At 37.4% G+C, this 72,089-nt stretch overlaps 4 protein-coding genes across 10 annotated transcripts in view; 3 read left to right on the forward strand and 1 right to left on the reverse strand.

Annotated features, from left to right (window-relative positions):
* The first annotated feature begins 4,344 nt into the window (after positions 1 to 4,344).
* Positions 4,345 to 16,516, forward strand: LOC148094016 (echinoderm microtubule-associated protein-like 5). Its single transcript, XM_087828051.1, has 7 exons — positions 4,345 to 4,404; positions 6,638 to 6,839; positions 7,535 to 7,661; positions 13,806 to 13,884; positions 14,653 to 14,782; positions 16,078 to 16,172; positions 16,475 to 16,516. Exons 1-7 carry the CDS (start codon positions 4,345 to 4,347, stop codon positions 16,514 to 16,516), a joined length of 735 nt encoding a protein of 244 aa, XP_087684177.1.
* A 1,187-nt stretch (positions 16,517 to 17,703) lies between these two features.
* Positions 17,704 to 22,995, forward strand: LOC148094017 (echinoderm microtubule-associated protein-like 5). Its single transcript, XM_087818674.1, has 3 exons — positions 17,704 to 17,716; positions 21,527 to 21,700; positions 22,524 to 22,995. The coding sequence occupies exons 1-3, from the start codon at positions 17,710 to 17,712 to the stop codon at positions 22,757 to 22,759; spliced, it is 417 nt and encodes a 138-aa protein (XP_087674800.1). The 5' UTR covers positions 17,704 to 17,709; the 3' UTR covers positions 22,760 to 22,995.
* Positions 22,996 to 23,468: 473 nt separating this feature from the next.
* On the forward strand, positions 23,469 to 32,063 carry LOC148094018 (echinoderm microtubule-associated protein-like 5). Its single transcript, XM_087828255.1, has 9 exons — positions 23,469 to 23,477; positions 24,390 to 24,547; positions 27,201 to 27,315; positions 28,361 to 28,549; positions 28,682 to 28,854; positions 29,957 to 30,119; positions 30,376 to 30,479; positions 31,226 to 31,379; positions 31,866 to 32,063. The coding sequence occupies exons 1-9, from the start codon at positions 23,469 to 23,471 to the stop codon at positions 32,061 to 32,063; spliced, it is 1,263 nt and encodes a 420-aa protein (XP_087684381.1).
* A 3,057-nt stretch (positions 32,064 to 35,120) lies between these two features.
* Positions 35,121 to 72,089, reverse strand: part of ZC3H14 (zinc finger CCCH-type containing 14) — a 37,386-nt gene continuing 417 nt past the window's right edge. The window contains exons 2-17 of one of the 7 annotated variants that reach the window (XM_087818690.1): positions 71,840 to 71,882; positions 66,168 to 66,282; positions 63,717 to 63,757; positions 62,826 to 63,021; positions 62,050 to 62,479; positions 61,347 to 61,507; positions 60,655 to 60,755; positions 59,412 to 59,567; positions 49,089 to 49,163; positions 43,195 to 43,321; positions 42,236 to 42,468; positions 38,977 to 39,097; positions 37,961 to 38,097; positions 37,627 to 37,718; positions 36,712 to 36,818; positions 35,121 to 36,215 (exon numbers count right to left, since the gene is read on the reverse strand). In XM_087818690.1, the coding sequence (XP_087674816.1) occupies positions 36,209 to 36,215; positions 36,712 to 36,818; positions 37,627 to 37,718; positions 37,961 to 38,097; positions 38,977 to 39,097; positions 42,236 to 42,468; positions 43,195 to 43,321; positions 49,089 to 49,163; positions 59,412 to 59,567; positions 60,655 to 60,755; positions 61,347 to 61,507; positions 62,050 to 62,479; positions 62,826 to 63,021; positions 63,717 to 63,757; positions 66,168 to 66,282; positions 71,840 to 71,882 (2,142 nt within the window). In that variant the 3' untranslated portion in view covers positions 35,121 to 36,208. Of the gene's footprint in view, positions 36,216 to 36,711; positions 36,819 to 37,626; positions 37,719 to 37,960; positions 38,098 to 38,976; positions 39,098 to 42,235; positions 42,469 to 43,194; positions 43,355 to 49,088; positions 49,164 to 59,411; positions 59,568 to 60,654; positions 60,756 to 61,346; positions 61,508 to 62,049; positions 62,480 to 62,825; positions 63,022 to 63,716; positions 63,758 to 66,167; positions 66,283 to 71,839; positions 71,883 to 72,089 lie in introns of all 7 variants that reach the window. The other 6 variants (XM_087818687.1, XM_087818684.1, XM_087818682.1 and 3 more) reach the window with 6 other exon arrangements.

Here is a 72,089-nt window from a genome sequence, read left to right on the forward strand (position 1 = left end):
ATATATCCAAGTCCTGCCATTTCTCATCACCTCTATTGCTGCCACCCTGCTCCCGGTCATCATCTCTTGACTCTTAGATCTCAGAAACCATATTTTAGATGTCTTCATTGTATGCTTGATAATTAAATGTCTCCTTGTCCTTAATTCATTCTGTAACTTTTCATTCTGTAACAGCTGTACCCCATTCCTCACTTTCCAAATTTGATGCAAGATACCAAGTCTTAGGGTTTGGGAATGTGCCTGCTGCAGCCCTTGCTGTCAGAGAAAGCCCATTTTTTTTATGTTTGCCAATGCAGCATTAACCCTTATTTTTAAAAATAAATAATATTAACATTATTATTTCTTCTTGTGTGGTTTTGAAACATACAGATAGATCTTCCTAGCTTAAACTAATAATTGCCTATTTTTAGATTTTTTAAAATGTGAAAACATTTTTATAAAGATGACTTTATATCATAAATTTCTGATTGGTTGTATAGAAACTACAAAAGTCGCCACCCACCCACCCCCCAAAATTTTCACATATGTCATTGGCTTTTTATGTTAGTTAAAAACACTCACTCTTTTTCAACAACTTAATTTCTTTTAAGGTGAGTATCAGTACTTTTGTTACTTTCAGAAGAGGGAATAATGGTTTGTATTAATTATTGCTTAGAATTCCATACTACTGATTTCAATAGAAAACTTTATTATCTGGATCCCTCGACTCCTTTTTAATATTGATGTGAGGCTATAATAAATATAGAAATCCTCTTTGAAATTAAAGGTTCTTTAAACACATACTTTATTTTAATAAAAGAAGATCACCTGACATATGCTGTCTTTTTCTTTTAGGTGGACGGTGCTGCTGTTTTTCTCCTGATGGTAAAGCTTTAGCTGTAGGTCTCAGTGATGGAAGTTTCTTAATGGCAAATGCAGATACTCTCGAGGATCTTGTGTCTTTTCACCACAGGAAAGATATTATTTCAGATATTCGATTCTCACCAGGTTAGATTCCATTGAAGTCACATTTGATTATTAACTTGGGCCTGGAATGAGTAAATAAATCAATGTGTAATTTTTATTAACTGTTATTTTACCTAATTTTACTTTTTTTTTTTACTACAAGAGGCAGTATGGTGAGAGGTAAAAGCCCTATATTAGATCAGTGGCAAAATACCGTTAGTGCCAATTCTGTCACTAAATTTTCTGTGTCACTTGGCACTTGGGCCCAGTCTGAGCTTCAGTTTCTTCATTTGTAACGTAAAGAGATTGGATGGACTCTCCTCATTTTAACCTTACTACTTCTGAAATTACATTTTTGTTTCATCAATTTCTATGTATTCGTTACCTATAACAAAACCTACTGTAATGCAGGAATTACTAATGTTAAGGCAAAATTTAGTTTTACTTCTTTTTTCTAAATTTAGAGGGTTTGTATTTTTTTTGGTTAAATGCAAAGTGTACCAAAATTACATTGTATATAATTTTTGACATTTGCTTTCCACTGAACTATTTTACTACAGTACAACATTTATTTCATTGTTAGTTAGAATATATTTTAAAAATACGTTATCTTCTACCATTTGACACTCATATCTTGTTATAACTTACAAAACAACTGAGTTCCTCCCAAAAACTATTAACAAAATTAACTCTAGTTGTACAGTGTAAAAAAAAATTTCTGAATGTAGAAAATGTCAGGAAAATATGTTTCTGTTACAGGTTCTGGAAAATACCTTGCAGTAGCATCCCATGACAGCTTTGTAGATATATACAATGTAATGAGCAGTAAAAGAGTAGGAATATGCAAAGGCGCTACGAGTTATATAACCCATATTGACTGGGATAGTAGAGGTAAGAATTTAAATAACTTAGTATTTTATAAAAGTTTCCTTTGATTTCGTATTGCTAATTTAATGAAACAAAAAGCGACTCAACAGATGAGTTCAAAAGCTTTGTGAAAAGAAAACGTTATTCTCAAAATTATTTTCCAGTGCTTTATTTCACTTCTGAAGATGAGTGCCATGAGTTTAGGCTCATTGGTATTTCTCCTAGTGTAATTCAAATTATAGTACAGTAAGTGTAAATTCTTTAATTTGTAAAGTAATTTAAATGTTATCCATAATATTTTTAATTGTTTGTCCTGGTTTTTTGTCAGAAAAGCTTGACATAAATAGTAACTGAAAATTTGGAAAATAGGTATGTTAGTGGGAGTTTTAAAGTGATTTCCTCTGATAGAAATACATCCCCTAAAAAATACAGTCATAATTGTATGCCATACACAATTTAATTCATATCTTTGTGTTTTAGCAGAATGCATGGCATGTGACAGTGTTTAATAAGTTTGGATAAATGCTAAGTATTTTAAATGCTCCATTTTTAAGGATTTTTAAAAACTGATTTCAGAATTAGGAAGGGAGAGAAAGAGAAACATCAGTTTTGTTGTTCCACTTATTTATGCATTCATTGGTTGCTTCTTGTATGTACTCTGACTGGAGATTGAACCTGAAACCTTGGTGTATCTGGACCATTCTCTAACCAACTGAGCTACCTGGCCAGGGCCATTTTTAAGGATTTTTGTTTCACATATTTGTCTCTATAAATCAAGTATTATAAATTAAAGTTTTTCAAGTATAGTTGAACAAAATTTTAAAAGTTTCAAAAATAATTTCTAGTGATTTTTTTATATACATAACAGAAATAGTTCTTACATATATATACACACACAAAAATGAAACCACTTATGAATTTAATTACTTAATTATATGGAAATTAACAAAATGAAATGCTCTTAATATATGGTGACTGCAGTAGAAAATGGTTTTTATGTTTAAGCTTAATTTTTCCCACAAAAGTTAAACATAATGCTAAATGTATATGTATTTATATTTTACATATGTGTATATATATAATTTTTTCACATTTGAAAACTTTATTCAAATGTCAAACTTCCTTCTAGAAACATTGTATCAGGTTATGTGCACAACATCAGGGTTCACACCCATGGCAGCAACTGGAATTGTTAAGTCTGTTTTAAGTTTTGACATGGTTAGGTGAAAAATTATATTTTTTAAATTTGCATTTCTAAATTATTTGTTATAGACTTTTGTAATTTTTATTAACTAGTATTCTGTCTTTTAACATATAAAGTTGATATTTTTGTATAGTAAAAGTTAATTTTGTTTTTTCTTTACAATTTCAAGTTCTCATGTTATATTTGTAATGTTCTCTATTTTTTACGATTATAAAAATATAAAATTATAAATATCCGATTACATAAGTGTATACATTTTTTACCTTCTTTTTAAGGAAAGCTTTTACAGGTTAACACTGGTGCTAAAGAACAGTTATTCTTTGAAGCTCCCAGAGGGAAAAGACAAACCATCCCCAGTGTGGAGGTAGGAAGCTAGTAGTGCTTATAATGTTGATTGACTAAAAGTAGTTACAAAACTGATGCCCATTATCATTTAGTTACACATGAAACCTGTTTTCAGATTACTCAAATTATGGATATTCTTTTTCTGAGTTTATTTTATTGGGTCATACTACATAGATAGGTAAAGGAAGAGATGCTGCATTTAAAAAAGAAATAAATTGCTTGCATATCTAGCTATGCTTCAGTTACTTCCTCAAAGCACAAGAAGCGTGCAGTAGCAAATAGATGGCATGACATCTAAGGTTGGAGGACTGCATGTTGGCCAGATCTTTTGGAACCCATATGCTTAGTTGGCAAATCCATGCTTAAAGAAAAGGGGGAAAAAGTGTTCAGTTTTGTGCCTGACAACAGTAGCAAAAATTTTTGACATGACATAGCTAAGGAAGAGAGGTTAAACAAAAGTTAACATGAAAGGGACTGTAAATAAAGCTCTTAATTTCCAACGGTTATTAATTGGAAAACATGCTTTTAATGTATTAGTAAAAATTTAGATGTGAAGGGTGAGAAAAATTTCTTGATTATTCAAAGAGCAGAAATTGGCTTATTTCTTATCACTGTATGCCCCTCATCTAGAGCACACAGTGGATCTATAATAAGTACATCTTGAATAATGTTAAATTTTTTCCACAGGAACTAGAGGACTTGGGAAACTACAAAACCAAGACAACTAATAATATTTTAATTAAATTTTTATTTTACTTATGGCATATAATTATTATGACATGTAGTTATACAGAAAAATATTCAGATTTAGTTGTTAATTTTTAGGTTTAGATATTATAAACTTCGAGCATTTTTTTCCTTTTTAGGTAGAAAAAATTGGTTGGGCGTCATGGACAAGTGTGCTTGGTTTATGCTGTGAGGGAATCTGGCCAGTAATTGGAGAAGTCACAGATGTAATTGCCTCTTGCCTCACCAATGACAAAATGGTTCTAGCCACTGGGGATGATTTGGGATTCGTGAAGTTATTTAGATATCCTGCTAAAGTATGTGTTTTTCTTTATCTCTCCTAATGATTATAACTATGGTTAAGGGAATGTCCTTTCATAGCATTTCATAGTTGTAAAATGCTATTTCATTGTAACAGTGAAACAGGAATATTACATAGGTAATATAAGTTGTAATATGAAAGGTTCAGAACTATGTTCCCTATTCTTGGCATCACATTTATGGGTTTTGTCTGAAAATATAATTTATGCTTCCATACCGTAAGTTATATATTATATTGGACAGTGTTTCTCAACATTGAGTAATGTAAGTATCCCCTCTAAAGGAGGCATTCCTTTTATCCCTAATATTAAATAATTTTAGTATTCTTTTGATTAAATATATACCATTAGGAGTAAATTTAAAGTTTATATTTACAGCTTTAAAATTTAAAGTTTCAATCAATTATAATACTATAAATACAACACCTACAAAATTAAAATAAACAATGTTGATTTAATATGATGAATGATGTTATTTTGCTAAAACCAAATGGTACACATTCTTTGGAGTACTGTACTGTATGTCTATGCTACTGTGTGATGACTCAGTTTTCTTATTGCTTTCCTCTATTCAGACTACTTGGAAACATTATTTCAAAAGTAAAATTCATGCATCAAGTCCAGATGCATTTATTCTTGATTGTCACAAATTTAGATATATAATTTGGTACCGACATGAGCATAAACATATATTTGAAACAGGGCACTGAAATCATATATGATATTTGGTTCATGATGGTCTTAATTGCTCATATTCCTATTTTTAGATCATCATTGAAGTGAAAACACAAGTTTAAAAATTCTCATATAGAATTCAGGTGCCCAAGAAAATAGTGTATCTATTTTAAATACACTTAAGTGGTAGAACTTTATAGTTGATAAAAATGTGTTCCAGTAAAACATTTATTAGTCAGAAACTTCACTTCCAATATCTTAGATTGTATAAATGCCCTAAGAATAGGTTTCGGAATATTGGTCTACAGATTCTTTCTTCAGCCTACTCTAACAAAACCCACAAAATCTTAAGGAAACTACCTTCTTGCAGTGTTTTGTTGATAGAGCCTCCTTTTATTTCAGCTAACTTTTATTAAGAGTTTTTGTTCCTGAAGAATTCACTGAGTTAGCTAGTGTTATGTTTTGTATATTTAAAATATTTCTTATATTAACATCCTTGAAAAGATATCCATCTGAAGCCTGCTTATGATACATTATTCTGAAATTTTCTTCTGTAACTTGGTAATACTAGTGTTCTAGATTTAAAAGTCGCCAGTATCTAGAACTTTTATTTTTCTTTTTTAAAAATATTTTTTATTTTTTAATCCTCACTCGATATTTTTTCCATTGCTTTTTCAAAGAGAGTGGAAGGGAGAAAGGGAAGGAGAATGGGAGGGGAAGAGAGAGATCAATGTGAGAGACACATCGACTGGCTGCCTCCCACCCACGCCTACACTAGGGTGGAGCCTGCAACCAAGATACGTGCCCTTGGCTGGATTCGAACCCAGGGCTCTTCAGTCCAAGGGCTGACGCTCTAACCACTGAGCAGAGGTGACCAGAGCTAGAACTTGTATTTTTCTTGATGTACATTCCCATTGCAGTGCTTACAAACAAAAACACGAATGAATTAAGATAAAAGATATTTACATGGGTGTATACCAGAATGATTGATAATTACTTTTGTTAATATGGCCATCCATACATAGATATATTGACATTCTGATTTCTAAATCATCATTTCTGTTTTCAACAATGTGTCTGCATAGCCATTGTTTTCAATAGCCATTGTACTATTTCATAGATATATACTATAATTAGCCAGTACTACTATTAGGAACATTTAAAGTATTTAAAGTTTTTCACTGTTTTAAGTAAGTGCTGTGGTAAATAATTTTTCCACATATAGCATTTTTTAGCATGGCTCTCTAGAAGGGATTGGTAAGTGAAAGGTCAGAACATTTTTATGCTTTTAATGCAGAATACCAAGTTGATTTCTAAAAAAGTTATGTCCATGGTACTAGCAGTATGTGAAACTATTACTTGCATCCTTCCCTTACCAGCTTGGGAATTGTTATTTTTCATTGTAGTGAATTTCAGTATTTTCTAATTTTTTATAAGTTGTATTTTTAATGATTAATTCCTAATCATATATTAAGAAAGAAATTCAAAATTATAACTGAAAGTTTTCAAGTAATGAAATTTCTCAAAAGGATACTTGACTTTTTTTTATCTTTAGGGAAAATTTGGAAAGTTTAAGAAGTATGTGGCTCATAGTACACATGTCACAAATGTTCGCTGGACTTACGATGACAGCATGTTGGTAACCTTAGGAGGTGCAGATATGTCTTTGATGGTTTGGACAAATGAAATGGAGGGCTATCGAGAAAAAAGGCCTTGTGATAGTGAAGAATCAGATACAGGCTCTGAAGAAGATGGGGGTATGTTGTTTTTCAATGTCTTATTTTAACTAGAACATAGAAAAAAATTAGTACAACTGGTTTAAGCTGCAGAAGGTAAAACAAGGAATAATAATGTTTGAATAATTGTGGTTTTAGTCTGTTTGGTCTTTTTAACACCAAAATTGGTTTTGTGACTCAAGAAGAACAGGCTGTCACGTACTGATGGCTTAGATATTCTTTATCTGCAAATGTAAGATAATCATACTTAAATAAGTACTATTAAAGTTTATAGTATCTAACTTCATGTTTTAAAGTAATTCCTAATATACCAGTAATACCAGCTCATTATAGAAAAATTAGAAAATACATTTTACAGTAAATAATAAACACAGCAGCCATAATTTGACCACTCAGAGGCAACCTCTGTTAACATTTTGGGGTCTATTATTAAGGGTATGTGCATTTATATACATAATATGTTTTTAACAAAAATGGTATCATACTGAACTTATTTTTTGTAGCCTGCTATTACCACTTAGTAATACTTTGAAAACATTGTTACATATCATTAAATATTCTGCTAAATCATTTTTATTGGCTGTATATTATTTTATAATTTGGCTGTAATACAGTTTATTTAACTTCATATCATTGAACATTCTTGTATCCAAATTATAAGATCATACTTGCCTCTTCAGTTTTCACTTAATGAATAACTTGTATTTTAATGGTAGGTTATGACAGTGATGTGACAAGGGAGAAGGAAATCAGTTACACCATCAGAGCCTTATCAACAAACATCCGTCCAACGTTCGGAATCAAGCCTCATTTGCAACAAAAAGAACCCTCACTTGATGAGAGGTAATAGTTAAGTTTAAAACTAGATGGAGAAAAAGATATTGCTATTAAAAATTGAATTTATTTATTGTTTAACTGAATGAATTTTTGCAAAAACCAAGTAACAGTGATACTCTTTTATTATAGAGTCCCCAGCACCTCTTAGAAAACAAGCTTTTCCTTAAATACTTTTTGGTGGTGACACTTTTTTGAAAGTAGTTTGGGGAATGATGCTATATTTAAAATATATAATTAAAGGAATCTTATTTGCTAACTTTTATAAATGAATGCGATGGGGTTGGAGGAGATGATAAAAATTGAATCCAATATTAAGTACTTTCTAGGAAGCACATGAGCAGAGATACTAAATTTTGAAAAGGCTTTTTGAGCTATGTGCCTTTAATCAAGGATAGATTTATTTCAAATACTTTTCAAAAAGGCAAGTTAAAGTATAGCTTGTCTCTAATGGGAATTATTGGTCTTTGTCCAGAATCAGCAAATCAAAAATAAGGACACGTACACAGTAATTTTGTGAGGAGATAACTTTTTAACAAAGTCTCTGAGCTTGGTGACAGATTAAGAGAGAAATTGTGAACCTGGTGCTTTTAAATTCATTAGGGAAGATAGAAAACAATAAAGAGGGGTACAGATCAGGCAGTGGCATGGATTTCAAGAAGCAAAGAGGCTTTAAGAAATGACAAAGGAAAATTATCCAGATACAGCCGTGAGGAGCAAGGAGTGGGAGGTGAAAACAAGTGACCTCTTCTGCACAAAGCTGTGATGAAGAAAACTTTATTATGAGAAGTTAGTAAGAATATTTGAGGGGAAGGATAAAGAAAGGGAGTGCATTTGCAGTGAACAGAATTTGTGGAAAATTCAAATGAAAGTTTAATTGGTGAGGGTAGTGCTGAAGAGCATTGGAGCTCAGCTAGTAGAAATGATACCACAAGAAAGCATTGGCTGAGGAACTTGAGTTTACACCTGTGGTTTTAATTCTCAGGGGAAAGGATGAAGTTGGAAGGGTGAGATGTGTGATAGTGATGGAGGAGTGGGGAGGACTAGAGGTTCACTCCAAAGTTCCCAGGGGACTTTTAGGTGGGATGTTGAGGTGTGATGACTCCACAGCTGTTACAGGGGCCCCATTTGCTGATGGTATACCTCAAATAATAGCAGTGGGGAGTTACCTTATGTGTGATGATCAGCATTGTCATCATGTATAAAAGAGGTGGAGTATGAAGTTAGATGTTTCAAGAAAGTTGGCTGAGCCATAACCTGAATACTTGGCACAGGATTCAAGGTTGAAGTGACTTGGTAGGAGGAGCAGTATCATATAGTGCAAAGGGCATGGTTTTTGGATTCAGACAAATGGGTTAAAATATTCATTTTATCATTTACCAGTTGTGTGGTCTTGAAAAACTGTTCATTCTCTCTGAGCCTCAATTTCCTCAGAGGTAAAATGATCATGATAATCTCTAACTTATGGTTTAAATAAAATAATGTATATAAAGAATTTAGATAGTAGGTCTTCACCAATGACATCCCCCTTGTGGAATGAAATACAGAGTAACCTGAGGAGTACTCTGGTTAATACTGAAACATTTCTTGAAATATATTCACAAAGTAATGAACACTACCTATATATTTATTAAAGTAATATATTTAAATATGCAAATGTGGGTGTTCCTAATTAGAATATTTGCAACATAGTGCTTAATATTACTTAAAGAAAATTATATCACCCAGGTCATGAAAAATGAAAAGTGTTTCATAAGGGAGAAGGAACTTGACATTTCCATAAGTCTTTTTCATTGATTATGTTGATTTTTAAAGAAAAATATTATTTATCAGATAAATTTCATTTGTCAGAAAGTATGACCTAATTTAAATCTGTAGGCCATCTTTTATGGTAAAACACTTAAATTTTCTTCTTCGTTGCTGAAGTGACCGAAGTTCTGACAGATGGAAATATCTTACTGCTCACGGGAATGACTGACACTGCCATAATTGTAATCTTCGCTGTTTGCATTTTTACAGCTAACCTTTTAAAAATTATTTTTTAAATTATTTTGTACATTGTTCTCAAATTAGAATTCAGCTCTAAATTCTTCTGCAAATGTTGAGGCAGAAGAAGCCAGTGATGTGATTCATAGTTAGGAGTCTTCATTTTCATGAAATGAAAGAATCAAAGGAAATAAAAACGATGAGGTACTTCTTTTTACCAACTTTGAATATATTTGTGAGGAGAGAACATGGTCTGTATAAATAATTGTTTTCATATTTTAAATAAAATATATTATTGTGATCAAATGCGAAACAAAACACTATCAGCAGTTAAAACAAATGCTTGTCAAATATCCACTTAAAAGGAAAATGCTTCTGATGACAGGAACGTTTGATAACTAACTACTCTAGTTGGCTGATACTTTTGTGGAATATTTTTTTCTAAATGACTAATAATTCTGTTACTCTTTTTCTCTAAATATTTGTGAAACAAATCTTATGTATTTAGTTTATCGTCAATCAAACTTAATATTTTTGAAAAAAATATTCAAAACAGTGAGACATAAAGTTAGGCACTTTTTGCTTTAAAATTTTGTTGTCAGACTGTTGCCTTTCATCTGCTTACTAAACTGGTACATTTTATTCATTATCAGTTTTCTTATATGTTTCCCACTTTTTCCCTTTTGCTCCTTTTGAAGGCAGGGGATAGTAAGGTAAGTATTTTATTAAAGAAAATGCTTTACTCAAAAATTGACTCTTTTGTTTTGGTCTTTATAGTATTTTTAAGGTATATTTTTTCCTATGAAACATTCAACTACATTTGTCAAGAAAGAATCAGAAAATGAAATAGGACAAATCCTACGAAAGAGTTATATTTTATAAATAAAATGAGTGGGTGTTGTTACGAGGGTCTTTATTATGATCATTGGTTTTACAAATGACTTTTCAGAAACTCCTATACTCAGCATAGTTTCAGTTTTTCCTTAAGTTTCAGAGACACATAAAAACAATCTGTTAACACATTTTTTATCAGTGGAAGAACTTTCAGTTTATAGTGTCATTTAATGAATGTTTAATGTCTTCTGTAGTTTTAAAACATTAACACAGGGCGGTGATGTATTTGTATGCTTGATAAAGCATGTGCAAGAAAGGACCCTGGGGTACTTCTGTAGCTACTTTTAGTGAGACAAAAATGTCTTTAAATAGTCTCTGAAATAGAACAGTGTGGAAAAGCTAGTTTAGAAGCTTTTAAAAAGGTACCGTTAGGACAGTGCTGGAAGAACATGAAAAAGGAGGTTTGAAACAAGGGTGTATGGAAATTCAGAGATTAGGCACTCCTTAATTTGCAGACTGCAGGAATTGCCTGTTTTGGGCAGGAGGTGATGTGTGCAAAGATGAGTCTGGAGTGTGATATAACTTCTTAAAAGGCCCACGTAATCTTGCATTATTGTAACAGATAGAACACTCAGATGGAGCCTCAGATCTGGAGTAGCTTGCTCAGCACTGATCTCTACAGTGATCTAGAAGAAAAAGCACGATGAAGGAAAGTTGGGAGGCTACTTCACATGAAGAGTAATTAATTCACTGCTGTAGGAATCACTTGTTTAAAAAAAGAGAAACTAAGTGTAAATACTATTGCTGCCTTGGGCATGAACAGCTTTTATGTAAAAGTGACCTCCCTGTCCCAGGCAATGTTTCTATTGAGTTTAGACGACCACTTCTCATTGGTGCTATGAAGAGGCGTTCTCGACATGTAAAGAGGGATTCCTGGTTTCATTGGGAGGATAGATGAGATGACTTCTGGATCTCTTCCAGTTCTGTTTTAGTCATTATGTTATTAAGGGAACATCTTTTTTTAAGTTGTCTCCTTTGCTAGCAGAATCCTAAATCCAGCATGGGTGCTGAGGGACTCACTCTGCCTGCTCGGTTGGACTGAACTCTTTTGGGTCAGACTAAGGGGAGCTTAGACTCTGAACAATTTCCTCAATAGCAGCTTCAGTGCTGTCAGCCTTTTAAGTTAGCTGTTAACATTTTACTGCCCTTTCTTAAGAACAAAGGTAAGCTTTAATATTTTGTTTGAAATTCATATTGCCCTGTAGAAAAATAAGAATGGCAAGTTTTAATGTTTATAATACAAAACATGTTGAATTCTGATTTATTTTCCTTTTTCACTTTTCTATTTCCCTGCCATTAATGGAGTAACTTAAGTCTTTTCTTACATGCAGTAGTAGATAAAAACAGTAGGCCTTTAACATATACAATATAGCTTATCTGTTTTAAATTTGTAAAAAATATTTTATTACAGGAAGTATTTTACTAGTGTTTTAAATTCAAATCTGTGTTATAATCTTTTCCCTTTTTTATCTGCTGCTAAAAAGAGGTTCCAGGTAATCCTCTTTCTTTGCTGTTTTATGAGGCCTAATTTTTTATTTTTATCTTATTTTATGTTTCCCATTAATGAGCTATGTTACTTGGTGCTCTTTACCTCTCATCACAGTTTTTTACGTTTTTCTCCTTTGAAAAGAGTATTTCTGAAACTAACAGCATCTTAATTGGTTTCATACGACATAAGTAACTGCTTCTCTGAAACTTTATCCATTTAACTTGTATAATTTTGCAAGCTGTGTAATTTTAAGCAATAATATATCTTGTATGAATTCTCTTTACAGAAATTAAAATATACTTAACTGTTACACAGGATTGTATAGATAAAAATTACCTGTTTCTTAAAGCTGCTAAACGATACATTGAATCAAGTTTTCCAGAATGACTTGGAAGCAGAGCAGAGGCTGCTGTCCTTCTCTAAAATGATCCCAGCAGAATATTTTTTAGTTAAATATTATAAATTTCAGTTATATTTATTAATTATATACATTTTTAAAAGTATATGATAAAGGTTTGAGACGAAAAGTTCTATGATAATTTGGAAAGTTCTTTATATAGTTTTGTAAGTGCATTTAATTTCTGTGCCACTAGTCAGCAATGCTTGTGTGCTCCTACATACTGCTTCACATGAAAATGCACACTGCTTTTATGTTACATGTTCAAGATACAGCACTTCATTTACTTTTTTGGGTAGATAACTTGAAAATCATGTTGAAAATACAAATGTATTGTTATGCCTTTATTTTTATGGACTTATTCATAAATGTTGGAATTTTTCACAGGAAAGTTAATTTGTATCACTTCCTGATTTAGTTAAAAATTGAATATTAGCTTAAAATTTTGAGGAGGGAGTTGATATGTGATTGATTTAGATTCAGTGTTCAGGTTATTAAACATTTGAATAGTGGTTATCGCAGTTAAAACTAAATGATGTGGAGTTTTAAAAAAATTTTCGAAAGAGTTTTAGGGAAGAGCGTCCACATTTAAATCGTTCTAAATTGGACCTGTATACACCAAATGGGACATTATGAATAGTTCTGAACTAGCAGTGGAAACAGAAGAGGAAGCTAGATTTGGGAGAGCTACTGTGTAGGTAGAGTTGATAAGTGTTTAGTAAATGGTGAGGATGAGAGAAGGAGCTGGAGGCAGTGGTACTAGCAGTCACCTCTTACGGAGTACGGTACGGTTTGCGGTGCTGTGTGACTGTTACACGTATTGATGGACTGATGGTGATGGCCCTGCCATGCTAGGGGCTGCAGGAGGAAGGGAAGGCAGAGGGCACAGAAGGGAAGGTGGAGTACAGATTCAAACTCAGACATGATTTCTGTTGCCAACAGTGTAGAAAGTTCATAGAAATATTTTCAAAATTCAGTTCAAGAAGAATCTGTTGAATACCTGCTGTGTATAAAATACTGTGGTAGATAATGTAGACCAGTAATCCAGGCTTTGTTGGTGATGCACCCCATCAAGAAGCTTTGAGTATGTAAAACTAACGTTCTGTATATTTTTATAAGCAGTCTGCTCTTATGCTAGTATAGTATTTACATAATAAAACATATACCAAAGAAACAAAAAGTAAAATGAATAAAAGGTCTGATATTTTCTTTCCACCTTTGTTTTTTAGAAGATATCAAGATAGAGAGGGCACAGCCTAGTGAGCACACAGCTTGGGTTGATTTTTATGAAAGGGTGTTAGACATTTCTCTCTGGAGGGCAGGTGAGGGAGGCTCCGTGAAGGCACCGGTGAAAGGTGCCTTTCCTCATTCCCACTATCTGTTTCAGGCCCCCGGTGAGCAGGGCCCCACCACAGCCAGAGAAACTCCAGACAAACAATGTTGGTAAGAAAAAGAGACCCATAGAGGTGAGGAAAACTCATTCTCTACTGTTAACTTATTTTTTAAAATGTATCCAGAGTTCATTCTGTTCTCTTTTTGTAAAATACCCAAATCTTGTCATAGTTTTAATGAAAAGAAACATATTGAATAATCTTTTTTGTTTGGTTGTAAAAATTGATTGCTTAACTGTCAAGTCTGAGGTTTAGATTGACATCCTCTGTGTCTCCCAGGCATTTCATAATCCCAGTATCAGCAGTAACAAGCAAACTGTGCTAAATTGGGTCAAAAAGAAGGTGTCAAAGCTTGGGAGGGTGATTGTTGTAACTCCCTGCCCCACTCAGCTTCACAGATCAATGAAAGCATGAGTCATCAGGGAAAGCGCACTTTGTTTTGTGCACCAATATTGAAGTACTGTTTGGATCCTTAAAAGTACATCACTTGGACATAATTTGTACTGAGTTATGTATGCAGATCAGATATTTTGACTAATGAACACAAATCAGAATATTCTTCTTTTGGACAGAAGTATCTCAGTGTTTAGTGCATGAAATCTTAAGAACTGAAATTCTCGGAATCAGGTGACCTTGTTTTTATAACTTTATGTAGAAGGTATAGAATGTGTGTTTTAGCTGTCCAGAACAGATTACATAAAGAAGTATGACTAGCTTAATTTTGTTTTTGCAGTTTGTAAAACTGCCCTTTATTTTTTCTGAAGATACCAGTACTGTATACAAAAAAAAAAAAGTGAATATTTAGACATGAGGAATTGTATAATGGTTTCATCATTGTTACAGGACCTTGTGTTGGAGCTTGTTTTTGGCTATCGAGGCAGAGACTGTAGGAATAATGTTCACTATTTAAATGATGGTGATGATATAATTTATCATACTGCATCCATTGGAATTCTTCACAATGTTGCTACAGGTAGGAAAACCTGATTCTTCATCCCTATTTTTTCTTAAATTTAGGATTTTTTAATTTAGCATCTTAAAATTCTTTGTTAAAACTATAAATAAAATGCATGAGCCCAGAATATAAGTATTTCATACTGTAGAACTTACTACTGATATTTCAAGTAACCAAATTTACAGTCTTAAAAGAATATAATAGCAGAAAAGGATTTCATAATGCAAAGTGCTCTTAGGTCTCTATTAGAAGCGAAGGTTTACTGTATGTTGAAACCATGTTTTATAGTGAAACCATTTGTAATTTTATTCTGTTTACCTATAACCTTATCATGAAAATGGATGATTTGGACAGTTGTCTCTGAGAGTGATTGAAAGTATAGCATGTTGAATGAGTTGATTGTTGGGGATAAGGTAGGTGGTGTTCATACTGAAGCTTTGGAAAGCCAAGGAAGTTAGCTAAGAAAGTTGCTTGTCTGTGTTTCTACTGACGATCCCTTGTTTGATTCGAGAAGGTAAGAAAATATTTGTTGATGTTTATTTAACTGATTGGATTCTTGCAAAGCAAAGTTCTTAGGATCATTTGATGACCCTCTACAATCTAGCCCCAACCTACCCTCCTGACCTCATCTCCCACGCTCTGTTTCACTTTCCTTTGAATAAAGCTTACCTTTATTACCCTGCATGGTTGCCTAGTAAGGTGTCTTCACTTTGATGACTACTGGATGAACCACATTACTTCTTTGATCAAAATTCTTAGTACCTCCCCACTGACTACGGAAAAAACATGAAATTTAATAGGATTGCATTAAAAATCCTCTATAATTCTAGTTCCAGTTTGCCTTTCAACTGTATTTCTCACTTATCTTTTTATCACCCTACACTTCAGCCAAATGAACCCTTTGTGTGCATACCCAATACTTGCCTTTGTACCTTTGCTTAAGGTATTCTACCTGGAATGCTCTTCCCACCCATCTTTACATTTACTGAATCTGCCACATCAGTCCAGGAGTGCCATGTGCCCAGGATCAGAGGACTTCTCTGTTGTGAATTCCCACAGCGTTTGTCTTTGATTCTCTGTGGAACTTGCTGTCTTCAGCCTGTATCAAATTGGCTTATGCCTTTCAGGGGTCTATCCCTTTAAAGATTTCTGGGTCATTTTTCCATCTTTATGATGATACACACATATTAAGTGCTCAAAAATACATGTTAAATAAGCAAGTAAGTGAAACAGAAGTTTATTATTGTGGATAAGTGCATCTGGCTGTTATACTTTAAAGTTTTCAAATTTAATTCTCAGATTCTTTTTTATAGGGACTCAGAGTTTTTATCAGGAACATAATGATGATATTCTGTGCCTCACTGTAAATCAGCACCCCAAATTCATCAACGTAGTGGCAACTGGCCAAGTAGGTATGTTTGTGTATTTTAAAAGAAACAATTTTAAGTAATTATCTTGTTAAAATTAATTCAGTATCCTAGGGAAAAAGTTAAAATATATTTGTGTATTGTTCAAAATGTACTTGCACAGAAAGCACACACCCAGTTTTTCCCATATTATTTACTTCCAGGTATCTTTGTCTCACTTTGGTTATTGTGAGTTGATTTAAACAGTTCAGGATTAAAAATAAGCTAATTTATGGTGGTTGAAATAGTTGGATTTAGCAATTTAGCAGAAATTTTTGATTGGCAAAAAGGTTTCATTTAATAGCATGTAAAGCAGAAAGGAAGAATTCGAGGACAAGGGAACTAAGGGGTTAAGCTAGAAAGAAGAGAGACTCTAAGTCTGTCCCACGTTCATAAATCCCTTCTGCCTGTTTCTTTTCTTGGAATTGGCCTAATTTGCCAACTATTTTGAAATCATCACCTGTACATTGCTGTGTTTAACTCTATAGACCCATAAACTTAAACCAAGGCCATAACTCTACAAGCAAAGCGATGAAAGAATAGCAGGTCTAGTGAGGACATGTCTACCAATCAGTCAGTGATCACTGTGAATTCTACATAACAGATTTTGTCAGTCAGACCTTCACAACTCTGGTATAGTTTTAGAAATGATTGATCATGGGTTTGTTGGATCTCAATGGGCCTCAATTGCTAAGCCAGCTTTCGAGGTGTCTTTTTCTTCTTAAATAAGATAATTTATGCTTTTAATATCTTCATTTTCATATAAGTACTAAATCGATCAGTTAGATACTCATTTTCTGGGTCACTTAGTTCTACAGTTAGACCACAAAGACCCTTGCGTCCTTCACTTTCTTCTCTTGAGTTATATGGAACTTTTGCCATCATTTCTTGCAAAGGTTTAGATCTAAAGCTCCCCTTCAAGTAGAGATACATTACAACCTTAAAGGATCTGTTAACAGTTCATTCTGTAAACCAAAATGAGGGCCATATTAATTCAAATCATATCATTATTTTTAAAGTTGTTAAAATTTTATTTTTTTATTTTACTTTTTATTTTTTTAAAATATATCTTTATTGATTTCAGAGAGAGGAAAGGAGAGGAGAGAGAGAGAGAGAAATATCAACAATGAGAGAGTCATTTGATCAAGCCCGAAACCCAGGCATGTGCCTTGACCGGGAATTGGACCCTGATTGCCTGGATCCTCGGTCAACGCTCAACCGCTGAGCCACGCCCAGCCAGGCTAAAGTTGTTAAAATTTTATATAACTTATTAAATACAAAGAAAATAAAGTATTGACCCAAAGTTTGAAAGGTCATCTATATAGAATGCTAATATATTATGTATAATTTAAATTATTGGCTTTGCTTACAGTTTACTCAATTTCACATAAAAGTAATTTTGTATATGACACTTTATTATTTAAATTATTTAAAAATTATCAGTATTTTATGATAATTGTTTTTACATATTTTACTTATAGTATTTGTTATTTATGGATAATATTTTTCTACTTTTTTATTTTAGGTGATTCAGCAGACATGTCAGGTAAGGAAAACTAATCATTTTTTTGTTTTAGTTGTATTGTTTGGTAATGATAATCCAAATTTTTACAGAGTAAATGAGATACTTGGACCTATTTTGGTTTTTTAAAATGAAGAATACATCATTTTAATGTCATACTGAGTCCAATGTGTAATAATAATACTAATAACAATTTTTCAAAAATAATATATTTTGACTTTTTTAGTGTGCCCAGCACTGCTATAAGCACTATACATGTATTACCCATTTAGTCATCACAAGAATTCTTCATGGTAGGTATTAACTTGCCAATATCATGAAGTTGGTAAGAGTGGAGGTGGGTTTAAAACTTAATTTTAAATATAAATCAATGCCCTGCTGGGCGTGGCTTAGCGGTTGAGTGTCAACCTAGGATCCAGGCGAACGGGGTTTGATTCCTGGTCAGGGTACATGCCCGAGTTGTGGGCTGCACCCGATCAATGACTCTCACATCATTGATGTTTCTCTTTCTCCCTCTCCTTTCCTCTCTCTGAAATCAATAAGGATATATTTTTTTAAAAAAAAATAAATGTAAATCAATAAATTTCATTGCCTGAAAATATCTTTTAAATTTATTTTTATATACTATCCCAATTATTGCACATATTAGATCAACAGGTCATTTAAAGATGTAAGAATAACTTTTTATTAATTTTGACCATGGCCTTGTGAATTTAATGAGCTATTAAGTAAACAATGTGTATTCATTGTTTTTAGATATGTAATAACTAGGCTTTTCAACTCAAGTTTTTAGTTTACATGATATAGTAAGAATTAGCAGTTGGATAAGAAAACATTTCCCAGTGATTTGTATATATTTCCTTGCCCTCTCCTCGTCTAGCATAAAGCATGATTTTGTGATTTGACTGTCCACTTACAAATGTATTCAACACAGCTGGCAGGTCCTTGCTCTCCTTACTATGCACAAGAGCAGAGGTTGGCAGACTACAGCCCTTGGGCCACATCTGGCCCACCACCTGTTTTTGTAAATCTGGCCCACCACCTGTTTTTGTACTGCTTATGAGCCAAGTACAGTTTTTACTAATTTAAATAGTTGGAAAAAAACAAGACTAAAGCTTCACACATGAAAGTTATATGAAATTAAAATTTCACTATCCGTAGATAAATTTTATTGGACACGGCCACACTCATTCAGTTACATACTGTCCATAGCAGCTTTTATGTTGCGATGGCAGAGTTGAGTAGCTGCAGCAGAGACTGTATGTGACACTCATGACTGCACAGCTGCTCAGCCCACCGCAATTTGCATGGTACAGCTACAACTTGACGGGTTTTGAGTGCTGTGTGCACCACTATACCACAGCATTGGTTTTGTTTTTTTAACCATGTGCATCTATCATGTGAAAACAAGGGGGGAAAAAGGAAAGTGGGCTTTGAATGTCACACTTTTAAGTCACAGTGAAGTGTGGATTATATTGTTACCAAATTAGATGGTAAAACATTGTGTTTATTATGCAGTGATACTATAGCTGTGGTAAAAGAATATAACATACGTCAACGTTTTCACATTAAACTTTATCACAATATTTCCAACTCACAGAAAATCAAAATCAGAAAAATTAGAAAATTCATAACAGAGTATCTCATCACAACAATTTCTTCACAAAAATAAAAAATAAAATGAGGCGACAACCAAAGTGTTTCTGAATGGCTCATTTGTTAGCCAATCAGAAAAGCTGTTTACTGACCTGTGTTAATTAAATCATGTTTGATTTGCAGCAAACATGTCCAGAGAAAATAAACTTGTTTAAGACTATTAGCTTTTTGGCAAAAAAAATTGCTAAAAGAGTTGGGAATGTTAGGAACAAAATCAGTAGTCAATTAAAAGCAAGACAGAAAAAGAAAATGATTTTGAATGGTTTCCCTTGGCTCTTGATGGAACGACAGATGTTTCCAGTTGTTCATTTGGAGACAGAAATAACTACGTGATATTTCTTGAAAATCCATTATCTACATCTCTTCACATTTAAGCAAATATAGTATATGAATTGCCCTGAGGTGCTTTTTGTAAACATATAAAAATGTTTTTACATTATAGAAGACTCATATAATATTTACCACTAGCAAAATTTAGAGTGATCTGCCAGTTCATATTTACATTTTAAATTTGAACCAGGTAGCATACCTTACTGGTACTGTTTATAATCCCATATCCTTTGACTTCTGTTAAATAAGAGACACATTTTAGTCCAGCACTTCAGTTATTGTCAGTTTTTCACATGCAAATGCCTTATTACACGATAACCTTCTGTGTCTATTTCTGTGTAGTTTTGATTTTTTACATAAAGTTGCACAAATCTTATGTCAACTATATGTAATTGAAAAAATTTTTAAATTATAAAAATAACTTGAAAAGAAAATTGCATAAATCTTTGAACAATTCCTACTTAATGATACTAAAACTTAAATCCCTGGTTTAATATGTTGTAACTACTTTGTTTGAGGAACTATCAGGTTTAATTTATCATTGTATAATATAAATTGTAGATGGCATACAATATAGTCTGAATTGATCAGAATATTTTCCTTAGAGACCAAAGTTTCTTTCTGCACCAAATGGTTTTAAGGCAGCGTGTTTTACTTAATATTTCTCTATTTTGCAAGACAGTATTTTTAGTAGATTTATAATTTAAAGCAAATGGATGTTTGTATTTTGATTACCAAGAGTACTTATGTTCTGAGACTGAATTAGCTGGTGAATTAACTCATCTGTTTTTTAAGGGTGTAGTTCATGAAAAAAGGACAATACAAAGCTATGAGTTTTTAACTTAGAAAATATTGAGTTGGGAAATTTTTTTAAACAGTAGAAACAGGCTCCAAAAAATTAGTAACAATAAATGTAATTTTTTAAAGATTAGTTTTATTTCTTCCATAAAGTCCTGCTTTAAAAACACTCTCTTATAAAGTAATATGTGTCAGGAACCAGCCTGAAAGAGGAACAAACCTGAGTTCGAGCGGTGGGAATAAAAGAGACAAAGTTATGGGATCAGGAGGGCTGCCCTCGGATGAGGAGCAGCCCCAAATGGCTTCAAAGCCTTTATTATATAGTGAGTAACAAACAATTAATAATGAGGTGGGGGTGATACAAAGTAGTTACCTCAAGGCTGCATGAACGCTCTTTCAGAGTAAACACCCTGCCTCCTGCATGAGCCCAGACCTTGGTAATTATACTTATCTCCTTCTAATGGGAACTTGTGGGGAGGGTGGAGTCCTTGCTCCAGAGCCTCAGGCTACATGGACCGTGTCCACGTCACCAGCTCCCAACAAATATGGACTTAGCATTTTACTGGATATCTATCCATATGGTAGGAATTTCTTTTGAGATCTTTTCTGGTCGTTTCCTACCTATTGCTTTTCTCAGTTTCTGTTTGCTTTTCATCTCTCCTTTAGATAAACTAAGTACTGAATATACCTTGGTCTTTATTGCATAATATTTATATATTTCTCCACATAATTATATGAAGATTTAACATGTATCTAAAACATACATTATTTTTGAGTAGTTGTTTAAAGTGATTACCTAATTTGCTAATCTAAATGCTGTTTTCTCAAAAGTGCAATTTGGACTATAGACTGAAGATATATTCTGTATTTTCCCCCTTTCCTTCCTCTTTCCTTTTCTTTCTTTTTAGTCTTATTTATGCATTTTTAAATTAAGTACAGTCTTTCTTTGGTCCATATTTTCCATGTTTCAGAGATGAGTGTGCCTCAGCTTTACAAATGGAAGCATTTGTAAGAGGCGTATTACAGCTTTTGGATTTTATCTGTATTTAGCTACAGCTCCCTCTATCCATGTCTGGGATGCAAGGAACAAGCAGACTTTATCGATACTAAGATGCTACCATTCGAAGGGCGTGTGTTCAGTCAGCTTCAGTGCTACTGGCAAACTCTTGCTGTCTGTGGGACTAGATCCAGAACATACTGTTACCATTTGGAGATGGCAGGAAGGTAGGATTCTTTTCTTCGTGATTTTTAAAAGTAAGAATACTATGGTAATGTGAATTCTCTAGTTAGTCTTTGCCCTAACTAGTGATAGAAAACATTACTCACCACAGTCTGCACAGTGCACAGTGCACAGCTGGTGTTACTGTAGGTATGTCTCACTTAAAACGAGCGAAGTTGTGAGCTCGCAAAACAAACTAATGAGAGTTACCGATATTATAAATGATTTGCTGCTCTTTCAGTAAGAAACTATATATATAAGCAGTTTGCTAATTATTATTTGATTGGAGAGTCTTAATCAAGAATGGAAGTGAACTATATTGTAAGTGACAATGGAAGATCAATAGGGTCATATTACTTAATACACATCAGACAAAACTTCTCAGGTACATAGCTACTAGAAAAAGTGAAGTTCATACAGCTACATAGAAAAAAATAAGATGTGGTTTCTAAAATCTAAAATGCTCCTTAATGATGACTGCAGTCCTGTAGTCAACCAGCTGAAAGGCAGCTGGGTGAATGCTCATGGGATGAAGGACAAACAACTTTAAGTTTTAATGAATTTTTATAAACCAACAATAAATAAAATGTCCCTGAAATGGTAATGAAGCTCCCCGTACACACATCAGTTAAAAAATGTGTGGAAAGGACCCTCTGCACAAGTAACTGCATAGTATGTGATTGCCAGGGAGCAGTGCGAGGGACACACCCTCTCTCTTTTTTAAATAAGTATTTGCTTTTTGAACTACATATTGAGTAACTGTTTGGTCTTATAAAAATTAGCTTAGTTTTTATATTAACCTACATGATTTTGTCATATCTTTATCAGGTGCCAAAATCGCCAGCAAAGCTGGTCACAACCAACGTATTTTTGTGGCAGAATTCCGACCAGATTCAGATTCCCAGTTTGTCTCTGTGGGAGTAAAACATGTGAAGTTCTGGACACTGGCAGGAAGGGCTCTTCTTAGCAAGAAAGGGCTGCTGAGCACTCTAGAAGATGCCCGGATGCAGACCATGCTTGCCGTTGCATTTGGTGCAGTATGTCTCTTAAAATGCCTGTGGTAGTGTACTTTGAATTACTTAAATTGGACTACTTTGAATTTTCTTGCCTTAGATAAGCCACATTAATGCTGTTTATATGGCACTGTAATCTACTAATCATTGCATATGTCTTGGTCATGCATATATTTCATCTTTCAAAATATGATACTTTAAGAAATCAAGGAGTAAGAAAGTTAATGAGGGAGGACTCTAATGGAAACTTGAATCCCTGGGCTGCAGCCATTCTCAAAAGCCTTCTTTAATTTTGTAATTGTCACCCTAAATCTCCTAGGTCCTAAAAACTTGTCAGAAAAAAAGATAAATCAAGAAATGTAATTTTCATATGTTGAAAAGATGGTACTTGGGTTTAGGATTTCCTCTGCGATCTATCATCTTAACTCGCTGCTTCTCACATGGTTGGAAGTGCTCTGGGCTAGTGTCTCTCATTCAGGGGAAGAGAGCACAACTCCTGGTCTTAACAGAAAGTGTGAAGAGCCACTTCCTCCCCTCCCCTCCCATCCCATCTGGGATTGTGTTTTACAAAGCACATCTCTCCTTTAATACCCTATCCCTCCCAGGCTTTTTAAATCCTTTGGTGCATTAAAACCTAAGTGGATCTCCTTTCTGAAGGGTTTGTGTGACTATGAAAACAGCAGGAGAAACACAATATTGGTTTTTACACTTGAAGCATTTACATTCTAATCATAGATGAGGCATAAATTGATGCTCCTAGATGACGGATGTAACTGTTATTCAAATATGGGCTGCGGAGAATAAGTATAAATGCTGAGGAATTCACAGTAACATTCAGTTGTTGTTGGAAATTAAACATACAAACTAGTATTTTCGGGAAGATTAAAGAAAAATCTCAGTTTGTTTCTGTTATCATTCAGAGTCTTATTTTCCATTGGTTTTTTTCCCATATTGTTTTGGGTGAAAGATCTTATACAAGTTGCTCTAAAAGTGAAGCTAAAATGGGATAAAACTAGCACATGATGCAGGATTTTATTTCTCCAGTTTCCACAGTTCTCAGAGTGACCTAAAGCATTTGGGTACCTTATCAAGTTTATCTTTTTCGATTGATTGCAGAAATGCATTAACTTTTGCTATCTTGATTTTAAGAAGTGGCAGGTGTTAATTTTTCATTTCTAACTTCATGAGTAGTGAAACTGGAAAAACTACAACTTTGCTGTAGGTAACAGTTTTTCTTTCTGTGACAAAATAGCAAACCTGATAAAAAGTTATTTTCACTTCCTATTTTTTTCTTTTTTCACTCAGTTACTTGTGACCTTTATTTCTTGGGCAGCTACAAGGAAACATTCCAAAGGGACTATAGGAACTAGAATTATAGTATTTTATAATTGAAAGAGACCTTAGAGACTGTATTCCCCTTTTGCACATGAAAAAACTGATACCCACAGAGGTTAAAAGTCCTGTCCTAGGTTATTCCAGCTGATAAGCAGCAGAACTGGAAAAGGAAAAGCCCTGACAAAGCGAAGCCTCAGGTCAGGCTTTCAGGCTGTTGCTCCTACTGCTCCTCCCACCAGGCCACGCTTGCTGTGGCCAGGGAGGCAGGTTCACGTGTACATAGAGAATTGCATGTCGGAACTCCACTTGAACTTTTGATAAGTGTGTCTTCCCCACTCCTTTTCAGAATAACTTGACGTTTACAGGTACCATCAGTGGAGATGTCTGCGTATGGAAAGATCACACACTGTGTAGGATCGTGGCCAGAGCTCACAACGGGCCTGTGTTTTCCATGTACACCACCCTGCGAGACGGGCTTATTGTGACTGGTGGCAAAGAAAGGCCGTGAGTCCCTTTTCTGTTCACAGCCTTCCTGACTGCTGATGCATTGTGATCTGCCCAAGGTCTGCAGCTAGTTATTCTCGTTATTTCTAGGCTATATGGATTACCTTCTGACCTTCCTCGCACATGTGTCTTTTATTGCCTTTTATGTACCTTCTTGTTGATTCTTATTTCTGATTTGATTTTATTTATTTTAAAGAATAGTTTATTGATTTCTTTTTAGAGAGGAGGGGAGAGAGAGAGAAACACTGGTGAGAGAGAGAAACATGGGTCCATTTCCTACATACCCCCAAATGGAGATCAAGCCTGAAACCTGGGCATGTGCCTGGACTGGGAATCAAACCGGCAGCCTTTCACACCAACCAGGGCCTTATTTCTGATTTTAAATGGCTTCTTTTTTTTTTTTTTTTTTTTTTTTACATTGTTAGATAAACTCCAACAACTTGGGGTGATAATTTTTCTGAGGTATAGATAGGTGATTATCCTGCAAGTTAAGAATTGATTTTCTTGGCTCTGGCTGGGTAGCTGTTGGTTAGAGCATTGACCCAATGCACCAAGGTTACAGGTTTGATCTCTGGTCAGGGCACATACACAAATCAACCAATGATGTATAAATAAGTGGAACAAATCACTCTCTCCCCCTCCGTCCAGTCCTCTCTCTCTAAAAATCAATAAAATATGATTTTTAAAGTTTTTTTTTGGTTAATCTTCACCCAAGGATATTTTTTCCATTGATTTTTAGAAAGTGTTGGGGGGACATTGATGAGAGATGCACATCAATTGGTTGCCCTCCCGCACAAGCCCCTCCTGGGGCGGGGAATCAAACCTGCAACCCAGGGACATGCCCTTGACCAGAAATCAAACCTGGGGCCCTTTGGTGTGCGGGCTGACACTAACCACGGTCCACACTGGCCAGGCCAAAGAATGACTTTTCTTTATATTGATAAGCCTGTAAGTATTTGCTGAGTAATAGGTGACTCACAGGGGAGTCTTCGCCACGGAGCCCAGGATACACCTTGACTGCTTGCTTTTTGCTGAGACCGGATGCTGAGGGGTGGCCTGCATGTTGCTGCGTTAGAAGAGGAGAGGGTGCTTTAGAAATACCTGTGCCCTGTTTGCTTTTTTTTTTTTTTTTTTAGTATGTTTTTAATTGATTTTTAGAGACGAAGAGAGGAATAGAAAGTTTAGGAACATCCATGAGAGCCCTAGCCAGCTTGGCTCAGTGGTTGGCGTGTCAGCCCGAGGACGGAAGGGTCCCAGGTTTGATTCTGGCCAACCAAGGGCACCCACCTCAGTTGCAGGCCGGATTCCCGCCCTGGTCAGGGCACGATTCATTGTCTCTCTCCCCCCTTCCACTCTCTTTGAAAAGCAATGGAAAAAATATCCTCAGGTGAGGATTAAAAAAAAATAAAAAGAAACATAAATGAGAAACATCGATCTGCCTCCTGCGTGCCCCCTGCTAGGGATCGAGCCTGCAACCCAGGCATGTGCCCTGATCAGGAATCAAACTGGTGACCTCTTGGTTCCTGGGTCAACACAACCACTGAGCAAACCAGCTGCGCTGCTTCCTTTGCTTTTGCTTGAGACAAACTTAAATTGTTTAATAAAAGACCTCAAAATTTAAGTCTGAAGAGAGGCCTTTTCCTGAGTGATTTTCAAATCTTCCAGTGAAAACCAGATACTTATCATAGATTCCTACCAACATATTCATATGCAAGTTAAAGTGTAACATATAATGTGACCAAGAAGTAAGTATATTTCAGTACAGGACTGAAAGAACCCACATATGTCAGTTAAATACAAACACAGCCGCTCTTGGCCTTCTCATAATGGAAGACAGTATGTCTTGTGGCACAAGAGCATGTTTTCCCCAAGACAAGCAGTTTGTCTAGCAGAAACGAAGCAGTACACATTCCAGTCTTCCAGGAGAAACACCGTAAATGAGCTCTATTCTGTCTTTTATCTGTAACTCTGACACTCGTTTCTCAGTCATCTAGTCTTGCACACCCCTACTCATTAGTAGCCTATAAACTGTTTCAGTGGGTTTTTTTAAATCTTAGGAATGGTTTTATAACTAAGGTGATAGGATGGCCTTGTTCAAATGCCAGAGCTAACATGGAACATTTCACTAATGCCTGTAAATCAAAGCAGATGAAAATGCAATTTCCTGAATATTTTATACATACATACATATATATATATACTTATTAGATAAAAGATATATTTTTTCAGGCTTTGTTTTCAGTAGGATATTCAAATAATGGTAGGGAAAAAACGTGCTTCTCTTTTGGCCCTTAAACTATATCCCGAAGCATGGCCGCTGGGATCCTTTCCTCTAGCCTTACATGCCCATTGTCCCCTTAACATTAAAAATCCTTTTGTACATTTCCTTAATCAAGAGGTATTATGAAAGGATACATGTTTGGGGGCGCTAGATAAAATAATGCTGTCAGAAAAATGAATTTTCATAAAATTTGCTTAACCTGAATGTTTGACAGAGATAAGTGTATCTTAAAATTGCCATAAAAAGTTTAGAATATATGAAGTAAATTATAAATATCAGGATCTTCTTTAGTATCTTGCTTATAATTATTTGTTTAAATAAACATTATTTGTAATAGCCAATAATAATTGTTTTGGGGTTGGGTGTTTTCAGGTCCAAAGAAGGAGGAGCAGTCAAACTGTGGGACCAGGAGCTGAGGCGATGCCGCGCCTTCCGGCTCGAGACAGGACAGGCCACGGACTGCGTCCGTTCCGTGTGCAGAGGCAAAGTAAGCTGCTCCTTGAGCCATTTAGTGCAGCAGGAAACGGAAGGTTTCTTCCTGTGACTCTTCCCCTGCATATCGGTTTTATTCTACCTTTTCCCTGCTGCTTCCTTTGCAGCTCTGCCTTTGGCAGCCGCGTGTCTGCACCAGGGCAGGGTGTGGGGTGGGAGCTGCTGGGCTCAGCGCTGCATTTAACCCTCCATATTTTCTTGAGTCTGCTAATTCAGCCACGGTAGACAGAACTGAATTTCCTTCCCAGTTGACTAATTTTGACTAGTGCAGTTATCTCATTTTCTTAAAAATTTTGATCACACGTACTTGCAGAGTTATCTATAAATCATTTACACATATTGTCAGTCTGTATATTAAATATTAGTTAAGCTTACATTTATACTTATTTTTAATTAAAATCAATACTTTTCTCCTTATATCTCAGTGCATTTACACCTCTTTGGAGATCTTCAGACTAAACTACCATTAGAGTCAACCCCTGATGATTGGAGAAGCCATATGTAATATCACAGAGAAAGTTTACATTTTTCAGCATGGACTCTGACCAGCAACCCAGCCCGGTGCTCTTGCAAATGTGCCTCTAGTCATAGGAAGCTGCATGTGCTAGATTAGTGCAAAGCACAAAGTTCTCTGAGTAGGTTATTTTAGTTCTGGACCCAATTCTAACGGTGAGGTGGGGGGAGCCCGCCCAACCCCAAGCAATACTCTGACACCAACAGGGTGTCTGAACATCCCTTAGCCATTGGTAACTGATTTAACTCCCAGCCACTCTGCCCTCCTGAGCTGGGTGGTGAGATGCAACTGAAAGTTTCAACCCTCTAGTCACATGGTTGGGTCTCCTGGCAAATGGCACCTCATTAATATACCAAGAGACACTTTAAGGCTCTCATCACTTAGTAAATTCCAAGGGTTTTAGGAGCTTAGTGCCAGAAGTGGGACAAAGACCAAATATTCATTTATTACATATCACAACATCACATAGATCAGTAGGGTCATTCATAGTATTACATTAAATATACTGGCCCTACTTGTGTTTCAGGGCAAGATACTCGTTGGGACAAGGAACGCTGAAATAATTGAAGTTGGAGAGAAAAGCGCAGCCTGTAACGTCTTAGTTAATGGTCACGCAGATGGGCCCATATGGGGACTAGCGACACATCCTTCCAGGGACTTCTTCCTCTCTGCTGCCGAAGATGGGACAGTGAGACTCTGGGATATTGCTGATAAAGTAGGTACAGTTTTTTTAAAAAAGATGTTGTAATTTCTCAGAATTGTGGTGAGAGTTTTGGGAAGAAATTGGTTTACTTTGTAAGTACCCCACTGAGTGTAGTTCTCTTTCCCTCTTTCGGTTCTTATGCAGAAGATGTCAAACAAAGTGAATCTGGGACATGCCGCTCACACTGTGTGTTACAGCCCTGAAGGGGACATGGTGGCTATTGGAATGACAAATGGAGAATTTATTATTTTACTGGTGAGCTCTCTAAAAATATGGGGGAAGAAGAGAGACCGACGATGTGCGATCCACGATCTCAGGTTAGTCAACGAGTAGGGTAGTATTTCCAGTGTTCTCTTGAACGACCCAGTCTGCATTAGGAAAAAGGCCCTTAGTGCCCACAGCGTTTTATCACATCGTAAATTGTATGCTGAAACATGGCTGTTTGTGTAGTTACTTCTTGCTAAATTGTGAGTCCACTGGGCACCAGTACTCGGCAAATGTCTGACGACTGAGTATCACACTGGGCATGGCTGTAAGTTCCTCCTGCCGAGTTATCTTTCCCTGCCCTTCAAAAGTAGTCAGCCTGGAAAACTGAGGTTATAACCCCCAACATCTCTTACTTCTCTTAATCTCACTTGAACATATAGTTCACTCATTTAATACTTACTAAACATCTGCTGTTCCCCAGAATGTGAATTTCAACTTTTCTTGAACCTTCATTTTAACAGTGGCTACACTACCATTTACTGAGCACTTCTGTGACCCAGATAGAAAATAATCCAGGTGTGTCAAAATTTCCCACTCATTTCACCAATAAAACCCTTTTATAAACAAAACTTGCCTCACAACTTCAGTGCATGAAACATTAACGGTGGCTTCCCTCAGCTCCCCCATGTCCCTGAGGTACCTACGCCAGCAAGACTCATAGTTTTCACAGGATTGATTGTGGAATACTGCTTCCCGTGATCACTAGCCAAACAGTACTTTGTCTTTTAAAATAGCTTCATCCATGCCTCAAGTGATGCCCCTTCATCTAATAACCTGCGTGAGTTAAGCGGGTCTGTGTTCTTCACTGTTAAAACATGAGGTTTCCAAATGAAAGAATCCCAGCTACCTCACTGAATTAGTAACTTGGTAATTAAGTAATTGTTAGTGGTTTTTAAAAAACTGGTTTTAAAGGAATTAGGAGATGAAAGTTCAGAAACAATTTAAAATTGAAGTGAAATATAAAGCCTTTTGTTTCACATAACACAAGTATAACCTCATACACAATCTGTTGTTTCTACTAGGTAAATCTGTTTGAGGCCATTTCACACATACTTATTTCTTAGAGCTAGAAAGAAAAAAGCCACAGGTCTTAATTGCTTATACTACTTCATGTCACCTAATGCATCTTTTACATATTTTGTTACATTTCAGATTTAGTCCAGATTCCCGGTTTCTGGCAGTGGGTTCTAGTGAGAACTCAGTGGATTTTTATGACCTATCATTGGGCCCTACCCTTAACAGAATCAGCTACTGCAAAGACATTCCCAGCTTCGTCATTCAAATGGACTTCTCTGCAGACAGCAGACACCTCCAGGTGCAGTACCAGTGCTAGATGCCCAGGTTACATTCCATCTACACTTCGTATGTGAATGCCTTGCAGCTCCCGGGTTCCAGGGCGTCCAGATTCTTGCATTTACTGCCCACTCTCCACACTGTTCTATCCTGTTCTTCAGCCCTTTCTTCCGCTTTTTGTACAGGAATTTGTAGTCATCTTTTACGTTCTTTTTGCTAGTATACTATAAACTTCTGGACTTTGCCTCACATAATGGAATTCTTGTCCCTGATGAAAGGTCTCCACTGGTTGCTATAAACGGCATGTCTACGAAGTGCCTTCAGGAAGACATCTTACGGATCAGGCTGCCATTGACAGAATTACTTGGGCTACGTGGACCAGGTAAACATCCATATACGCAGAGGGGAAGAACAGACGGGCGGCCAGTTAGGAATGCCCTATTTCTGAATGCTCACTCACGGCCCTGGGGAACAGTAATGGAGTTCCAAGTTTTTGTTACCGTATCTTCACTTCTTCCTAAGGGGAGAATGGCACGCTCACCCTGGGACTGCTTTTTGTTGCCTTATTTCCAGGCTTTATCAGTTTCCGCCATCAGTTCTTTTAAAGAAAGGAAACCATTATGCCTTTAAAGATGCCCTATATTTCCTTTAACATAATAGGTTTAATAAGACAATAAAAATATGTATTGGGTACTGTTAGCATTCCTTTAAGATAAATAACACAATTGCCTATCTTGTGGCTGTTAGAAGCAAAATCTTATAAATTTGTTCACATTTGCTGGCTGTATAACAGGTAACCATGAGTATCCATCTTCTTAACATAAATGAAAACTGCAATCAAATTCCTATAGAATATGCATCATTTTTTATTTTATAAAACCAGCTTTCATATAGTATTAATTTAACTAGCATTATTTAATGTAAAACTCTTAAAAACTATAAAATTTTCTTGAAGAGGGTAACATCCCAGGTGAAACTCAGGACTCCAGATAAACTTACGTTATCACAATTTGCTTCCTGTGTTTTAAAAAACACAATTAGGTACTTAGAGGTTAATTACCAAGAAACTCTTTCTCAGTGTGGTAAACCTGTTTGCTATGGTGGATTTTTGTCATCTCTTCCCTCCAGCATTCTAGGCAGTGAAGTTATGGGAATCTGGTCCAGACATGCTGAGAGAGCTGACGTCACCTGTGCCTGCGTGTCTCACTCAGGAATCAGCCTTGTAACTGGAGATGACTTTGGCATGGTTAAGTTATTCGACTTCCCATGTCCTGAAAAATTTGTAAGTCTTTGGTTTAGCATTTTATATAATTATACTCCCAGTTTAGATGTTTGATCATTAGTACTTTTCCCCACCTAATGGCTAAAATGTGTTCTTGTCTCCTTTGGAGATATTTTGTGTTCCTAAAATTTCCCCCAAACTTCCTAAAACCCCTTACTCTGAAATTATGCCCCAATGTCCTGAAGTAACACTATCTTTGCAAGCTATTCTAATAAAAAGCTGAGTAGCTTTTTATCAAACCTTTAATCTATTACCGAGTTTCAAATGCTTCCCTTTAGAGGAAAATTTTCAGACCTCTGACTGCCCAGTCAGATGTTTTGTGTTAAGAGCAGATCCTAATCTGAAAAGCACTTAATCCCTGGCTGTGGTCCTAACTGCTTCCTTTCTCCACAGCCCTGGTGATGGGAAATCACGTGTGGTTTCTTACAGCAACCTTTGACTTTTGTGTGCATCACACACCTCGAGCTTTTTTTTTTTTTTCTTCAGGCGAAGCACAAAAGGTTCTTGGGTCATTCACCCCATGTGACAAATATTCGATTTACCAGTGGTGATCGGCATGTGATTAGCGCTGGAGGCGATGATTGCAGGTTGGTAACTTGCTTGCCCAAGGAGAGCAGACTGTCTCTGCTGGTTATTAAGAGATTTAATATCACGTCTACAGCTTCAGTTTGTGGACTCTGTTAACTGTCAGCATCACAGAGTAGCAAAAGCAGATGGCTCCTTTGGAGTCCCATACTATGTATAATACAGAGTGAAAGGGGTTAACGAGGAAAAATTTTATTATACACGTGTGGTTTGAAAGCTCAACTGAAAAACTTAAACTGTTCTGGAAATCTAGAAACATAACGAACTCACTGCTGTGTCCCCTCTGGTTGCAGTGTGTTTGTCTGGAAGTGTGTACACATGCCTCACTGAAAGATGGATGCTGAGGAGACTGGATTAACAGCCTTGAGAAGCCAGAGCTACAGAGGAGGGAGAAGTCAAGTGGTGCTAATTTCAGATTGTAACGGGGACATATGCCCAGAGTCATCAAATAGAAGATGGATAAGCTCAAAGCATGTATTATATGCACCGGGTAACTGTCCATAGTCCATACACTGCCAGATAATTACTTCTCAAGGAGGGACTAGGTAAATACTTCATAGTGAGAGCCAACCGCTTTGGGGAGTGTGCAGATTTGGCAGACCTGCTGGCGGGGCTTAGGGCACAGCGCGCCTCAGAAAACAAACCAAAAGTTTAAAAACCCAAGTTAGATCATTTTCATCATCTTTTTAGCAAAACTCCTTTTAGAATTTTCACTTTATTTTCAAGGTTCATGGTTTAATGAAGTATGTCCATGTTACCGCAAGGAAAGGAAGCACACCATCACCCTAAAGGATGTTTTTAAAAAGCAAACCTCATTTTCCCCGAGTCACACACAAGCCTCACCCAAGGACATGCTGCTTCTTCAGCACCAATAAAAGCCCTTTTTATAAAGGACCGTTTCCTGCTGGCATTTAGTTCAGGGACAAATCCAAAGTTAGCATAAGACAGCTACGTTTTCACTTTTTGAGCTGTCAATCTTTATGTTCAGATCTCTGTATTTGAAAAGTTAAAATGATTACAGCCTCATTAATGAAAAAGTAGTACGATGAACAATCATTTCCAATTGTGTACAGTTCCGCAAGGTTTTAGATAGCAATAGTATGCAACTGGGGGAGAGGACTGATATTTAAAGATGTAGTCTAATAAACATTTATCATGTAATCTAGAGTTCAATTCACATTTACAAAGGTATACAATTTAGCTAATTCTTGAAATAAAATTTTTATGCCTTTTTTAAAATTATAAAATCTGCTTAGATGTATGCCACCCATAGCCAACTTCCAAAAGGAATGACTCCAAGTTCACTTGTAAAACTTGTCTCTTCCCGTTTGGTGGGTTGGGGCTGAACTCTTAGCTCTTTGTTCCTATTTACTTTAAACGCTGCCAAAGATCAGTACTTGCCATTCAGGAATTTGCTGTCTAGCCTCTCTGTAGTTTCCTGAAGATTGGAAATTATGTAGACTGATATTTTAAAATATATTTTTCTAAGTGTGAAGATTAAGATGCTCTATTGGTCCTATGAGTTTTTATTTTAATGTGTCATCTTTGTAGCATAATAGGCCCCCTCAGAGTTCTGGAAATCTAAGTTTTCTATGTCCAACACCGTATAAATACTAATAACAGAAACGGCTGAATTGTATCACAGAAAGCTTAACCAGTGTTTGAGCCTGGTCAGTTTGAGAGCTTGGAATAGCTGTGTCTGAAGGACTGATTAAAGGTGTTTAAGCAGCTTGAAACATAACATCATATTCTTTGGTTATTTACATCAATATTGTCCTAAACAAAGGCGGCTTTTAGAATACACTAAACACTGCACATCTGTTTGTGTGTATTATAAAGGGCGGTCAGTAAGTTAGAGGAGGAAAAATCCCTGAACCACACTCTCCCTCCATTTTTGAGACTGTTGGCAGTCAAGTTTGCAGGCTTTTGGCTAAAGAGAAATTCCATTTCCATTACAGTGCAGGTAGAAAGACGACTCACCTTAAGCAAGGAAACTACATAGGATAAAACTGCTTCCATTGCATCTTTGGTCTTCCAGGTGGCCAACTCGATGAGCCTGCCTTAATCATTGTTGTCAGTTTCATGACTAAAGGTCCTGTTGAATTTAAGGAGTCATCCCACGAGCACCTGCTTTTTTGCATTTACCACCCATCAAACTAAGGGAAGGCGAATAGCCATGATAGGCCATGGAGATGCTGCCCTGTTTATCTTTTTAACCCAGACAATTATGTGTGTGCGCAGTATCTGGCCACGCTCCTCAATTTGGAAACTGAGGCTTCTCCTGGCCCCTTCAGCCCCGTTTCTGTACATAAATGCATGCCAAAGCACTCTGCGCCCCGTGCCACCTGCTGCTTACCGTGAGCCACACCCATTCCCTTCCCTTTTTTGTGATCCTTTTTGAAGACGGTTCGCTTTAGACTGTTATCCAACAAATGTTTGAGTCAACCTTAGCATAAACCATAGCAACTAAAAGATAAATTCTAAAATGTGTTTCCAGGCAATGTCTATTAAATAGCAAGAAACAAACTCAATCTTAGCATGTTATTTCCTTGTAAAATGGCTGCACTAAACCACGTAAGCCCTTGTTTCCCATTTATGTTCTTTATAGTGGAATTACGACACTGCAACAATGTACCATTTATAAATGGTGATACTAAAAGTCTGTTTAAGTTTCTGGAAATACAATTTAAAACAAATTTCTTCTGCGGAGATGTAAAGCATCTCAAGTATTAACAATGTAATGAACAAATGCCTTAAATTTCATGGAGCCCACTTCCTAGAAGTGGAATGGTCGCTTCACCCATCCCTCATGGCGTGACAGCTCTGTGCTCTCCTGTGCTTTGTCTCTCCTCTGATGTTTCAGGTCTTTACTGTGGAATCAGCACAGCAAAGTGCAGCTTACAAAATGGTTAATTCTTCTCCCAATGGAAAAGCAGTGGCCACAAAACAGACTGCTGGTTTCAGGCTCTTAAATGTGGACTTTGACACGTGGTTTCATTCTCTCTCGGGGGTGTGACTGAAGTCACTGAACATTTTTTACAGTTAAATTTAATCTGGTCCTCGGAATGTTTGAGTCTTTATTATCCCTTTTGCATTAATTTGCTTTTTTTCTAACCAACTTTTAGCTTTACTTTTTAAAAAACTGTACATCGAGTCTTTAAAATCAGTGATCCGTTTAATTCTAAAGTATTTGACACTTCTTGCCTTAACAATTTTAAAAACCACACACACAAAACTCAGTAGTCAAAAAGTTTAGTCCTACCTACTTTGCAATTTATCCATCTGATCTCTGTAATTATAGTCATTTAAAATAAACTATTGAAATATAATTTTTACATTTAAAAATTATCTTCAGTAACTATGTTTTCTGTGGAGTTATTTCTGAGAACGTTTTGCACAATGGGAGAATGTGTATGTATAGCTATAATCTTGTGAGTTTAAAGTCTGTTCTGATACTTATGTATATATACTTGTACAAAATTTTGTATAATTTTGTGATAATGTAGTTCCCCAAAATATTTATTTTAAAAGCGTGTTAACAGTAAATGAAAACATTTTAAGGAATTGTGGGGTTTTTTTGCGGTTGCCATTCCAGCTGTTTTCACCCAACATGTCCACCTCACTCATCCTTACCCAGAAGGCGAAGGACCAGCTATTTCGAACCATTTACCAAAGCAGCGCACAACCCGAGAAGCCAAACTAAATCACTTAAAATTAAAAAATAGGATGGACTCTTTTAAACCACCTCTGCATTGTTGGCCACTTGTTTTTAGTGGATTAAGAACGGGATAATCCCTGGAAAAAGTGAAAGTAGCAATCCAACTTCTGGAATAAGGAAACTCCTCTCACAACATTTCTGTGTGTGCGTGCGCGCACACACGCACGCAGAGACGCACACAACAACATGCAGCCCCAAACTGGACGATCAGTGCTGACAGTATCGCCACGTTGTACGTGCTGATACTTGAAACAGCAGTGTACAAACACACCAAGGGTTTTAATAGAATTCAGTTTTTCCTTAATCTTTCAGTCAAAACAAGGCAAACAACAGAAACACCCAATGTTAAAACCACTTAATAAACTTACAAACTTGAAAAATTAGATACTTCAGATAGGCGATAAACTTCATATTATGAAAGCAATATATTCCAAGTTTCAAGGATTTGACAAGTTCTACAGAATCTCTTTCATCAGTAGATGGAAACTTTCAAACTTCACGATCTTCTGCCAGGTAGGACTGGGTGTTACTCACTGAACAAACAAAACCAAAAAAAATTTTTAATTAACTGCTTTGCACCCCTATATACCACATACCTTAACTAAGAAGTTGAGTGTCTTCATACAATGAATAGTCTACAGATTATGATGCAAATATCAGATTTCAAAAGGTACATAAAAGATGACATGTAAATTTATAGGCCACACTAAAATGTTCTGAAACTTTTTTTTCCCTAATTACTAATGTCTAAGAAAACTGATGTGAGATTTGTAAGCAGTCTAACTCCTGAAGGTCTTAGTGTATGTTCAGAATAAGTTATAAAAGAAACCTGATCTGGAGATGATCCAGATAAATAAGCAAGTGCTGGACAAATCAAAACTGACTTATGCAATGTCTTAGTTGCCAAAGGACCCTTGTAAAATTAAACATCAGAAAAAAATCAAAGTGATAATGTGCTTATAAATGTAAAAAATGACGTATCAGAAAAGCATGTGAAATGACATTAGGAAAACTAATTTCCACCTTTACCTGGTTTGAGGCCGAATCCACTTCAAGGCGTGCCGTGGAGGCACAGTGATGGTGGGATGGTAAAACGTGCAATCGGGTCGTGTACACTGAGTGTTAAACCTGCAGTGCTAAGAACAAAGAACAGTTTCAACATCTGCAAAGCTAATAGAAATAAAAACAGCAATGTGAGTAATAATGACGAACCCACCCTAACATTAATGGAGCAAGAGATAAGGTCTGTAACATTCATTTTAACACTGAAACCTTGAAAAATGAACACACACCCCCACGCCCAAAATCCTAGTCACACAGTAACGGCTACTCAAATTTCAAGAACCTCAGCACATAACCAACTACTTCTCATCCATGTGGTGACGGCCCCGCACACCCGGCCTCTCAGCCTTCCATCTTCCATCGAGCACCCTCAGCTATGCCCAACTGCCCGTGGGGGGGAGCGAAGGCCTTTTGTTCGGTCTTCAGGCTACTATTTCAGAGAGGAGATCACTACTCTGAGCAACGAAACAGCTGAAGACAACATCAATCTTTAGCACACAGACAACTGAAGGCGCCACTACGAGTCTGGAGGGGCGCGAGCAGTGCTCCTGGGTTTCGTCACCGCAGCTCTGGCACCGAGGTACAAAACCACCCGTGTGCTTCGGGGAGAAGAGCAGAAACTGACTAGCAAAGGCAAGGTTACCCCCGAGAGCTCAGGACAGGGACTTTCAATAGTTTCACACCACTGGGCCTAAGGAGACAAACGGGCTGAGTGACACTGAGAGAGAGCTTTAAAATCTGAAAAGACTGTCAAGATAACACTAACAAAAAATGGGCTAATACAGGTGGTGGGGGAGATCCTCAGTTTGCTAGTGACCTTCCGGTCTCACAGGTGAAAAGGTATCACATTAAATTCATTTCTGGGAAACTGAAAGTTCTTACTTTTGGATGATAGAAGGGACATTCCATTTTCTTACAAGCAGGGAAGTACCGGCACAGCTGACTACTAGAAGATGGTGTTGCTGTTATAACTGCTGACAAAAATAAGGGCAAATATTGATCAAAATTTTTGGCAAAATAATTTTTAATGTATTCTGATGTTTTTATGGGAACCATTTTAAAATTAAAATACAATGATGAGACAACATATACTCATTAGTTAAGATAAAATACTTAAGAATACTACAGTACGCATATACTTCCTCTTCGAAGACTAGTTACATTAACTGACTTGGTACTTTTTTTTACCTAAATGTAGTAGCACACAGTCACTAACCTGGTTTTGGAGGCAGTACTGGAATTCTTCTACTCAGATGAGTGAAGGGACAATCTGGCTTCGTACATTTTGCATCATATTTACAATTTGGATGGACAAACAAACATTTTTCAGCAAACTTACAATTGGGGAAAGCTCTATAAAACAAACAAAAAAGCATATTCACATTTAATCTTCTCAATGCATTAGTTTTTTTGTAGAGGGCCTCCTTATATTCCATCACTACTTGTTTTGAGAAACACAGAAGTAACAGGAGAAGGAAACTCCATTTTTAAATAAGGCCATATATCAAAATAGGACATAGCTCTCTATTCCAAAGCCTGAGGCAGTAACAGCTTTTCAACGCCAGCCAAGCCACATGAATGGTAAAAGGGTTTTTTTGTGATGAGAATCACACCACTTAATTATTAAAGTCTATGTTTATATTTTATGAAGTAAACTCTATAGTGAACACAATAGATATACGCAAGGCATTGTGCTACCAAAAATAATACCTACCCCATGATCTCCCTATTTATACTCCATATTATTCTCACATCAAAACTTCCTAAAGTTAAAACAAGGAGAGATTCCACCTATAGAAAAAAAAAATCTAAAAGCCATCTCTCAAAGTTCGTTCCACTGAACCAGGCAGCTGGTGAGGGAAAATTATAGTTAAGTCCAAAGCATTTTCTTATTACCCATTACGTTTTCCCAATGCCTTAAACATCTGTGCATGTGTGGACGAACACAATGCATACAAACAGGGACAGTTATATACTCACCTTAAATGTACAGAATCCCGCAGAAAACCCAGAATTCCAGTAGATCATAGGTATGAGGCACAAAGAAGCCACCTTCCATCTCCCTACCCCTCAACAAACACACAGACAAGTAAGCTGTTCGGGGCAGGGCCATGGTAAGTGTCACAGCATTTAGTTACAAACCTCAAACTTGTCCATAAAAAAGCAAAAGCAAAATAAGCGATCAGATAATAGAAGTTAACCTGAAGACCAGAGTCGCTCTGCACTACTCACTTGCACGGTGAAACGGGATGGTGGTAAGCACATTCGTCCCCGTTTTTACAGGCAGGCCAGTACTTGCAGCGTTCCAAAAGTTTTTCTGGCTTCTGTGCCACACTCAATTCACTCATCTCAGCTACAATGGGAGAGGAATTAAAAGTATCCCATTAACTATGATCAGTTCAGTACATGGCACTTTTAATAAATTTCCCTCAAAACCCAGTTTTAAAATCTTATCTCCTACATCCATGGTCATATGAAATAAACTGAGTCCAAGTAATCTGATCAACACTGGCAGAATCCTATCAATGGTCCAGGAAAGTGAACAAGACACTGATGCTGCAGCTAGGGCCAATGTTCTCACAAAAACTCCAATTCTCAGAACTACTTCCGAGCTTATTAAATACCAGAGAGGAAGAATGTCAAGTAGACAGCCAATGAAACGAAACGCAGACTGAAAACCCAAGCTGATAAAGAATGTGAACTAATTCTCATTCAGGCAAGATCCTAAGTGGTCCAAATACAGAGTTCCCACTCACTAAGGTATCGCAGTTTTCTGAGTCCAGGTGATACACACACCAATGTCTACAAATTAAGGAAAAGACTTTTACCTAAAATGGGACATTTACCTACAGTGGCCCAGCAGATCACCTGGCACAGTACACCTGGCTGGGTGTAAAATGACCAGTGGCAGACAGTCTCCACGTGGAAGACACAGAAGTGGGGAAGAGCAAACGAGACCAGTGCACACACCATCCTGGGCTCACTGCCACCCCACTCACCAGGTCCTGTCCAATTACCATGTCAATTACTGTGACTTTGGAAAGTGGGACCCATGTTGCCAGATTATCTCCTGATTAGGCAAGCCAAACACCTTTTTACATGACATCTACATTTTAAATGCTGGCAACTAATTCAAATTTAAAACAGAGTAAACCAAATAAAGTTTACTTGGTAGCCATCATGAACTGCCAACTCCTGGCCCAACACATCCCAGCCACCCCCCAATAGCATCATGGGTGTCACCTATTACTGTTCGCATTCATGTTTATGAAAACAGGCGCCATTTCAACTACATCCCTCAGGTCCTCTAACCCAAGGTCAGGCTGCTCACATTTGGCTCTGCAACTTACTAGTGGAGGGAGAAAGACACTGGGCAAGTGTTACTAACATCGCTGAACTTCATTTACACAGAGAAAATGATGTCTTCCTTAGTTTAATGATTAAACAGAAACAAGAATGTAAATAGGTAACCAATTAAAACCTAACCATGCAGCAGCTAGTGTTCTGAGCACTTCTTGTTCCAGTGGCCCACCTTCAGTCTTCATTACAGGGTAACAAGGCACAAGCCCAGACCTGAGCCCAGCTGGGAAACCATCAGCGCTATCATGACTGTGCTTGACATATGACTTGCTATGCTACTTTAAAAAATCAGTAACTCATTATTTAGCTCCAGGATAAAAACTATCCTTAGTCTCAAAATCTGGTAGGGCCAGAGGATTTTCTCCAAATTTATATGGTTTCTGTGTCACCCCTGCAGAGAAGATGTGTCTTACCTTCCTCCCAAAGAACATTCTTCAGACTATGGTATCTACGCAACAACCGGGGCCAAATGCGAGAAGTGAACGCGATACCAAGAATGAAGCCTGGCTGGGAAGTGGAGTGGAGTGCCTACTCACTCACAAGCAACACTGAAGAAGTTAAATACCAGGAAACTATCTTTCTGATAGAAATGTTAAATCACATATGTAAAGGTCATGATTCTGGTTCTCCCCAACATTTACTTCATAAGCTATTAAAACTTTTCCTGTTTACGTTTTAGGAGGCAATTTCACCTTTTACTGCAAGCTATAACCTCTGTACTGCCACATAATGGCCAGTGGGGGTGGCTTCAAATGGCACTGCTGTTGGTAGCATTCTTGAAACACTGGACAAAAAGCCACCCAAAGCAATTACAAAGTTACAAACTCCCTGCTCCGAGGGGCAGAGCAATACAGACCACAGCCTCTCGGTGACTGCTATTCAGGAGTGTCTCCGGCCTTGCTATGTCCTACTACAAAGCTCATCCTTGAGCAGCAGTGTAAAATAGAGTCCCAGACCAAAGTGATGGGAAAGGAGGCTCACCGCTCATCACAGCTGTCTCCATAATGGCCACTGGTATATATGTCATCAGTGACATACATACCAAGGCCTAACACAGACATCTACATTTAATTAAACTAGACCCTAACGTACCAAAAAATTAAGCTACCAAATTGAAAACCAAAGTAGTAAAAACACCAGAATGTTATTTTTTTAGACAAAATATACAAGGTCAAGAAATGTGCACTGCCTGCCTGACCTGCAGTTACCACCTTTGTTTCCATTTTAAACTTGCTATTTTCAACAGGGTCATTTTCAACTTCCTCCACCAATCAAACCTATCACTGCATTATTGCCTCATTCAATTCAAGATAATAATATCTCTTCACTTACTTATGTCTTCCCCCAAGGGTTATTGTATTTTTAACTACTAAAATGGCATTTAGTACATTTTTATACCTCGGCCAAGAAATTTTATTTTGGAAAAATTTCAAAATCTGATTTTCTTTGATACTGTTTGTTAAGATTCAGTAATTGTCTCCCCTGCCAATGTAGCTGTTTCTAGGAACGTGAGAAGGTCTGAGGAGCATGGTTCTTCTCTATCCTGAGTGAACATGACTAGTAGCTGCACCAGCCACTGGGATCCAGCAAGAAGCCATACTGAGAAAGGCTCATCTGCCTGAAAGCATGTCACTACCTGAATTGAGTTATCTGAATTCTAAATACTGTGTTTAAATATTAATTTAAACCTAAGGTCTTTTCTGTCCAAGAACTATTTTGATGGATAGGTGAAAAGCACCACTCAAGGGAATTTCACTGGAGAAATAGCATCAAAATTCAAACTCATTTTTCTATCAAATTACAAAGGAGACTATTGCTGGTACAAGGCGAAAGTAACAAGTATAGTTTCTTTTTTAGAAAAAGGTAAACAAACTGAAAATGATGGTTCATCTTTTACCATGTATAATGAGAGGTATTTTTTGGCTTTCGTGGCTTAATACGATTTCAACACTGGGATAACAGCCAACCTACAACAGGATAAACTGGTGGTTTTGTCTGAAAAAAGGCCACTACTGAAGAATAAATAAAAGCAAGGCCTCCAACCAGTCTTCATTCAAGGTAGAGAAATATGTCAAAGATTTCCTTCTCAACACCAGCACCCTGAGAGGGAAAGGCTGTGCTCTCAACACACCGTGTGAAAAGCTACCATTTGGGTCATCAAGCTGCCTGCTCATCAACTGCAACTGCTGTGGGTGGAGGAGACCTCTGAGTCCCTGGTTTGAGGCTGCAGTTTGGTTTACAGGTTTCATTCCTTCAAAGCACATGTCCTCCTCTTGATCTGACATGTATCCTGGGGGGCTGGGAACACCATCCAGCGTCACTATAAACTTGGGACTTGCAGGTTTATCTGGTTGTACAAGATCTCTGCCAGATAGATAGAAAACACCATAGAATTAGGGAAATGAACACATAAAGCTGAGCCTCCTAACGTGCTCTTCAGCAGAACTATCACTCCCTTACTTGCTCGGTGGTTTCTTCAGTAAAAAAAGACTTCCTAGGACTTGCGGGTACAGCATTAGTGGATTTCTACTACCACACAATGGCTGCGGCCCTTTGCTGTGAAATCACCACCAGTGCCTTCTGGGCTGCACTAAAGACAATCTCTCCTCAACCCTAACCCCCACCATCCATTTGATCCTCAGAGGGTCACATGGAAATAAACCGAAAAGTCAGCATCCATGCCCAGAACACAACAGCCAGCCGTCTACATTTACACTAATTTCATTATCTGTATGTTTGTTAGAACATTTAGTAATCATCCCACCCAACTGGCTCACTCTCTCTGGAGGGATTTCCTGATTTTGATCACATGGCCTTTAAAATCTCATTTCCTGGATGCACATAAAGAATCTTAGCTAAATCTTACGCTGACTTACTTGGTAGGATAATGGATTTCTCAACAAGAAAGATGAACTGGAATTTTTGAAAACTGATTTTGGCTTACTGTATACATGGCCTAACTACTGAATCAATAAAAGCACTCTACACTGAGGGATAGGATGGGGAGGAGGGAATTGGGAACTAACAGTTATCCTGCACTGCCTATCTAGTGAACACAAATTAGCTACACAAAAAAAAGAAACCATCTACCGTGTCTGCATAAGGTGTCCTGAAAGTACCCGAAGGGTATCTGCAGTCTTCATCCCCGATTCTTGGTTTGATGCCACTACTATTTCCTCAGACAGCTTTGGCTTCTTCAGAATAAATGATCTCGTGTCTGCATAGACCAGGGATTCCATGTCATAGTAATCTGAGCCAAAAAAATTGGCCACAAATGTTTACTTTTGAATATACCTTCATTCCCAACATCACACACGTGAGAAGAATGTCAATATTTTATATATTTGTAATAGTTTTCAAAGGAAAATCACAATGGCTCTACTCAAGGATAGAGCTGCAATTCTGTGCGAAACATCTTTTCAAAGCATTCTTTCCCTCTTCCGGCATATAACCAAGGATTCTAGACACTACTTGCCTACAGTGTAGAAAGATTCTTACATGAGACATCTAATGGGGCATTATTAACAATATAAACTTACTTTAAGTACATTTTCTAAAAACATGAATAAGCAGTCCTAATGTTCTGTAGAATTATGATACAAAGACTATTTAAAAAGCTTTCCAAAATGTTTTGTTCATTTTGCACAGTATCACTTAGAGAAATGAACACATCCTGATGCTAAGAATTCAACTATCATAATTTCCGCCTGGTTGTAAAGACTACTTTGAGAATTTTAAGATGAACAGGCATTTAAAAAAATATAGCAAAGAACACACTGACCTTCAGTGCAAATAAGCTCAACTCATCACCTGCAACATGCTTCTTAGGCCCAATTACTTTATAAAATACACCAAGCCCCAGAGCCCACATGGAGATGGCTGACCTACCAATATGCAGTCAACTGACTCAAGTTAATGAGTTCCACTTCTCTTAAACTTAACAGGCAAACCACAGGGACCAAAATTCAGACTATTCGTTCATGTTCATTCACTGAAAAAAACTGACCTCCTGAGAGCACTGTACTAGGTACACAAAGAAAAAACAGGGAAATAGAGGCATACACAATTTCAGAACAGTATGCCCGAGAGGTGACCTGAAAGGGGTATAAGCAGGCATTGGGAGAATACAGAACCTACTCCGGCTGGGGGGAGAGGCAGGCTTACAGAGGAGGAACGAGTGAAACGGGTATTAAGGAACAAGCTGGAATCCACTAGGAGGGAGAGTTGGAGAACAGAGCACTTCAGAGGAAACACATGGAGAAAGGCAGGGGCTTTCCTGAAGCAGAGGAATTGGAGGCAGCGGGAAATGTGGTGTGGCTGGGGGGCTGGCTGTGTGTGGCAGGCTGAGCAGGTGAGTGACAGGGCAGGCTGAGGCATAAAGGATCTTCTGTCGCCCAGCCGGGCGTGGCTCAGCAGTTGAGCGTCAACCTAGGATCCAGGCGATTGGGGTTCAATTCCCGATCAGGGCACACGCCCGGGTTGTGGGCTCGATACCCAATCGGGGGAGTGCAGGGGGCAGCTGATCAATGACTCTCTCATCATTGATTTTTCTCTCTCTCTCCCTCTCCTTTCCTCTATCTGAAATCAATAAAGGGATCTTCTGTCAATGAGTTTGGATCCTGGTCCAGAGATAAGTAACCAAGAAAAGTTTCTAAGTAGTGAGGTAACATGTTTAAACTGGTTTTCAGAAAAAGGGACAGTGATAAGATGGACTGGAATCCTAGACCTGTTATGAAGCTGTTGCCCAGGAGAGAAGGGGAGGCTCCGAGTTAAAAGGTTCTCACCCCTTTTCCTAGTCTAAACACACTCCCATCAGCACTAGCACCACACAGCAGGTGGATTTTCAACTACCATCCCAAGGAGGAGGCATGCCTGTCATCCCTGCAAGTGCAGCAGAGACTGGCAAAAGCAGATGTATGAGTGAGAGCAGAAGGAAAAGGAACTTTGCGCAGAAATAGAGGATGGGAGAAAAAGCCGATTTAAAAGCGGGCAAAAACACAATGGCCAAGACATGGAAACCACCTTAGTGTCCTTCAATAGATGACTGGATAACGATGATGAGATATACACACTAGACTACTACTCAGCCATAAGAAAAGATAAAATACTGCCATTTGCAACATGAGTGGATCCTGAGTATCATGCTAAGGGACATAAGTCAGATGGAAAAAGTAACCACCATATGATTTCACAGGATATAATGCTGAAACCAAAAAACAAGCAAGCAAGACAGGCAAAACTCATAAACACAAACAGTACAGTGGTTACCAGAGGGAAAGGGGGCTGGGGGAGGTAGAAAAGGGGAAAGGGGGGATAAATGGTGATCGAAGGAGAGACCTGACTTAGGGTGGTGGGCACACAATGCAATATACAGGTAATGTACGATAGAACTATACACTGGAAACCTACTAAGGGTGGGGCAAAGGGAGGTTAACAGTTGTTCGTATGGAAAATACAATAAATAATAGTACAAGAATAAACTCTGTTTCACATACTCAACAGTAGACCTACTTTTGCTTCCATCCCGAATAACTTTATTAACCAATGCTGCCTCAATAAATGTAATAAAGTAAAAAATAAAAGGGGAAAAGATAAACCTCAATTTAGGTTTATTTAGTTTAAAGTGCTGGGCTCTCACAAGTTTAGAAAGAAGTTGAAAATTCAGATTTGACCAATGGGGGTGGAGGGCAGGGAAATAAATGAGAAGCAGAGTCGAAACTGAAGGTGAAATAAGAATGTTTAATAAACTGTACACATTCAGCGCTGCCGTCTTCTCAGTGATCTGCACGTCACAGAGACCACAGATGATTTCGAGGCCTCACGCCGGCAAAGGCAGAGTCCGGAAATTAGGCCGAGGGCGGCTGTGTTCCTTCTCACCGCCCCTCGCTTTTCTGAGGCAAAGCAGTCTACTATTTGCATCTTGGGAGAATACAGGATGAAAACAATGCTGAGGGCAGGGCACATTCTAAGGGGCAGTAGAGGAGGAAAGGAGTTGATAAAAGAGAATAAAAAGAAATGACAAGAACAGATAGTAAAGTCCTAGGAACCAATGGATCAGAGATAGAAGAGAACAGAATTCACGTGTCACAAACTAGTTTAGAAAAGTGTACACTGAAAAAGGAGCTCCGCAGCCACATAGCCACCCGCCACTCGTGCAGGATTAACGTGAGCAGCACAGGTGGAGTAAAACCAGACAGATGGAAGAGCGGCATCTGGGTAATGAACACAGGCTGACCCCAGGCATACTGTTTCCTCCTGAAACCCCACTAAAATATCAATAAAGGGTTAATTTAAAAATAAAAAAACTCACAAAGACAATGATAGTGAAAGGAGATACAACTACATTTTGGAGTGAAAGACTCATTAGATCTTCAAAAGCTGAGTCTGGCCCAGTGGATGTGGCTCAGTAGTTGAGCATCAACCCAGAAACCAAGAGGTCACCAGTTTGACTCCTGGTCAGAGCACATGCTTGCAGTTTTAGGCTCAATCCCCAGTAGGTGGCGTGCAGGAGGCAGCTGATCAATGATGTTTTCCTCTCTCATCAATGTTTCTCTCTCTCTATCCCTCTCCCTTCCTCTCTCTCTCTGAAAATCAATAAAGACATAAGAAAAAAAAAAAAAGCTGAGTCTGAAGCCGATAATGAAGCCATCCAGCATGGATCCCAAGACTCTCCAATGGCTGAGAAATAGGCTTCATGAGACCTTGGGCCTTCCGGGGGGAGGACAGGGCAAAACAGACTTGTATTCTAGTGTCTATTTCAAACGCAGTTAGTTCTTCCTAAATTTTCTTTGGTTTCTAATCCTTATGGCACCTATTCCCCTACCTCTATGCTGAAGATACCTGAAATAATTGGAAATCCACTTTCTCACTGATCACCGTGGGAGACGCCTATGGATGAAGCACCGTAGTCTCTGACAGAAAGGTGCTACAACAACATGAACTAAATGCATACTATTAAAATGGTTAAAAGCAGTTAGAATTCCTGATAACCTCTGACCATTTTCTCACTTGTAGAAAGTAAAGCTTTAGCTTCATGAAAGCTAAAAACTGAGGGTCTCTGTACCAACGGATGCCAGCCACGTTGAAGAAAGCACCACTTTGAAACCAGGGAGGGGGCCGTTAAAGTAAACGTTACATAATTAATACTGAGGTGCCTTCCCTAGTCCCCTTTACCACTTAAGCTCCCAGACAATCTGTTATTTAAAGGTCTTTCTTTGGAGAAGCTGCCTAGCCTAACAGGAAAGGTCTAAAGCCCCTGACATAAGGGTGCCCCAAACTAGATAGCAAGACAAATCACTCTCCACTGCAGTTCAAACGTGAGGTCCAAAGCCCCACCCCAGCTAATGAACCCAGAACGCAAACAGCTTTTTAAGTGCCTCACTCTTAAACATAAGACAACCAAGGGTCTGTAGACATCTGAGGAAAACCTTTCACAAAAGATAGTGATCAAAACAAACAACTTGGAGAAAATAAGACCAAAAAAAGACTAAAACTACCTTTAACATCCTCAGAGAAATAAGAGGAAGTATTGCATACATGAAACAAAACCAGTATGTTAAAAAAACAAAAGGGGTGGGGGAGATACAAAAATTATAGGGCCCTGACTGGTGCAGCTCAGTTGGTTGGAGCATCGTCCCATTCACTGGAAGGTCACAGGGTCAATTCCCAGTCAGGGCACATATGTAGGTTTGGTTCCATCCCTGGCCGGGGTTTGTATGGGAGGCAACCCATCAGTGTCTCTCTCACATCAATGTTTCTCTCTCTCTTTCCCTCCCCCCCTTCCTCCCTCTTTAAAATCAATTTTTTAAAAATTATAGAAGGTAAGCAAAGGATACAGTCATTCATAAGCCTCCTAGAACTACCTGATGATTTTTATCCTGATGGGCACCATGGATAAAAATAAAAACTAAAGGAAAGAAAAAGAATGTGTGAGGGTCAATTAAACGGATACAACACACGCAGACTTTAACTGCCAAACATTTGAAAGAAAATGCCCTTATGTAGAAAAAGCAGGATGGAATGTTGGGAGATGAGAGGGCAAAATCAAGAATGGAGAATTTCTAAACCCTTTCGTAGGTAGAAGGGAGAAGCCAGATGATTGGCAGAGACTGAAGCTGCGTAAATGTGGCAATAAGACTGCTCATCACCTGGGCAGGAGCTGGCATCTGGATGGAAGGTAACCCTGAGAAGACAAGCACATCTTTCTGAGACAAAAGGCCATGGAAGGGTGGGAATACAGGTGGTAACTGTGGAGACCTGACCACGGGGAAGAAAATTCAGTTAGAAGCCAAGAAGCAGGGGTCAAGGGACAAACCTTCCAAAGAAAGGCAGGCTTGGAAGCAACAGAAGGAAGTGGAGAAAATAAGGCTTCTGAATTTAAGACTGCAGGTGTCCAATGGCTCCCATCATTTATTCAGCAGACATTTATTAGGGATTACGCATGCATCTGGCAAGGGCACTGGGAACAGAGATAAATAAGGCACTAGGCTCCAGTCCTGGTGTGTGTATCTGTGTGTAATGGGTGGGAGAGAAACAACTAAGTTCCAGTAGCTCTAAGAACCACAAGTCCAAGGTGTGTCCCTGGCAATGAGATTCTAAAGTGAAGTAAAACTGAGGACCAGGTTCAACAGACCAGGGAAACTACGGCACCTCAGGGAAATGGCAAAAGCTGGGCAGAGAGGAGAGTCAGAGTAGGGACTCAAGTCATTCCCAGAGCAGGGTAGTGAGCAGCCAACAAATCCCAGGGTCCCAGGTGAAATGGCAACAATGGAAGAAAGTTTTTGAATGAGGTGAAAATACAAACACCACGTAACACAAAGAAAATGCATATCTTGTTTCCTGCCACTAAAATATTTTCACAGATCTAAATATAGCATCTTAGGGCAGGATCTAAGAGATACAAGGAACATTAAATGAAGTGTAAGGAATGGAAATAGCAACTGAAAAATGCCTGATTACACTAAAAATTTCAGATGATCACCCACCTGGACTGATCTGCAGAGTTTCTGCCATGACTGGATCAATCTGTAGCCGGGACAACAACTGCCTCTGTTGAGTTCCTAGAACATAAATTTTAAAACTTAACTAAGGTTAAAATACAATACTAGGGTGTGTATGTCCCAGAAATGAAGTCCCAAATAATCTTTCTGGGTTCTTAAAAATAAAAGTTTAAATAATACAATTTAATAATATTTGTAGGCCAAAGGTCTGTAAGACAAAAACCTATACTCGGGGTTAAACCCAAAACAGCAACGTACAATATTCCTGGTTCTCCCTCTGGAGGCTGGTTTTCCTGGATTCGAGATAAAGGTGAAGGGGTGGAAAAGCCTAGGGGAGGTGCTGCATGGACCCACAGCTTGCACCTTGGGAGACAGACGACTGCCAACTGCAAGATCAACATAAGCAGCATCTCCATCACCTGGGCTCTCACCATTATGACGCGCTCGACCCACCCCTGGAATCACAAAACAAAACACTCCAGAGTTATCTGGATAGAGTTCCCAAAAGACTGACTACGGGCTTAGATGGATACAAAGAGAACACTGTACAATACAACTCTCAGCTCTGTAGTCCAGGTCCTACCAAAGCGTGAAAATAACCACTTGGATTTCCCAGAGGAAGATGCTCAGCTAGAAACAGGCTCATAATTTCTTTATGGTTACACTGCAAAACAAAACACAGCACTGACACAGAAATGATTTCTCTCTCTTCAACCGGAGGGTAAGCACTCTGAGGGACGAGATGCTGTCACACTTCTCCAAGACTCCCTGCCCACTGCCTCGCATGCAGTGTAGGTACTCACTTGCAGACTCGAAACAAAAGCATCACAGTACAGCGTACAATGGGACATGGCTGATAAGATTCCACACATTGAAATATGAGATGCCTGCATGCTAACTTTTAGTATATCTACTACTGCTGGTTTCACTCGAACTTTCTCACTCAGCACAAACACACAATTGCCAACTACCGTATTTCATTAAAAGGGGTTTTTAAATTTAAAAGCTACACGCAATTCAAAATTTTATCAGCTATTTTCTTTTCAAATGTAAACTACATTACATTACTCTTTAGCGGTGTGCCAAAATAAAAGTTAATTCCTTCCAAAATTATCATGGTAAAAACACAGTAAATCCCAAGGAGCTGATCTGAAAATGAAAGACGAATGTCATTTGGCCAAGTTAGCATTCCTGTGAAACAGCCTGAGAAACTGACACAAACTAAGTTACAGGAAAAATGTTCTAATTCAAATACAACAGATCCCTTTAGCATAAACAGTGAACAATGAAATAATTACACATTTTAAAATAATTTCCCAAGACAGATATAAGGGACTGTTTTCTCCCATTTCAAATTTTGCCACATCTCTCTATGCTCATCTTTTCAACAAATCATTTTAGAAAAAATCCACGAAAGACGGTGGACTTCTGATGAGTTCTAGACTTCTAAGTCAAATCACGTAGGGTCCAACTTTGTCATTAAAGGTCCACGAAAACTTCAAGCCCTTGGTGACTTGCTGCCTTTGTATGACAACTAGTCAAGCTACAGGAAAAGATACAGCACCATGGATGAGTACCTAGAAGATACCACATGCTAAGAATTTACCTTTCTCAATGTTGCTAAGGAAGCCAATTATTTTTACATCAGCAGTCCTTGACTGTGATTCAAAATCTACCTCCTCTTGAAGATCTGTGAACTCTCTGTCACATTCAGTTGTTGATGTTGAATATTCATTCATTTTAACCTCCAAAGATGAAATTTTTGCTTCATTCTGTGACACTCTAACATTTAGATCAAAAAGATTTGCTTCCACTGTCAGCATTGCTGTTTTCATTTCCTTAATTTCATTGATATCAGTTGATATTTTCCTTAAAAAATGGGAAATATTGTCTAGCTCATTCAGTGAACAAGAGGAACTTGTCACAGAACCTACGTCAACTGGCTCAGGTGAGAAGAAATTCAGTAAAGATGGTGATGAAAACCTTGAAGACATTTTCGTAAAATTCTCTCTCTCTCCTATTTTTAAAAAATTTTCCTTCACAGCCCATTAAATTGTTTCATCAAAAGTAAAAGTACTTATTAAGGCTTTTAAGAAGTATTAAGAGTGCATAACAGTATTAAACCTGTAACTAAAAAGAGAGGGTTGTATATTTCTGGAGTCAAAACTCAAAAGTAAAGTCCTACGTAAAGCTCCTCTCCAAACAATAAGCCCTATTATTACATACAAGAGAATTCTGGCTTCTGATTGGCTGAAAACAGACATGTAATGCACAAAGAATTTTCTATTCTTTACCTCATGACAACGAGCACTGAAGATCCGGGGCCTAAATTAAGCAACGTAACAACATTAAGTACTTTATACCAGAATATGATGTGAATTAAGTACACTTTTGTCTTGTCATCTATTAAATAGTTTTTAAGCTTCAGATTATTTACATTGTTGTTGTTGTTTTACCCTCATTGGAGGATTTTTTTCCCATTGATTTAGAGTGGAGGGGGCGGGGGGGAGAAGCACTGATGTGAGAGAGACACATCGACTGGTTGCCTCCCGTCCCACCCCGACTGGGGCCAGGGATGGAACCTGCAACCAAGGTATGTGCCCTTGACCAGAAATCGAATCCACAACCCTTGGGTGTGCAGGCCAATGCTCTAACCATTGAGCAAAAGCTTTTGACAAGGTTTTACCTAGTATTTTCTGTTGCTTTTCCCATTAAAGATGGTATAGTCCAGTATCTGGCATTTCCTTTGTAGGCAAAGGGCAGAGAAGGTAATCAGACCCATGATCACAGACAAATCTCTCTACAAATATCTGGTAATAATGGAATTCAACTGCACTAATATGATATGGTAGAAATTTAAAGACGGAAAATGAGGACTTGGCCTTGGTTTGATATTATTAGATATGTGATTTTCACCCATTTTGTGGGCTTTTTTTTTTTTCATTTTCTTGACAGTATTCTTTGAAACACAAAAATCTTTAACCTGGATCAAGTACAGTTGATCTATTGTTTCTTTGGTTGTCTTTTAGTGCCATATCTAAAAAACCATTGCCTGCCTAAGCCAAGCTCATTTAGAGTTATACCTGTCTTTTTCTCCTAAGAGTTCTATAATTTTAGCTTACATTTAGGTCTTCGATCTATTTTGAGTTAATATTTATATATGTAGTAAGGCAAGGGTCCAAATTCATTCTTTTGCATGTGGATATCCAGCTGTCCAACACCATTTGTTGAAAAGACCATTCTTTCCCCCACAGAACTGTTTTAGTATACCTGTTGAAAATCAATTGATCATAAATGTACTGGTTCATTTCTGGATCTCAATTTTATTCCATTGGTCTATATTGTACCTTTATGCCAGTACTAGTTTTGATTACTGTAGATCTATAGCAAGTTTTGAAACTGGGACATATTAAGTTCCTCAACTTGATTATTTTTCAATAGTTTTGGCTATTCTAGGTCCTTTTCATTTCCATATCAATTTTAGGAACAGTTTGCCAATTTCTGCAAAAAAGCCAACAGGGATTTTAACAGACTGAATTAAATTCACAGGTCAATTTGGGAGTATCACCAATATAAAATATGAAGATGCAAGATGGTGGACATGGCTCCCCAGAGCCTCTCCAAAAGAATAATTCTTATAAAAAATTGCAGCCTTTGGTTTCTCATTTAAATAGACGTTCACAAGAACAGAATAAAGAGAAAGTGCTTAAATTTATGTAATAGGAACCTTTATCCACTCCTTTACTGTATCTGTAAATTAACCTAATTCTTCAAAATCTTTGGATAGAAAATAATTTTCAAAATTTACAAGGCTTTGGATGCACACAGAATTTTTTAAGAGTACTAGCTGATGGATGACACCTATAGCAAACATAGGAAGAGCCAAGTGCCACCTGCAAGCTAGCTGGTTCACTGGAGGGTAGGCAAACATACTTCAATGAGAAAAGCAAGAAAGCAGAGGATGAGTCACAGAGAAACAAGGTGCCCAAAAAGAGCCCATTTGAAGGCGCTTGTTAGCATCCATTGTGTCCAGACCAACTTTAGAATGCAAAATAAGAAAAGATCCTTCCATGACTCCATTGTAAATACCCATCAGCAGAGGCAATTAACACATTTTAAGGAAACTGGAGCACAGAAAGGTTAATGTCAGCTAGTAAGTGGCAGAGCCGGGATTAACACCTAAGCAGTCAGGCTCCCTGAATCCATATAGTCATAATTACTATTTTGTTATACTTCTCTCCATGATACATTAAGTGTAATAAAACAGATCAGAGAAATTCATGTGGTGTAATTCTTATTGTACATACACATGTGCAAGCTTGTGTGTGTACACACACACACACACACACACACACACATATAATTCTACTTTATACAGAAAGGTGCACATTTCCATACATTTAAAAAAAAAAAAGCCAGAAAACTACAGATAATACACCAAACTGTTTTAGGTGCAGTGCTTACCTCTGAGGAAGACAGTGGGCAAAACGAAGGGGAGATTTCCCGTTTTCTCTGAATATAAAAGCTTCTCTTTACTAAGACTCTTTCATGGTGCTTCCAGTTCATGCAATATATCAAGTATATGCAATTACAGCCTCTCCTTCTGGAGAGTCCATAAAAATGAAGTAAAGCCCGGCCGGTGTGGCTTAGCGGTTGAACATCAACCTATGATCCAGAGGATCACAGTTTGATTCCCAGTCAGGGCACATGCCCACAATCCCTAGCAGGAGGCATGCAGGGGGCAGCCAATCAATGACTCTCATCACTGATGTTTCTCTGTCTCTCTCCCTCTCCCTTCCTCTCTCTGAAACTGATAAAGACTTTTTTTTTAAAAAAAATGAAGAAAAAAACGTAAAAAGGGCACAAATCTTTAACACAGAGCAGTGGATTCCAAACTGGGTTTCTAAGATTATCCACTAAAATGCAGGAAGAAAGTATCAAAAATTCTACCATAGTAAAAATATTTATTACCTCCATTGTCCTCAGAGCTCTATTTCTGCCTGTTCTATCATACAACTAATAACAGTAGGCATGTATGTAAGCAACATACATATATTGAATGTATGAGCTTAAAACAACTTTAGTATACAAAAAATTATATAATCAAAAATATGGAGACCACTCATTTAAGAGATGAGGTTTATGCCCGGCCAGGCGTGGCTCAGTGGTTGAGCGTCGACGTAGGATCCAGGCGATTGGGGTTCGATTCCCAGTCAGGGCAGCACATGCCCGGGTTGCGGGCTGCAGCCGATCAATGACTCTCTCATCATTGATGTTTCTCTCTCTCTCTCCCTCTCCTTTCCTCTCTCTGAAATCAATAAAGATATATTAAAAAAAAAAAAGAAAAGAGATGAGGTTTAGGGAGGGGATCATAGCAGATGAAACTGCAACCACCTCTGGAAAACAGAAAATATACAGACAAATACAGCTGTGAGGCAGAGCAGAAAAGCCACAAACAAGACCCTGGGAAAACTGTAAGTTAGGTGCAAGGCAGGAGCCACAAAAATATTTCCTGAGTTCCTATACACGCCATGCACCATTCTGGGTACTCACTAAAAGAAACAACCAACGAACACACAGATCCTGAGTCAAAGAGCTTACAGTCTGGTTGGGAAGGGGAGATGGCCCTCAAAAACAAACAAACAAGATATTTGTTAAAATACAACACGGTTTAGGCCTGGCTGGACAGCTCAATTGGTTAGAGCGTAGTCCTAAAATGCCACAGTTGCAGGTTCAATCTCCAGTCAGGGCACATACAAATAGCAACCAATGAATGCATAAATAACAATAAATCAATGTATGTCTCTCTCTGCCCCCATCTCTCTCTCTCTAAAATCAGTAACTAAAAATTTAAAAATAGATATATAACACATTTTTCATTGATGACACATATTTAAAGTCCTGAGTCTGGATAAAAATATCTAAATCATGAAAATATAAAATACAGGGTGTCCCAAAAAAATGTATACACACCTTAACAGCTGATAGCTCAACTTCAAAAATGAAATTTTAGCCCTGGCCTGTGTGACTCAGTGGTTGGTGTTGGCCCGCACACGGAAGGGTAGTGGGTTTGATTCCCGGTCAGGGCATAAACCTGGGCTGCAGGTTTGTCCCTGGCCCTGGCTGGGACTTGTGCAGGAGGCAGCTAATCAATGTGTCTCTCTCACATCACTGTTTCTCTTTCTTCCTGTCTCCCCCCCCACCCCCACCTTCCTCCCCTCCCTTCCACTCTCTCTAAAAATCAATGGAAAAAATATCCTCAGGTGAGGATTAACCACAAAAACGGAAAGAACTATTTCAAGGACTCGTAACTGTAAGCCTACTTCTACCTGCCCCTGTGTATTTCAAATGTCCTTGCAAGATGGATCAAATAAGTTTTCTTCTGATTAGAACTAAAAATAGATTATTCTGTTAAGATAATAATAGTGACAAATGTGAATGGTTTAAACTCTCCAATAAAAGACAAACTGAGAAACAATTAAAAAACAGTAATCTAACTTTATGACACTTAAGAGATAAATATGCCCAAAGCATAAAGATAGAAAAGACTGAAAACAAAGGCATGGAAAACAGAGAGGTGAGGCAAATACTAAATAAATGGCAATATTAATATCAGAAAAAAATTTTAAGATAAAACATCATTTGGTACAGGTTATAAAAATAAAAGGTTCAATTCATCGGGAAAGTGTAACAATTTTAAGTATGCATGCACCAAGTTTAAAAGCCTCAAAATAAATAAAGCAAAACCTGATAGAAGTACAGAGAAATTAAGATAAACTAGTCATCGTGATGGGCAACTTCAAGACCTTTCAATTACTGATGAGTCAAGCAGACCATGGACTCATCAAAGTCAAGACTTGAACATCTTAACTGTAGAGCTTTATCTACTAAGTGCAAAATTCTCAAGCCAACAATTAGAGTCCACTTTCTTCCAAAATGCACAAATGTACAAAATCAATTAAGTCTCAACTTTCAAAAATACATATCACATTATCTGACCACAAAACAATTAAGTCAGGAGCATATATATTTTAAAAAAAGATTAAAAGACAAAAACAAAACCATCATACACTGCAAATTAAAAACACTTCCAAATAACTCATAGGACAAAGATGAAGATCTAAGTGGGAACCAAAGATATCTAGAATAATGAAAACATTATGTATCAAAATTTGTGATATGGAGTAAAATCAGCATATCAAGAGAGACTTACAGCTTAAATATATACATTAGAAAAGACAGAGACTGAGATAAATTAATTTAAAAACTGAATATATTGCCCTGGCCAGCGTTGCTCAGTGGTTAGTGTTGGCCTGCACACCTAAGGGTCACAGGTTCGATTCCCGGTCAAGGGCACATAACCTGGGTTGCAGATTCAATCCCTGTTCCCAGTTGGGGCATGCGCGGGAGGCAACCACCTGATCATCTCTCTCTCTCTCTCTCTCTCTCTCTCTCTCTCTCTCTCTCTCTCACACTCTCACACTCTCATTCCTCCCTTGTCTCTCCCCTCTCCCCCTTCCCTTCCACTCTCTGAAAGGCAATGGAAAAAATATCCTCAGGTGAGGATTAACAAAAATAAATAAAGAAGTTAAATAAATAAAATAAGAGCAGAAACTAAAAAAATAGAAAAACAGTAACGCCACACCCTGACTGGGTAAGCTCAGTTGGTTAGAGCATCACCACCATACCAAGCTTTCGGGTTCGATCCCCCGTCAGGGCACATACAAGAACCAACCAATGAATACGTCAATAAGTGAAACAACAAATCAATGTTTCTCTTTCTCTCTCCTTCTCTCGCTCTCTCTAAAAATCAATAAATATTTTTTAAAAGCAAAACGCAAAAGAAAATAATGACATCAATAAAGCCAAAACTATTGTTACTAAGTCTTTGAAAAGCCTGGTATAATAAACTTCTGGTGACAGACTAATCCCAGACAAAAAGAGAAAAAACTCAAAATACTGTGAGGTGCTAGGGTAGGCTGGCAAAAACATAAAGCCTGAAGAGATGAGAGAACACTATGAACAACTCATGCCAATACACGTGCATATTTAAAAATTTAAAAGACCTATCACAGACAAAACTGTAAAAACAGTAAGCAAATTGACTAATGGCTGTTTGCAGACTGTCACTTTCTGCTGTGAACGAATGAACCCAGTAATAGTAATAACAGTCCTCATCAGTAGATACTTGATAGCACTTCAATTGCTTCATTTTAAAACAAAATGATATAGAAAACCACACAAAACAATAGCTTAATAAATTTTCATAAAGCAAAACATCCTTAGAACCACCATCTAGGTCAACCACCATGAGTACAGAGCTGTGCCAGCCACCCCAGAAGCCCCCTCATGAGCTCCATCCTATTAAGTCCTCTCCAAAAGTAACCACTATCGCCTTTTATAGTAATACCTAGTTTCTTTGTGGTTTTATCACACAAGCAGGCGGCCCTAGACACTAGAGCTTAACATTGCTCCCTTTAGTCTTTTAATCTATATTTCTCAGGCTTTTTGACCCATATAGCTACCAGAAAACATACTTTGCCTGTTGCACACTCACGATGCAGTTCAACCGACATAATTCTCTGGCTCTACTTCCTGCAAGCTGACTGCTAGATCAGAGACTTGATAACTCAAGTTCAAATCGTCTGGCAAGACTAAGGTAGTGTTTCATTCTTCCATCATCAGGAGGCACGAAATGGCTAGCTTTCCCTTTTAAAAAAATGTTTTAGTAGCCATTAATGAACAGTGCCTAGATTCGCTAATTAATTATAAGTTGCAAAAAACAAAAAAACAACCACCCTGTAATTCTTTAATTTTGTTTTACTTACAACTAGAATGATTTTATAAGATGTTCCCATCAGCTATATGAAGAACTGGCAAACATCTATTTTAGTTTATGTGGGCTATATGGTCTGCTGCAAATATTCAACTCTACGGTTATAGTATAAAAGCAGCCAGAGACACATAAATGAATAAGCATGGCATGGTTCCAATAAAACTTTATTTACAAAAATATGTGCTAACTCCTGTACCACTGTTACCCATTCTTAAAGAGCATAAATGCTCAATTATTTATTTGGTTTAGTATCTATTATTTTCCAAAAGGTGACCAATTAAGGATCTACTTTTAAAAAATATCATGCAAAAAATATATATATCATCATGAAATCATGGGCTTCAACTTACTGCCATTCCTACTTTTACTGAAGCTCTTCACGAACTGGCCCACTCACACTTCCCAGTTACAACCTACTGGCTGTTTTGGGGTTTTCCTGTACTCAAGTCCATCACTTATTGAACTGCACATAATGCTGACATGCAAAACTGAATACAAATATTTTTTTTTTAAAAAGAGAGAACAGAGAGACAAATACAGGATGAACTCATAAAGCTTCATGAAACAAGTAAATCTGAGATGAGCCTGGAACTATTAAAGGACACGGCTGAAGAGGAATAATAAACATATTCCAGTGTTAGCAAAGTGCATGTTACAAACAACATGATGAGCATATAGTTTGGGTGGGGTTTTTAAATTCGAATCATAGAAAAAGAAGAAACTAGAACCTTCCATAATGGTGGAACAGAAGGAACAGTGGAGAGCAGTGCGGGACGGGCTGGGCAGACCCGGGGCAAGACAACAAAGGTGCAGAAAGGCCAAGCTGACTGCATCAGTCCTGGGCCACGCACTGGGGGGTATGAGTGGGTGGGGACACTATAAATGCTCTCACAAAGAAGTCACGTAAGTCTTACTTTAGATGGACAGTGTTTGTGCAAGAGCTGGGGATGGGGGTTGAGAGAAAGGAAACAAAGATCAGCTGGAACCTAACTGTAGTACATCAGGCACAAGGGGATGAAGTAGGGTCACTGGGACAATAAGGCATATCTGGCAGGTCACAGAGGAAGGATGCTCAGAAAGGGGAGATTTAAAGATAAGATTTCAAAGTCAAGAGAACAGGGGTAGAATTAACCAAAAGAAGGAAAGCTATAATGTAGACATCTATGAATCTTTAAATTGGCACTTTCTACAGACTGATATATAATGCTGACAGTATTAAAGCTTAATGGCTGAGTTCATGGAAATTCATTGCACTATTCTTTCCACTTTTGAGAACATTAAAAATTTCCATGATAAAAAGGTTTTTAAAGCTCTGAAAAATGTAGATATAGATTCCTCATGGTCCTTTCTTATTCTATTTTTGGGCTAGTGAGCACTTTTCTCATAATATAACATTTCAGAAACACCCATTGGAATACTGAATGCCTCATGAAGAAGTGTAACAGAGAATGAAGCATCATTTAAATTGTTACCTTGGCCCTTTTCTGGATTATCTCCTTTTGCTTCTTCTTCTTTAATGGGGGGACTGATTCTAGAGCTCCTGCTTTGCCCCTGGACCACTTCTGCCAGCAATTCTTCTTGAGAAGTTCGAGTTCTGGGAGCAACTGGAAGTGTCTGTTTCTGTGAGACTTTTATATAAAAAGCAAAAACGATGGAAATGCAAATGTAGTAATACAGCAAACTCAACAATCATATTAAACATAAATGCCTCCTTCACTTTAGAACATGAGGGGCTCAATGTAACAGTTCAGATACCACCTCATTTTTTCTTACAATATTCTCGAGAGATAACTTGACTTAAATACCTAATATGTATATAAACAACACCTACACATTTTAAACCACATGCCACGTATACCCTAAAGCACATATGTATTCATTTTAAACCAAATGTTTCACGATCCTGTAACAACTTCAAATGGTAATTTAGATAAACTAGGGTAAAAAAAAATTTTAATGCTATTTCTCAAAAAAACTTAAGCCGTCTCCAACTATTATAAAAGCAGGAACTTTCAAGGCCACAGTAAGTAAAATTCTCTAAATTTCTCATCATTTTAAACAGTATTGTAACAGACCAAAAATGGGAATGTAAACAGAAAAATCATTCAGTCCGAGTATAGGCCTTGGCCTGACACTCCCTATCCCATGTGCCAAAACCTGTTCAATTTCATGTTCAGAGGCTGAATTAGGGATGTGGAAAAGCAGGGGGACAGATGACTACCAGGATCTAAAGAAAATCTATAGTTTACTTCACTTCAGGAAGGGGTCACAAATAAGTTTTAAAGTGGGTAATCATTGCAACTTAATGAAATTTCACACACAGCTCTAGCATGTGGGGCACGAAGTGCAGAATTTAATGACAATATGACACCCATAATTTGGTTTGCATTTCAGAATGAGCTTTCTGTACAATCTGATTATCGCTGACTCATCTCCTTTGTTTTAAAACATATAATAATTTCTATTATATTATTTCACACACACTGGAAAGAGCAAAAGATATTACAGATGCTCAAAGAACTAAATTCTACTAACAGTTGGGAAAGTTTCTCAAACTGATCAAATCTTTTAAAACCATTCTTCTCTGAACCTCATCTTGGTCTTGACATTGGGTAGGCATCTTTTTTTACCACAAGTTGGGGAGCAACCTTTACTAGCTTACTCAAGAGTTATAGAAATCTCTTTCTTAATGAAAACGTAATTCATTTAAATTACCTGCAGAATAGTTAGTTGTTTTTGTTACAGATTCTTGAGCTTCAGATATAGCCTTCAAAATTAGATTCTTGTTAGCTTGTTTAGAAGGAGGAAGTGAGGGTCTAAAAACGTTAAGAAAAATACTGATTATAGATTTGAATTCTTTATGTGCCAGCCAACCATCATGCCCTTACTACAGCCTTCTCTCAGGTTTTTTTTTTTAATCCTCACCCGAGGATATGTTCTTATTGATTTTAGAGAGAAAGGGAGGGAGTGAGAGAAACTTCTGTCAGTTTCCTCCCGTAGGGGCCAAAACCAGGGATCAAACTAGAACCCAGGTATGCTGCCCTGATTGGGAATCGAAGCGCAGCCTTTTGGTGTACAGGACAATACTCCAACCAACTGCGCTACTCAGCAGGGCCTCCTCTTAGGTTTTGAACAGACTAGCTGTAGTTTTTAGGAAATGCCAACTAGACTGAAACCTTATTAACTTTTCAAAATAATGTATCTGATGTTTTTCACCCTATTAGTTTTTAATATTCTCTGCAGTTTCTCCAATTTTAAGCAATTTCTCTTTCATTAATATGTTTTACTCAAAAACCAATGGAAAAGTCTTACAAGCTATTAGATTTTTATTTTTATGATATCCTCTTCAAGAAACCTAGATGACTTCACCGCGCAATTCACAATTAATTATAGACATGTTCAGGTACCTCCTCTCGGGCTTTGCTGGCACTGACACACTGCTGGAGATGCTTCCTGTTCGGGACCCACAATCATCATCTTCCTCCTCCTCTTCTCCATCATGATTGAATTTTTTTACTTTAACAACTGAACTTACCACAGGCAACTTTCTCTTCCGAAAGTTTTCTTCCTGCAATCAGATAAATTCATGCTTACCTAGTCTCAGAAAATAACAAAGTTCTACCACAGAATTTTTTCTTTTTAAGAAAAAGCCAATCATATTAAAGTCATGGGCTATTCCCTGGTTTCTTATAAAAATATAAATATTATCTTAATAGCCAACCTTTAACAAAAACAAAAACTAGTGCTTTACATTCATTTATAAGCAGCAGCACATAGCCTGTTGAGGAAACTAACAAAATAGATACTCTGACTTCTTTACTAGTAAATGCCACGAAAAAATCTAAACTTGATCTAAAAATCCCACCAAAACTGTAAGGTAAGGTTAAAAACTTTCTCACGTGTTGGCATCCCATGAAAATAAACAAGATGTAATATGCACCTGTAGTCAGTAATGGAGAGGAAAATCTGATTGGTGTATAATATGATGAGTAGCATAGAAATCAGTTTAAAATAAACTTGCAATACGTATTCAGTTATTTGACATACTATTTGGTATAAAGAACTGTGCATTTTCAGCCTAACTAGCCAAGATTTACAAGTAACACAAACCTCAATACTCATTTTTTCTGCGTTGTTTCTGAAGAAGGGACTATAAGTCTCTTCTAAGCTGTTAAGCACTTCTGGTTCACACAAACGTCCTGTTTCATATACCCGGCTGTTCTGTATATCCAGTTGCTTGGCAGCATGAATACTGTTCTGCTGCTGCTGAAATTGCAACCTGTTTAAATGAACACCACTATCTGCAGTTCGACTTGCAGGTGGTCGATAAATTTCAATAGAAGGGCGAGAAGAACCATATGTAAGTGTCACTGTAGGTTTTTTCTGAGATAAGGGATTCTCCTGCACAAAATTGAGGTCTTCATCAATGAGGTCATCTGGTTCTGGCTTAATATCAATCACATCTTCAGAGGGTGCTGGCTCCCTCAGAGGTTTCACTGTTGACATTAGTCGGGTTGCAGCTCCATCATCATAGCTCTGTCTATTAAACATACACACACATTACAACCAATTTAGAGGAAGATGTTCAAATTGTCAAAGAATAGTTACTTAAATTATATTGGAAAAGTCTGAATATTCCTCTTACGTAGTCCATTAAAATCTACTTTGAAATTGCATTCGTTTTTAAAAAAACTTTGATTTACTATACTTGAGATAAACGACCATACTTTGGTCTCATCCATTCTTTATTTTAAAGGAATTGCTCATGATTACCTCACTACCTGCAAAATTCCCTGAAAATGGCAGTTTAAATCTAAAAAAGCTAATGTAAATGTCACATACATACTTCCCCATCTGCCCACAGAAGGTCTACATAGGACTATTACCTGACATGAGTGGTTTTCTGCTCCTGTGAACTTGAAGAAACTCTGGAATCTCTTTTCTCAGGTCTAGTGCTAGAAACTGCAAGGGGTGGCACTGCAGCTTCGTGCCTTCTCTCATCTCCCCTACTGAAACTGCTCTTGCTTGAAGGCACGTTACTATCAAATATGTTAGTATCAGAAGACTTTAGACTAGAGGGATCTGGAATGAAAAACACATAATCCTTTCAAACTATTTTTATTACTTTGATCCTTTCCCTTGTTCATCACCAATTTAAAAGCAATACATGGTCTTCCAAAACATTTTTAATGACTATTATTCCATACATAGTAATATCATAATTTATTCAATTTACTATTACTGGACTTTTAAGTAATTTTCAATTATAAAATACTGAAACATTCTTGAGACTGAATTGTTGCACACTTTTATAATTATTTCCTTAGGATAAACTGCATAATTGCCCTTCTCTCATTTAAATTATCTTTGAATTATATTAATTTATTACTCTTAAATTCACAAAAATATGTGCTTTTCCTGCCCTGGCCAGTGTGGCCGATAGTTGGACATTGTCCTGTGCACCAAAAGGTTACAGGTTTGATTCCCAATCAGGGCACAAGCCCAGGTTTCAGGCTCGAACCCCAATAGGGGCCATGCAGGAGATAGCCCATCAGTGTTCAGCTCTCACATAGATATGTGTGTCTCTCTCTCTAAAAATCAATCAAAAAACCTTAAAAAAAAAAGTGCTTCCTAAAAAAGTTCAAATGAACTACTGTTTTCAAATTTATGGGTTTTTCTCCCCAAAGCAGTTTAAATGGCTTTAGAAAGAAAAGAATTATATGTTATAGCAAATTCCAAAAAAAGCCCAGTTGTAACAGGGCTTTTATGAACCTTACCAGTTGTAACAGAGCGAAGTTTATCTAATACACCATGAAGCCTAAAAAAAAAAACAAAAAAAATTTAAAACTTTCTTTAACCAGTATTTTATTTCAACTGTCACTCTAAATTTGATGACATTATAAAATCAATCTTTAGATAAATATTGATAAACGGTACTAAAAGGTATTTAATGAACAAATGGTATTGAAATTAAGTTTAACATTTAAAAAAAGGCTTTACATGAATACTAAAAAAGCCAATCAAAAGTCATTTTTTCATCACCATTTTCAACATCTAGCCTCTGCAAAAACAAGGGCAAGAATATGATTGGACCACACAGTCTTATCTACAAAGAATGTTATTTTGTTTCATAAAGACCAAAGACATGCCCTGGCCTGTGTGACTCAGTTGGTTGAGAGTCATCCCAGCACATGCCCAGGTTGTGGGCTCAATCTCCAGTGAGGGGCATGCAGGAGACAGCCAATCAATGTTTCTCATCACCAATGCTTCTCTCTTCTCCCTCTCCCTTTTTCTCTCTCTAAAAAAAAAATCAATAAAATTATTTTTAAAAAAGCCTAACGACGCAATGTAACTTACAGTAAAAGATAAAACATCATAAGCACATACTAGTTTACTATTACAATTGTTTAGAACGGTTTAAATTACTTTTACCTACTCATTTAAATTTTTTCTATGCTGAAAAAAATTAATTCTGAGGTGAAAAACTTAAAAATCTCAAAATATATACTATCACATTTCACTGTTAACTATTATTTACAAAACAAATGCCGTAAACAAGCACAGGCCATAACCTTGCTTATAATATAACCTGTTTTATTTTAGCAGTGACGTACAAGGCAAATTTGCCTTACAATCCTTCCAAGGGGCCATGCCTATTGAAACACCAGAAACAACTCATTATGTTTCACCCAGAACCCAGTCACATGCCACTGTCACCTAGGACACAATTACTGCAGGGCTCCAAAGAATAGTAGTCCATTTGGGACTGGTATCAATGAACATTTAACTTAGGAAAGCAAAGTGCCAAAAGAGAGACACCATCACTTGCATCAGTGTGTGTTCAAGAACTGAATTTATGGCAATGTGAAAAAGCTGAATTAATCTGATATTATATTCAAATTCAGTTAGCAGTCTCTTTATGTAAGAGATTTGTCTGACACAGTCCATCAAGTTCTCTGAGAAATAATCCACTAGGTCAATCTCCCATATTAAATTAGAGGGACTCAAACCTAAAGTGATCCAAAGGTTAAACCAGAAGTCAGGCCATAGAAGTGTACATGAAACAAGTACCTGAACTGCTGAAGAATTAAAAACAAACAAACGAACAAAAAACGTTCATGACAATGGTAATTCCCATCAAAACACCATGATCTTTTTTAGAGGGAACAAGGGGTAAATTCTGGGGACAAACTGTAACAAGTGGGTTAGTTCTCACACACACTATGTACCAAAACTTTTGAGGATCAACCACTGCACTCCATGTTCTTCAAAACTGTAATATAAACTACAGAATTCTGTGTGGAGTTTCAAGAAAGCTTCAAAAGAGGTGTGAAACATTCATTTACCTGCTGGGCAAAACACCTTCAAAACCAACTTGATTAAAGGCAGAAAGTTAACCAGCTTCGTATTCCACACTGCCTCCTATTCCCTGTCCCAGGCTCTTGCCATTCAAATAAGCAGGCCGCTCTGCTCACTCACCTTCTGCCCCATCGCCCACTTGTGCTGTAACTGGGGTTCCCACGTGAAGGGCCTTATACGAATCCTTCCTGTTCTATTCTCAGCCACATCATCACCACCCCCAGCACTTGACCTGCCTTCTTAAACTGAATCTTGTGCTTTTAGTCAGTACTTTTAACTAAAGGCCTATGTGGCCTGAAAAAGGACATTGTAAATTTTAATATTAACTTATATTTGAACACTAAGTTGCCTACTTTAAAATTCTAAATTTCAAAAAGTCATAAACATTTAAAAAATGATTTAAAATTTTGTCAAAATCCTTGCCCTCTAAGAATTAACTCATTGAGAAAGCAATTTAGGTCAAGCCAGTCCAAAAAAACATCTGCAACTGGTTTAGGCTGGAGGAAAGGAATGGTAAGATGTAGATGTTTACAAGAGAAACATAGTAACTACTATTAACATATACTAGGGACTTGCTGTAGGCCAGACACAGCTGTGAGCACGTTACATGTGACAGCTCACTTAACCCTCTCACAAGGATCCTATAAAGGTGATTTACTATTCCCATTTTATAAGCGGAGAAACTAATTCAAGAGGCAGATCCAGGATTTAACCTTGGCAGTCTGGCTCCAGAGGCTGTGCTCTCATTGATCACAACCTGCGTCTCCACAATGAATCTGACTCTCCTGTCAGGAACCTCTTTCCAGACAGAATACCTACTCTGACTTGTGCCAAACTTTGGTCTAAGGGGTAAATATTCAGAAACATACCATACGGTGAATCGAATTGTGTTGTTCCCTAGAAACAGGGACAGGTCCTCTGTCATTTGGTCCTGACTTTTCTTGTTGGCCACCATCACCATAATGTAATCAGGAAGTTCTTCATCTATTTAAAAGGAAAAGTATATAAAAACTTTTTTATGTTTTCCTCAGTATTTTCTTCTATTTAAAGTTGATGTGCTTGAAAATATAGATGTAGCTCTAAGAATTAGTACCTCGGCTCTACTGGAATTATGTAGGACAAGAAAGTATAGTTTTTTTCCTCTTCATTCTTTAGGTATTTCAATTACTAGAAGGATGGGAACTGGAGTAACAAATACTTACAAAACTAGATATTCTAAATTACAGTATCAAACTTCATAGTGCATACATTTCCTTCATCTTTTTAACAATGCTCATTAATTTCAGAGAAGCTTCCAGAAAGCATATGGGCATTCACCAAGAACAGAGTTTTGTTTAGTTTAGTGTTTGTTTCAAAATGATACTCATTTCTTAAGAGAACACCTTTACCCTTGGTAAAGTCAGATTTCAATTACTCAGGGTAACAACCTTGCAGCAACATCAAACACTAAAACCACCAAAAAACCCTGTATCACTTAAAAATTCAATTTTAAGTAATTTCAATTCATTGTTTTATACTGATACCCTCCTACACAGTGATTATGAGGGTGAGATCTAGCACCAAAATCAACAAAAACAAAAATCACCATAGTAAGAAGGTGCAGAGCAAGTCATTCATCAGGAACTCAAATCTCTACCAAAAAAAATTATTTAATACCTTAAGTACTCATAATATTTCTATGTAGGCAGAAAGTTTCATTTCAGAACTACTATCAGACATATGTTTCAAGGAGAAATATCAAAAATCCAGTTCAGTTCAAGAAAAGCACTACTATATTGAGAAAGCCCAATCCACAAATGGAGAGAAATCATATTTCATGGAAGCATACAACATGATGTGAAGAGATATAAGGACAAGTAGCCAGTCATTTATTTTTTCTTTGTAGAGTAACAAAAGACCCCCACTGCTTTCTGAAAATTTTAGTAAGTAAACGTGGTAGCTTATTTATGCGAAGTGTACCTACTATGTGCTGCCACTGGTAACCCAGGAAAGGTCAATGAAGAAATTGGAAGGCTTTGGCAGTTTCTCTCCCTCATAATGTCAGTGATGAAAATGAGTAGACTATGTTTTGTCACTATATGTTTGCATTTTCTAAAATTTTACACAAATGAGATCAGTAGTTGCCTAGGTGGGTACAGAGTGTGAGCAGGGAAAGGTGGAGGGAGGGATACAAGTAAGCCCCAAGACCTTTTGGGAGCGATGAGTATGTTCATTCGCTTGCTTATGGGGTACGCGTTACAACTTACCAAACTGTACACTTTAAATATGTACAGTTTAATGTATAGCAACTATATTCAACCTGTTAGAAATTTATACAGTTTTCTTAGATATGAAATGGGAAATAATAATCTAATGAAAAAATTAATGTGTTCATGATATATTTTTACAGAATTCTAACAGATTTTTCAAGTTCACTTGTAATCTACATACTAAAAAAAAAAACACAAAAATTTTGAAGGTTTCTGTAAGCTCATACCTCTAAAATGTGAATGAAATACTGTTCTAGATTGTCATCTCGCTGAAGTGCTCCATTTTAAACAGTCAAATGAAACCTTATCACACTTAACAAAAAGGGCTGTTCGCCTCTGCATCCTGCCCAATACCTTGAAAATAGGTAGTCAAAAATTTTTTTAAGTATTTTTTTATTTTTAAATTACAGTTAACGTACAATATATTAGTTTCAGGTGTACAACCCCATGATTAGACATTAGACATTTATAAAACTTATGAAGTGATCACCCCGATAAATCTAGTATCCATCCAATCTAGTAACCATATATAGTTACTACAATATTACTGACTGTATTCCCTATGCTGTACTTGACATCCCCGTGACTATTCTGGCAAATATTTATTAAAGGATTATTTAAATAATCTTAAAGGTTTCCAGGACTTTCTCTAGCACAAAGGGATTAGAAAGTCACCCTTTTCAGGACAATGATGCACAATTTGGTAACTAATTGTAAACATAAATAATGCACACTTTTATTTCAGATAGAATCTCATGGTGACCTGTTTACCCACTTCGTTAACATTTATGAAAAAATCAAGTTCTCAGTAGGCCACTGGCACAAAACAAATACGAAGTCTCTACCATCAAAGAAATTTCCAGTCAAGCAAAGACAAAAAAGTTGGGAAGCTGTGCTAATATGTTAATCGCTGAGAGAGATCTCAGTGGAGTTCTAGTGGAGCATAAAGGAGTGACTACTACCTGTTTATTAGCTCACCAAGTTCCTACTATGAAGCTAACAACAGAAATTATCAATGACCCAGAAGACTTACATCTGCTCATTACCAGTTCTATTTAACCCTCCTAAGACTTCATTTCTATTTGTAGAAGGAATAATACTTCCTGCCATCCCACTTCAGTATTGTTGAAAACAAATGGAACTATATAAAAACATTCTGAAAGCTTAAAATACATGGTATTTTTACTACAATTACATCTCATACTTAACTTTGCTAAGCTTGCAACCAGGTTTTTAATAGGCTCACAATGCTTGCTTTGAGACTTTTCATAAATGATAGGAATCACCAATAAGGCTAGCATGTCTGTGCTGTGCTTTCATACGCTAGAATTAAGAAAGTTCTCAGGCCCTGGCCAGGTAGCTGGGTAGCTCAGTTGCTCACTAGAGCATCATCCCAATACTCCAAGGTTGCAGGTTTGACCCCCGGTCAGGGTACATACAAGAATCAACCAATAAATGCATAGATGCATGGAACAATGGGTTGATGTTTCTCTCTCTAAATCAATAAATTTTAAAAAAGTTCTCAATGTACACTTTTTGTGGACTTCTTTTTCACCTAAAACATGTTCCTGACATATAGCTGGCATAGAGTATTGAATGAATAAATAAATAAGTCCTGGTTCAGCTTCATCTTTAACCTCTGAGCTTCAATTTTCGTATCTGTTAGAGTCCCAAAACAACAGATAATTTATGAAATGTGCCCAGCATGTGGTAAATTAGCAATTCTCAAACTATCTGGTCTCAGGACCCTTTTTTACACTCTTAAAAATTATTGATGACCCTCCCAATAAAGATATATTAAAAAAAATTTTTTTTAAATAAAAGACAGCTGGATTCTAATTTCTGCATTTAACCTGTGGTGATGTTGTTCCAATTGAATAATGTGAAGAACAGCTAATCTTGCACACACTGTAGTTGGAAAAACAAGTTTAAAAAAAAAAAGTTTTTATTGATTTCAGAGAGAGGAAGGGAGAGGGAGAAGGAAAGAGAAATAGAAACATCAGTGATGAGAGTAATTGATCTGCTACTTCCTGCAGGCCCCCTACTGGGGATCAAGCCCACAACCCAGGCATGTGCCCTGACCAGGAATCGAGTTGTGACCTCCTGGTTCATAGGTTGACGCTCAACCACTGAGCCAAGCCAGCAGGGTGGAAAAGCTAGTATTTTAATAGCTTTTGCAGATAATGTCAGTATCATTTTGTGATACTACACCAAAACTCAACAAGTGGTAGCTTCTTAAAGATTAGTAGCAATGTGGAAACTAAAACTATAACCTTTTTGCATTGTTACATGAAAATCCATGGACCCATGTTAGCTTTTTAATGGATCCTTTACCCTTGTAAAAATTTGTAACATCATGCATTGATTATTTGAAAAAAAGACTGGTTCACAGAGCTATACAAACCATGTCAACACATTTCATTATACAGTATTTAAAAAATCATCTGTTACTATCATGATTGATTTCCTTATAGTCTTTGAAGTACTGGGAAACTGTTAAGTTCACTGAGGCAGACATACATTTTCCAAAACTCTAATTTTCATTTGAAACCAACTTTTGTGATCAGCAGCAAAGACTACCAGTTCTTTTCCTCTGTTCACTTTCAAGAAAATGTCTGCCAACACCAGTGTATGTAATTAGCTTGTCAGTCCTTAGAATTTAAAAAATGATGTTCCACGAAAGAGATGGCTAGTTCAGTACTCAATTCAATCACACAAATCCTTTTTCTTAAAACAACCCATCATGCTTCAGTATACAGTACTTTGTAAACATTTAAGTATTTCCTCTTTCCTGACACTGCATATTAAAAAATGTAATCAAGGGCCAGGATTTTTTTAAAAATATTTTTACTGCTTCATCAATTACACTCTTAAGTGAAACAGGCTCTTCAAAAAATTACAAGTGGAGCCAGGCCAGTGTGGCTCAGTGGGTGAATACTGACCTATGAACCAGGAGATCCCAGTTCGATTCCTGGTCTAGGCTCGGGTTTCAGGCTAGATGCCTGGTAGGGGGCATGCAGGAGGCAGGTGACCAATGACTCTCTCTCATCACTGATGTTCCTGTCTCTCTCTCCCTCTCCCTTCCTCTCTCTGAAATAAAAAAAAATAATAATAATTTTTTTTTAAATTGCAAGTGGAGGTATGTGGTAAAGAATATGATGGTTTCTCCTAAAGTCTGGTGTGAAATCTTGATTTCTTGATTCAGGCTAAAGTACCAGGAGTTTTACCCACCACTGCTTTTGCACAATGTATGGCAAGTACCTTGTCAGTATTAATATGAAAATAAGTTTGACTTCAGAGACCTTGGAGTCTTCTACACCTTTACAATCACTTTAATAAGTGATGGATACTATTTTTATAAGAGGCACCAGCTCTGCAGCCAAACAGACCCAGGTCTCAATCTTGCTCAAGTAAGCACTCAAAGCCTCAGTTTTTTTGCTTGTACAATTGGGGATATTACCATTTACCTTCCAGTGTCCTAAGGATTACCATGACCTGATGCATATAGAGGTTAAGCACAGAACCTGGCCCAGAGTAAACATTCAAATTATATAAATTACAAAAGAACAAAGAGAAAGAAGATACACTGTGGTCGGGAGGTAAAAGAGAAAGGAACGGGCCCTGGCCGGTTTGGCTCAGTGGTTAGTTGGCCCGTGGACTGAAGCTTCGATTCCGGCCAAGGGCATGCACCTTGGTTGCTGGCTCGATCCCCGGCCCTGGTTGGGGCTTGTGCAGGAGGCAACCAAGCATGCGTCTCTCTCACATCATGTTTCTCCCCCCCGCCCTTCCACTCTCTCTGGAAAAAAAAAAGAGAGAGAAAGGAACAGGAAAAAAATAAGAGATCTGAAAATAAAACTCACTGAACCATGGCAGAGGCAAATGCCAGAAAGCATCAAAGCCCCATATGCAAAATAATTATGAAAATTGAACATCGTGAGAAAAGTAAACAAAATAGGAAAGACAGTAAAATATGACAATGCCTCAACAGAGGAAGCTAAACAATTTCGAAACACCACAATAAAAGACGGGGTTAAAAAACACACACACAAGGTTGCATACAGAGCTTTCAACTAAAAAAACACACACAAAAAAACAAAACAGAGAAACACACCAAAAAGCAAAAAAACCCAAGAACATGGCGAGGAAAAGAATTATCCAAGGATTGTCACATTTGATAGCAGAAAAAGGTCTCTTCAAAGTCAAAATAACGATGGGGGGAAAATGCACTCACTAAAACTGAATTAGCTGCAAATTCTAAATTCCATGGGGCTAACAAAAACAACACAACTTACCAACGTAAGCTCCTAATTCTTGCAATTTCCCCTTAATGGCACTCTGAGGGGGGAAAGAGACAAACGTGCGTGAGAGAACGGCTGCCCTGGGAACACAAACCCATTCGCAGCGCAGAGGCAACAGCGCGGGCGTGCGCACCGCCGGCCGCCCGGGTGGGGGCGGGGAGGCGCCAGGGCCCCTCCCCCGTCGCCCCGACCCCCTCGACGGCGGCCGCCTCCCCCGTCGCCCCGACCCCCTCCCCTCGCCCCT

This window comes from Miniopterus natalensis, chromosome 1 (genome assembly GCF_054644295.1).
Source record: "Miniopterus natalensis isolate mMinNat1 chromosome 1, mMinNat1.hap1, whole genome shotgun sequence".
NCBI lineage: Eukaryota > Metazoa > Chordata > Mammalia > Chiroptera > Miniopteridae > Miniopterus > Miniopterus natalensis.

Bases quoted from the DNA above. Each gene is read 5' to 3' on its own strand.
- LOC148094016 (XM_087828051.1), top strand. From the start codon at position 4,345: ATGGTTCTAGCCACTGGGGATGATTTGGGATTCGTGAAGTTATTTAGA. The intron at 6,840-7,534 runs GTATGTTGTTTT...TTTTAATGGTAG, and splicing joins AGGCTCTGAAGAAGATGGGG to GTTATGACAGTGATGTGACA. The intron at 7,662-13,805 runs GTAATAGTTAAG...TATCTGTTTCAG, and splicing joins GAACCCTCACTTGATGAGAG to GCCCCCGGTGAGCAGGGCCC.
- LOC148094017 (XM_087818674.1), top strand. The intron at 21,701-22,523 runs GTAGGATTCTTT...TATCTTTATCAG, and splicing joins CATTTGGAGATGGCAGGAAG to GTGCCAAAATCGCCAGCAAA.
- LOC148094018 (XM_087828255.1), top strand. The intron at 30,120-30,375 runs GTGCAGTACCAG...CCCTGATGAAAG, and splicing joins CAGACAGCAGACACCTCCAG to GTCTCCACTGGTTGCTATAA. The intron at 31,380-31,865 runs GTAAGTCTTTGG...TTTTTTCTTCAG, and splicing joins TCCCATGTCCTGAAAAATTT to GCGAAGCACAAAAGGTTCTT.